Source organism: Cervus elaphus, chromosome 14 (genome assembly GCF_910594005.1).
Source record: "Cervus elaphus chromosome 14, mCerEla1.1, whole genome shotgun sequence".
Taxonomy (NCBI): Eukaryota; Metazoa; Chordata; class Mammalia; order Artiodactyla; family Cervidae; genus Cervus; species Cervus elaphus.
This window is the reverse complement of record NC_057828.1, coordinates 30906663-30978751: the sequence shown is the minus strand read 5'-3', so window position 1 is coordinate 30978751 and position 72089 is coordinate 30906663. Positions and strand designations below refer to the sequence as shown.

The following is a 72089-nucleotide window of genomic DNA, read 5'->3' as shown; positions in this document are numbered from 1 at the left end:
AGCACCTAAGGTAGCCTATTAAACCCTGTCCAGAGTGAAAGGCTTCAGACACTACTATCAGACATGTCAGGGATCTCTTTCCCCATGCGAACTATTTTGGACAATCAGAATCTCTTTTCCCTCTCTGCTGCTGAAAGAGCAGTTCTGTCTACTGTCTCCAGAGCCTGTCATCAGGCTACGATTTGGCCTTTCATCTTAGGAAGGTCAAAATGAGTAGAACAGCTGGGTTCTGTAATTCCACCTCCTGCTCCACCTCCACCCATGTGTAACTTTAGGCTAGATAAACATTGGCAAAGGAAACATACATTATGCAGGGAATGTGAGCTTGTAGGTCTCATGCCCACAGCATTTTCAGGCACTCCCCAAAGAGGAGTGTTCCTGATCGTGAGTGGGCCATCTTGTTTCAAAGAATAAGAAGCTAACAATAATCAGAGGAAGATGCCCAAAGACTTTTCCATGGATTATTCTACTCCTAGGAAAACACAAAGGCACATCAGTGGACAGAGTTCAAGGCGATAACTTCTCTACCTAACCTATTCCTCAAGTCCTTTCAAGCTGGTTTCACAAGGTTTTCAGTAAGTCACCCAGTCGTAGGTGGAGCATTATCTTCTGGGAACTACTCCCAGGTACCTGAAATACCATTTGAGAGTGAGCAAGACACGTTCCCAAACCCCAAGGGCTTCTTTGGGGCTACAATTACACTTGGTTATGTGCTGATGACACGAGGATTTTTGGGTTGACTTGTAAACCTTAACAGGTTGTTGGTTAGTAAATTAAAAATATGTGAAATCATGAACTGTGTGATATTTATCTTGCCTTTTTTTGGTTACCATTGTTACCCTGGAGCTAAGGTGGGGGATATCAGAAATGTTTGATATACAGTTGATGTCTGTGTTGCGTGCTCATTCTCAGATTCGGGTTTTGGCATGGATTTGCTAAACACACAGATGCCAATTAGGAAACTAAAATCCAGTCATTACTCAGAGATTAAATATTTCAACATAGTGTCTCAAACTATAATTAAAGGCAGTGAGCCTCATTATTGAGAGAACAAAAACACAGGGAAGCAGACAACTATTTTTGGAATTGTTCTTATCTTCAATGCCATTTACATTTTTTCAACTTGTTTACAGTATTTCCAACCTTACAAATCAGTCTAAACAAAGTGCCATAAAATGACACTTTTGTGAAATGGCCTAGGGAGAAGCAGAGGAGGAGCACGCAGAAGAGGTGATGAAAGCAAGAGAGCAAAACAGGAATAGACTTTTTCCTCGAAAAAGGTTAAGAAGGAAAATGAAATAATTAAAATCTGCCATCTGAATTGAATTTCAAGGGGTAGTACAATTCAATTTTGACCCAAATTTAGTCTTTGTATTTTGTTGCCTCATCCAATTTAAATTGTAATTGCAAGAGTATAAAGTACACACATAAAGTACCGTATACCCACGTCTTGGGCATATGCTAATTAAATTGATTACTTATAAATATCAAGATTCGATAAATGGTGGGCCTGTATAACAGAATATACATATATGTATATGTATATATCATCAGAAAAAAATGACTTGAGAGAATTCAACTTAAAAATTCCATTTCTCTGGACTTGCCTGCTAGTCCGGTAGCTAAGACTCTCTGATCCCAATGCAGCGGGCTCAGTTTCGATCCCTGGTCAGGGAACTAGATCCCACGTGCTGAGACTAAGAGCCAGCACAGCCACATTAAATTACTTAATTAAAAAAAAAATTCCACTGCTCATTACTTAAACATCTGGTCAACTATCTTCTTATGACTTCATTTGTCTCTTTTTCATCCTGTTTTGGCATTTGAGCACTTCTTTAATGGCTTTCTTTTTAAATTAAGAGTTAATATGCAAAGTGCTTAGAAGCACTGTGTACAATTATTATTATATCTAACTCTAGAAATTAAGAGAACTAAGAATATTTTGAAGGTACTGAGAATATTTTACTATATATTTCAATATTCAAACAACACTTGTATTTCCAAAGCAGTTCAGGAAACACCACACATTTCAATAACACTTCATATTTCTGACTACACAGAGAGTGGGGCAGATAGCCGTATGGCAGGAAGTTGTACTTAAGCCAACTAAGATTCATCTTGGTTAATTACATTTTCTGACTTTAGTTAGAGTGACATCATAGCATCCAATATGGAAAGTCATTACACACGTACTGTAAAAATATACACTCCACAGATAATAAGAAACTTCCCTCAAATACAAAAATCTAAACCTGAAATAAATTTGCATTCTTAGAGATATTTTACAAAGAAAAGATGTCTAAAATATTTTCCCTCTGAGTCAGTATCCCTCTAAAGTTTATTGTGGTGTGTGGGTAGCACAACGTAGAAGACAGTCAGTTACAACAAAATTAAATAGACTCTACTTCAACAACCAGAGAAATCTGATTATAGTCTGGATATTAGGAGAAACCGAGGAAGTACTGTCCTTTCTATTACCTGTGATATTGACATTATGGTCATGTGAAAACATAAATATATATTTTAAGAGAGGCTTAAATATGTAGGAGTGAGTTGAAATAACTTCTAGGGTTAAAAAAAATAATTAAAAAAAATAATTCAGAGGAAAAGTGAGAAGGGATAGTGCAGCCAAATCTTGCTAATTGTTAAATCTGAGTGATAGAAATATGAAAGTTTACTGTTCTACTCTGTCCACTTTTGTGTGAGTTAGAAGCTTTACATAATAAAAAGTTTTTTAAAGAACATTAAAATGTTTGGTTTATCAGTTTATTTTTTGCATATGCAGAGCATGATTAGATGAGAGTTCTGCCATATTTGAGACTATCTGTTAAAGGATTTTTTCTAGCTTACTAGTTCTCAAACTTGAGTATGCATTAGAGTCCCTTGGAAGACTGGATACAGCTCACATTGCTGAGTTCCCTTCTCCCAACTCCAGAGTTTCTGATTCAATAGGTCTTTGCAGGGGCCCAAGAATTTGCATTTTGAACAAGTTCCCATTTGACCCTGATGTTGCGGTCCATGGACCACACTTTGAGAACCAACACTCTAGCTAAACCATCTCTCCTAAATCACCCTGTTTAAATAGTAATGTAGATGGATCTGGAGTCTGTCACATAGAGTGAAGTAAGACAGAAAGAGAAAAACAAATATCATATATTAACACATATATATGGAATTGAGAAAAATGGTACAGATGGACCTATTTGCAGGGTAGGAACAGAGATGCAGATGTAGAATGGATGTGTGGACATGGTGGGGCAAGGAAGAAGGGATGGGTGGGATGAATTGGGAGAATAGGATCGACATAGATACACCACCACGTGTGAAGTAGACAGCTAGTGGGAAGTTGCTTATACAACACAGGGAGCTCAGTTGGTGCTCTGTGATGACCTAGAGCGGTGGGATGGGGGGTGGGAGGGAGGTTCCAGAGAGGGGATAAATGTATATATAGCTGATTCACTCCATTGTACAGCAGAAACACAACATTGTAAAGCAATTAAACTCCAATAAAAAAATAAATAGAAACAAACTACCCTGTTTCATTTTTTTCTGTCACCAATTCCATTCTTTTTTAATTTAATGTCAAGTATGAGCTTTAATTGTTCACTTTGGCCAGCTTCTGAGTCTATTTAATTGATTCTAGAATATGCTAAGAGTCAAATCTTGAGACTTTAGTATTAAGATTTTTCACTGTTTGATCTTAATCTACTCAGCTTCCCAATCTTATCATTCACTCTTCTCCCGACTCCAACAATATCAGGCTACCTGACTTCTAAACAAGTTAGTCAAATTCCTACCTCAGTCCCTTTGCCCATGCCATCATCCCCTCCTGGAATTCGCTTGTGCATTTAACACACATAGACTCACACACTGAGTCCAGTCCAAGTACCTCCTCTTCCATGAAGCTCTCCTGGGCTACCAGCATCCATGGTGATGACTCCTGCTGAAAACCTCTCATTTTAAACTAATCAAATCCTGTCTTATAATAATTTCTATGTTATTATTTGTTACATACTTGCATCTTGTCTCTTCAATATAGTGCAAGCTTTGCAAGGGTAGGGGCCATGCTTTATACAGAACTTCTTTGTACAGGCCACAGACTTCAGCCTAGAACTATAGGCAAGGTCATTTACCCTACAAAATGGGGGAGGGAGATAACTTACTTTTTCTCTAAAGGAAATAATGGGATGGAACCTGAAATCTGCAGATGCAGAAGACACATCAGAGGCAATCAGATCATAAGACATATCACATAAGAGGCAATAGAAATCTAATATCTGTGTACCTCCGAACAGTGCTCTGAGACTGACTAATGTTTACATAGGTCTTTGAGATGTTCAGATGGAAGGGGTTTAGAAGAGTTGGAATGATGATGATGATCCCTGGGACTATTTCAAAATTTCATACCAAATTTCATAGCATCCCTTAGGTTTACCCAGGCTGGGAAGGGGGTCGAGGGCTACTCCTCTGCTGGTGGCTGAAAGGGGACTTTCCAACAGCGCTTGAGATTTTCAGGGAAAACAAACTTTAAAATAAGGCTGATGGTGTTGAAAATCCCAACAAAACAAACCCTTGGCTTCCTGAGCAAAACTGAAACCAGAACGCTCCTTTTCATCCTCCTGCAGGGATGCTGGACTCTAGAACTGATTCTCTGCTTCACTTCTGCAATCACAGGCTGTCGGGTGTCAGGATTGTGCCTGCAGCTACCTGGATTATGTTTGTACTATGGCAGCTCAAAGGCATTTTTGGCCTGAGTTTATATATATATATATACACACACACACACATATATATATATACACACACACACATATACAAATATATGCTTTATTATCTATTAATATATATAATATATTATAAATATATAACATATATAAAGTTTATATATATAGGGCTTCCCTGGTGGCTCAGAGATTAAAGCATCTGCCTGAAATGCGGGAGACCTGGGTTCGATCCCTGGGTTGGGAAGACCCCATGGAGAAGGAAATGGCAACCCGCTCCATTATTCTTGCCTGGAGAATCCCATGGACGGAGGAGCCTGGTAGGCTACAGTCCACAGGGTCACAAAGAGTCAGACACTAAAATATATATGTGTGTGCATGCTCAGTTGCTAAGTTGTGTCTGACTCTGTGATCCCACGGGTGGTGTGATGGTAAAGAATCCACCTGCCAAGGCTGGAAACACAGGAGAGACAGTTTCAATCCCTGAGTCGGGAAGATCCCTTGGAGAAGGAAATGGCAACCCACTCCAGTATTCTTGCCTGGAGAATTCCGTGGACAGAGGAGCCTGGCTGGCTACAGGCCATGAAGTAGCAAAGAGCTGTACACGACTGAGTGACTAAGCACACGTGTATAGTATACAAACATGTGTATATATGCGGTGGTTTAGTTGCTAAGTCGTGTCTGTATATATGTATGTGCTAACTAGAGTTCTGCTCTTCAGGAAGCATCCTCTCTTTCTCTCTTAAAAAATACCTCAAGAGGTCTCTTGATTATCAACTGAAAATCTGTGTGTGACCCAAGCTGGAGAATGTTGCATCAACATCTCAACTTAGATTTTCTTTAGCCCTCATTTTCTCTTTTTTTCTTTTTTTAAATATTTATTTATTTATTTGACTGCTTCAGGTCTTAGTTGCAGTACTTGGGTTCTTTAGTTGTGGTATGTGGGCTATTTTACTTGCAGCATTTGGGATCTAGTTCCCTGACCAGGGATTGAACCTGGACCCCCTGCATTGGGAGCTCAGAGTCCTAGCCACTGGACCACCAGGGAAATCCTTCTAGCCCTTATTTTCCTTGGTAACAACTCTCCTTTCTCTTTTTTTCTTTGCTTTATTCCTGCATCCTTGTTTAGGTTGACTTGGCTTGGTACTACTTTGGTTTTATGGTTAATAATTCATTAACCATTAAAAAAAAACCTCTAACTCCATAACTATGACTGCCTATGTCAGATGAAAAGAAAAGAGCTCCAATACCTTTACAGGCCCAGGCAGACATAGGTACGGTTATAATTAAATAGTAAATCACAACAAGATACCATCAGAGGCATGCCTCAAATGTGCTGGGAAAAGTCAAACATTCTCACCTGCCAGCAGGAAAGAAAGAAAGAAAGAAAGAAAGAAAGAAAAGAATAGCCCAGTCAAGCTTGACCAGACAAGGTTTATACCTGGTATGATCATAAAGCCACTCCTGGCCTGTATTTCCAGGAATAAAAAAATCCAATGTACAAAGAGCCAGGGTCATATTCCACACCAGATGCTAATTCCTTTCTTAGCTGCAAGATCAGATCAAACCATTTCCTGGTTGGCAACGGGCTACTTTGGTTAGACTAATGCATGAGATTAGAAGTCCTCAGACTTCTGTGACTCGTATGCCAAGAAAGTCTGCAATTTAATTAAGACAAAAATGACAACAACAAATCACATAAAAAGTCTCCACTTCAGGCCCTGAATTAGAAGGAACCCGAACCTGGATCTGCCATCAGTTAACCAAGATCTCAGGGCTCCTTCCTTTGGCCTTGAAGACTCATTGTTGACATTGTCCTTGCACAAGGACATCAGTGTGGGTGGCCCTTAATTCCTGACTCAGACTTTAGGAAAACAAACAAATAAGCAGTGGAGGAGGCCCAGATTCTCGGTCTCTAACTGCCCTTTGAGCCCAATCCAGGATATGCTTCTGTGAAAGAAGTATGTCTCTCTCCTGGGCGAATGTAAACGGATGAAAACTTAATGATGCCTCCTCCCCACGTTATTTTTATAGGAAAATGTTTCCTGAGGTGTACATGACTGGCTTATTACTTTTGGGATACAAATCTCCCAGTAAGATGATGACTGTGTGTCCTCATCATAAGGATCTGATTCTGGAAGAGACCTTACAGGTAAGACAGTCCAAACTCTATAATTTTTCTCTGCCTTCTTTTAGAAGTCTCCAAGGTAAAGGGATTAAAGGATCTGCCACAATTATAGAGCCACGGTCTGTAACGTGTCCTCTCAGTGTGGCTCCCGACCATCTGACAGACACAGCCTCACCTGGGAATGTAATAGAAAGGAAACTTCTCAGGCCCCATCCCAGACTTTCAGAATGAGAAACCCCAGGGATGGGGCCCAGCTATCTATTTTAACCACCTGACCAGATGGTGTAAAGTTTGAGGACCACTGGTTTGTAGGAAAAACATACATTTACAGGGGCAGAAAATTGGGGTGGGGAGGCAGACTTTATTATCTGTCTTGAAAGAAAAGTGAAAGTGAAAGTTGCTCAGTCATGTCCGACTCTTTGTGACCCCATGGACTGTAGTCCATGGAATTCTCCAGGTCAGAATACTGAAGTGGGTAGCCTTTCCCTTCTCCAGGGGATCTTCCCAACTCAGGGATCGAGCCCAGGTCTCATGCATTGCAGGCGGATCCTTTACCAGCTGAGCCACAAGGAAAGCCCAAGAAAACTGGAGTGGGTAGCCTATCTCTTCTCCGGCAGATCTTCCTGAGCCAGGAATTGAACCAGGGTCTCCTGCATTGCAGGTGGATTCTTAATCAACTGAGCTATGAGGGAAGCCTATCTGCCTTGAGTGTGTGTATAAATAGCCTTTGTTTTTCTCCTTTCTTTGCAACACAGTTACTTCATGTGAAAATTTAAGGGTATCTTATTTTGCCCCCTTAGCCAAGAGAGGGCTGAGGATGTAATGCAACAGCATGCTCTTTCTACTCGCCTTTCATCTCATGATAGAGCCAAGATTCTGCTCAGAGAGAGGTACTGCCCCTGCCAGTGCCCGCCCTGGAGGCTGCCAGGCAAGGAGCTTTCCTGTATAATTCACAAGCAGCCTGGGCAAGCGAAGGGACGAAATCTGCAGGAGGACCACCTGGTCAGGAAACACCCGGTAGGGAAGTCCACACGTGGTCGGAGGAGCTGAGGGCCTGGGGCCTCCAAAGCAAGGACAAATGTCCCCAATAGCCTTCCATGTGCTGTTCCCAGAATAAAGGATGGAAAGGTGGGGTGTGCCCAAAGAGCTCTGAATCCAGTCAGAGAAAGGCCTAGGATGAGGACTATTCATAGAAATCTGTATTTATCACACGTGGCTGGCATTTTCCTGTTTATCTTTCTGCCTTGACAAATTCAGCTGGGACTTTTTATTTTTTTGGCTGCCCCCCACGGCTCGTGGGATCTTAGTTCCCTAACCAGGGATAGAATCTGGGCCCCCAGCAGCAGAAGTGAGAAGTCCTAACCACTGGACTGCCAGGGAATTTCTTCTTGAGGAAAGGGCCATTACCTGGACTTCATATCCCTGCCACTGGGTACCTAGTGAAGTCATTCAGCACTGTGTGTGGAGACAAGTTAGCTGGTTATTGAACTTGGGGAGGCAATATAGGATAACAGTTAGGTGTAGGAATCAGACTGCTTGGCTTTTGCATTAGCTAGCTGCTTGAATTTGGGAGAGTTATATGACCTTTTTGTGCCCCAGATTTCTACAGAAAAAAAAAAATTATTAGTAATAGTATTAGTATCTACTTAGTGAGACTTGAAAGAGATAATCCATATAAGTGCCTGGTATGTCAGTATGAACAAAATCAAATTCCCCAAACCCATCCTGACCCTGCTTGCACCTGCATCTTTGTTTCTGCCATTCTGCTCTTTGGGGATTCCCTGGGCCCAGTCCCCACCAGTCACAGAGTCCTCACCAGTCACAGAGGTTAACCTGTGCCTCCTGTTTCTCCAGTGAAGTGAAAGTGAAGTCGCTCAGTTGTGTCCGACTCTTTGCGGCCCCATGGACTATAGCCTACCAGGCTTCTCAGTCCATGGGATTTTCCAGGCAAGAATACTGGACTGGGTTGCCATTCCCTTCTCCAGGGCATCTTCCAGACCCAGGAATCGAACCCCAGTCTCCTGCATTGTAGGCAGACGCTTTACCCTCTGAGCCACCAGGGAAGCTGGTTTCTCCAGAGTTCACCTCAAATACCACTTCCTTGCAGAGCGCCTCGCGCTTGATCGCTTGTGCCATCAGCCACACAGCACTGTGTTTTTATATTTTTGTGGTATTCATCACATTTTCCCTCCGACTGTATAATGTACAAAGGACCTCAGGTTACTCGCTCTGTTTCATCTCTGTTTCCCTCTGAAGTGCCAAGTGAGAGGAGGCCTGAAAGTGAAAGTGAAAGTCGCTCGGTCCTGTCCGACTCTGCAACCCCATGGACTATATAGTCTATGGAATTTTCCAGGCCCGAATACTGGAGTGGATAGCCTTTCCCTTCTCCAGGGGATCTTCCCAACCCAGGGATCGAACCCAGGTCTCCTGCATTGCGGGCGGGTTCTTTACCAGCTGAGCCACAAGGGGAGTGCCAAGTGAGAGGAGGCCTTGACTGAGCATATTGGTGTTTCAACGTTTTCCTGTCATAAGGATTCAAAATCCCAGTTCAATTCGACTTATAATGTGGAAGGATTTTTCTTGCTCATGAAATGGAAAATTCCTGAGGAAATACATTCAGGCTTCACATGTGGTGCCATCAGGGCTTGGGCTCTGTGTCCTGGAATTCCCTCAGTTCTGGTTTCTGAGGTGTCATCTCTGTTCTCAGTACAGCTAGTAGCAATAGGCTGGGCCACAAACTTCTTGGTTCAAGTCTAGGGAGAGAATGTATTTCTCTAAACAGCAAATGAAAGTTTTTAACTTTACTCTGGTCAGGCCAGTTTACATCAGGTACCCATCCCTTAACCCATGAGAGACGGCGGAGGCAAGAGGGTGGGATTCCCCTGGTCAGTCAGCTTTCCCTCAAATGAGGCTACATTCAACTCCTCTCAAACTCCTGCTGCTCCACAGTGGGGATGCCAAACACAAGTCAGGGGCTGCTGAAGAAGGAAAAGATATATATATGTACCTCACACTTGTCTGCTAGTCTTTACAATATCTTTGTCAGGCAGTTTCTGGGTAGCTTTTTAGATAACACTGAAGTGCAGCAACAACAATCATTGGCCTTGGAACATTTAGAACTCAACATACCTTCTTAAAGCCCATTTCTATATCTTATTTTATTTCACCTTTCAAACCTCAGAAGTAAACATATCCTCGTTATTCAAGCAAGTCTCTCCTTTATTTAGTTATTTTTAATCATGTAACAGCACCTATATAGCCACCCCCAAGAGACATCTGCCTTCCTCCATCTCAAGGAAATTCATCCTGAATCCTGTGTTCTCACTTATTTGCTTGTCTTTTCACATCATTTTATTTCATCTCTATCTATTTCTACAAAGTACATTTAAATTTTAGTCATTTTTAACTGCATCAAAAGGGTCTCATCATGCATGTAATTGTTTGGAATTTATTTTTCATATATTGCTAAGATCCAACTATATTGTTACATGAGGCTGTAGTTCATGTTGTTGTAACTTCTGAATCATATTCCATTGTGGTGATAAAACAGAGCTTAACCATCTACTCTCCTGTTGATTGGCACTTGAGTTGTTTTGGGGTTTTTTGTTAGAGTGAAGAGAACGGATACTTGTAAAAGAAGATCAACAAGGAGAAACTTACTCTGTAGACAACAAAACCTATCATGAAGCTATAGCAATGAAGCTGTGTAGTGCTGGCTCAGGGACAGACAGGCTGACCAATGGAACAGAATGGGATGGTATGAAACTTTGCTGTGTGTCAGAGGTAGTATTTAAGACTAGTGGGGAAAGGAGAGACTACTCAATAAGTAGAGTTGGATAAAATTATTATCCCATGTGAAAAAGGATGAAGTCAAATTCCTACCTCAGAGTATAAGCAAACATAGACATCAAAGGGATCAAGATCTTAAATATAAAAAAAATAAATACAATATTTAGTTTTCTCTTTCTGACTTACTTCACTCTGTATGGCAGATTCTAGGTCCATCCATGTCTCTACAAATAACCCTATTTCTTTCTTTTAGTGGCTGAGTAACATTCCATCGTATATATGTACCACTTCTTCTTTATCCAGTCATCTGTCACTGGGCATTAGGTTGTTTCCATGTCTTGCCTGTTGTAAATAGTGAGGCAATGAAAAATGGCACAGATGAACCTATTTGTAGGGTAGGAATAGAGACACAGACACACAGAATGGACATGTGGACACAGAGGGGAAAAGGGAGGGTGGGACAAATTGGGAGATTAGGATCAACATATGTACACTATGAACAAAGCTAGAGGAGGTGATAGAATTCCAGCTGAGCTATTTCAAATCCTAAAAGATGATGCTGTTAAAGTGCTGCACTCAACATGCCAGCAAATTTAGAAAACTCAGCAGTGGCCACAGAACTGGAAAAGGTCAGTTTTCATTTCAATCCCAAAGAAAGGCAATGCCAAAGAATGCTCAAACTACTGCACAATTGCACTCATCTCCCACGCTAGTAAAGTGATGCTCAAAATTCTCCAAGCCAGGATTCAACAGTACGTGAACCAAGAACTTCCAGATGTTCAAGCTGGATTAGAAAAGGCAGAGGAACCAGAGATCAAATTGCCAACATCCGTTGGATCATCGAAAAAGCAAGAGAGTTCCAGAAAAACATCTACTTTGGCTTTATTGACTATGCCAAAGACTTTGACTGTGTGGACCACAACAAACTCTGGAAAATTCTTAAAGAGATGGAAATACCAGACCACCTGACCTGCCTCCTGAGAAATCTGTACGCAGGTCAGGAAGCAACAGTTAGAACTGGACATGGAACTAAAGACTGGTTCCAAATTGGGAGAGGAGTATGTCAAGGCTATATATTGTCACCCTGCTTATTTAACTTATATGCAGAGTACATCATGAGAAACACTGGACTGGATGAAGCACAAGCTGGAATCAAGATTTCTAGGAGAAATATCAATAACCTCAGGTATGCAGATAATACCACACTTATGGCAGAAAGCAAAGAAGAACTAAAGAGCCTCTTGATGAAAGTGAAAGAGGAGAGTGAAAAAGCTGGTTTAAAACTCAACATTCACAAAATAAAGAGCATGGCATCTGGTCCCATCACTTCATGGCAAATAGATGGGGAAATGGTGGAAACAGTGAGAGATTTTATTTCTGGGGGCTCCAAAATCACTGCAGATGGTGACTGCAGCCATGAAATTAAAAGACGCTTACTCCTTGGAAGAAAAATTATGACCAACCTAGACAGCATATTAAAAACAGAGACATTACTTTGCCAACAAAGGTCTGTCTAATCAAAGCTGTGGTTTTTCCAGTAGTCATGTATGGGTTTGAGAGTTGGACTATAAAGAAAGCTGAGCACCGAAGAATTGATGCTTTTGAACTGTGGTGTTGGAGAAGACCCTTGATAGTCCCTTGGACTACAAGGAGATCCAACCAGTCCATCCTAAAGGAGATCAGTCCTGAATATTCATTGGAAGGACTGTTGGTGAAGCTGAAACTCCGATACTTTGGCCACCTGATGGGAAGAATTAACTCATTTGAAAAGACCCTAATGCTGGGAAAGATTGAAGGCAGGAGGAGAAGGGGACAACAGAGGATGAGATGGTTGGATGGCACCACCGGTTCAATGGACGTGAGTTTGAGTAAGCTCTGGGAGTTGATGATTAACAGGGAGGCCTGGCGTACTGCAGTTCATGGGGTTGCAAAGAGTTGGATATGACTGAGCAACTGAACTGAACTGATGTACACTACCATGTGTGAAATAGATAGCTAGTGGGAACCTGCTATAAAGCACAGGAAGCTCAGCTTGGTGCTCTGTGATAGCCTAAATGGGTGTAATGTGGGGGCGGGAGGGAGGTCCAAGAGGGAGGGATGGAGATATACCTGTGCCAAAGAATTGATGCTTTTGAACTGTGATGTTGGAGAAGACTCTTGAGAGTCCCTTGGACTGCAAGGAGATCCAACCAGTCCATCCTAAAGGAGATCAGTCCTGGGTGTTCATGGGAAGGACTGATGTTGAAGCTGAAACTCCAATACTTTGGCCACCTGATGCGAAGAGCTGACTCATTTGAAAAGACCCTGATGCTGGGAAAGATTGAAGGCAGGAGGAGAAGGGGACGACAGAGGATGAGATAGTTGGATGGCATCACCAATTTGATGGACGTGAATTTGAGTAAGCTCTGGAAGTTGGCGATTGACACGGAGGCCTGGCGTGCTGCAGTTCATAGGCTTGCAAAGAGTTGGACACAACAGAGCAACTGAATTGACTGACTGAAATATATATGTGTATGTATATATATATATATATACATACATACATGTTGCTGATTTACCTTGTGGTACAGCGGAAACTAACACAACTTTGTAAAGTAATTATATTCCAATTAAAAAAAGTACATAAAAACTCTAATTAGAAAATGCGGGTGAATCTTTTAGAACTTAGAGTTGGAAAAGACTTAAGACACAAAAAGCTTTTAACTAAAAAGGAGAAGCTGATAAATTTGACTACATTCAAGGTAAGAGCATTTGTTTGCCTATAGATTTTAGGCAAACAATTGCCAGGACTAAAGATTATTCTGCGCTTTAAACCCCACCCCCATGATAAACCTTTTATAACTTGAGATTAGATTTGAATATACATAAAATTGTAGCTGACTTCACCGTCTTAAAGAGAACCATTGTTTCCTTCAAACTGTAAATAATAGTCTTACTGGAGCCAAATGACCCTCTTCAGTGGATGTGGCTCCCCTCAACCAGGCGTTCCCCTCCTGCTTCCTGATTGCTCTCTCACTCCCACTTGATTGTGAACATCAGAGCCTTTACAGGCTTGAAATAAGGTTGGGAGGAAAAAAGATTAAAATCTGCAATATTAAAACAAATGGGACGTTATTCCTATCCCGAAGTAAAAATGTGAAGTTCCTGAAAATAAAGTTACTAGGACTTTGCTGGTGGTCCAGTGGTTAACAATCTGTCTTGCAATGCAGAGGATGTGGGTTCGATCTCTAATCAGGGAACTAAGCTCTCACATGCCATGGGGGCAACTAAGCCCTCATACTGCAATGAAGACCCAGCATAGCCAAAATGAAATAAATAAATAAAGCTTCCAAAGAAGGTAATAAAAATTAATACATTTTCCTTCTTCAAATATTTGTTGAGCACCAACGATCTGTCAGACACTGTACTTGAAGCTACAAGTACAAAAGTAAATTAGATGCAGCCCGAACCTTAAGGAGACTACAATCTGTCACAGTAAGACAAGGAGACAATAGGGCAACAAGCATCCTTGGTGCTGTTAGAATTGTCGTCGGGTCCGGTAGGGCACCAAGGACGAGATGGCCCATCCTACTAGAAGGGGCAGGGAATGTGGAGGAACAGTAAGCACAGAAGAAGCTTGAAAGACACAATTTAAGCAAAGACATGAAGGTATGAGTAATAGAGTAATTAGGCTGCTGCTAAGTCGCTTCAGTCGTGTCTGATTCTTTGCAACCCTATGGACTGCAGCCCAGCAGACTCTTCTGTCCATGGGATTCTCCAGGCAAGAAGACTGGAGTGGGTTGCCATTTCTTACTCCAGGAGATCTTCCCGATCCAGGGATCAAACCCTTGTCTCTAACATTGTCTCCTGCATTGGCAGGCAGATTCTTTACCACTAGCGCCACCTGGGAAATCCAAAATAATTATAGAGAAACAAAAGTAGCCAGTATGGCAAAGCATAGAGTCCATAGGAAGAGGTTAGATAAGATCACCGGGCAGCATTAGGCAGAAGCCAGTGGGTGCTTGAAACTTCCCCTAGAAGCCCCAGGTTGCCATGGAAGCGTTTTGAACAGGGAGTGACATCATTAAATTTGGTTTCAGGGAGATAACCCTGGAGTGTGGGTGGAGGGACTGAGAATGGTGGCAGAGACCTCTCCCAGGACAGAGACCACATTGGCTGAAACAAGGCATTAGCATCTGGAGAGGAAGGGCTGGAAGCGATGTGAAGAATTTGGACATTGATTTGATTTCAAAGAAAAAGTAGAGATACTTCCAGGAGGCCACTTTTACCCTAAAATAAGTCCTCAGTGGTGTCAGAATTACAACATAGCCCCTCTTGCCTAATGGACAGCAAACAACAATTTCAATTCACAGCAAAGTATATGTCCAATATTACAACAATCACCCAGTGGGATGTACGATACAGTGACAAGTTCAGGCCCAACATCTTTATCTGTATTCCATGAATATCCTAGGTATCCAGGATATTCCTTTTCATTGGGGTTTTCTTTTTATGTGGATGTATGATGCAAACACATAAGTCTTTTTCAGATTCATGCAAATAATAAGAGAATATCATTATGAATTCATAACACAAACATTGACAGGCTGCACATGGAACCCAGATTTGTAAAAGGAAAGGCAAAGATAAGGAATCTGGCAAGAAATCTACCAAAGATAAAGACACAACAGAAACGAGTCCCTGAGTTTTCCTGCTCATCACTCAACAGTGATCTTGAGGCAGGAAGAAGATGCTCAAGATTGACCAAACGTCTACCTGTTTCTTCACCCACCATCAGTTCTCTTCTAGACGGTAGTTTCTCTGTGATTATTCTGTGAGCACGCCAGGTCATGGTAAACAAGCAGGGAACCAGCTATCCATTCTGCTTCCTCAGCAGCTCCCACCTGTTCTCTCCTTTTTGCTGTCATACTGCCTGCAGGCCATCATTCCGTTTGACCTTGGTAACAGCCTAACATAGGACCTACTAGTAGGTCTTGATGCTCTGGAATCAGAGTCAGTAGGGAGAACTTCTCAATAAAGGGTGACTCTTCTGATTGTTTATGCCTCTGATCTCTCTCCAGATTTATTTTTCTGAAATACAGATCTGATCATGTCGCTTCTGTTCCAAACCTGCTGTGGTCTCTCCTTCCTAGTAGACTGAGGTCTGGAAGTCACAGCCTGCAGTTAAAAACCCTGTCAATCCCTCCAGCCTTTCTCTCCTACAGTTTCTACCATTTTCCCCAGCCTCATGTGCTCTTGCCATAACTCAGACTTCTTGCCCTCTCTGAACCCTGAATCTCCTCCTCTGTGCCTTTCTATCAAGTGTGTGTATGTGTGCATGCCTGTGTATTTATCTAACCAGCCTATACAAAGCATGGCCATTTAAAATCTCAAATCCTTTGCTTTTTTCTCTCTCTTGCCTGTATGCCTATAGGATGTAGTTTATGTCTGTCTGTTAGAATGCCAATTATAGCATCTGTTGGTCTGAAATGTTTTAAAGACAACTTTTCATTTATTATGGTTTTAGAGCCTCAGGAAAATAGACATTCAGCTTTTTTTTTTTTTTTTTGGTATCTCTCTGTCCAGTCTTTCCTGCACTTAGAAGGTAAGAAATGGCTGTTAAGTTGAATTGAACAATTCACTCACACTGCAGGTCTCTAAATCTCCAGTATGAGCTATGATGATATAGAGGCTCATCTTGACACAGTAAATTCCTTTGAGTTTATTGACTCTGCACGTGGGCATGAATAGGACAAGGAATGTCATTGTGTTCACTTATTACCTTATTCCCCAAGAGGCAGAAAAAGGACTTAGTTCACCAGCATTGGTCCTAAAAACTTAGAAAAAAATATATGGTGAAGTAGATTTTGATGGTGTGTGGAGAGAAAAAAATATGCTTGTTTTTTATGAAAGAAAATGAACTTAGCTCCATAATACCCTGAGGAATTGCCTTTGTGTTCAGCATTTCTGGTTGTTTATTTTGAATCCCCATATGTTAATATCCAAGAACTCATACAATTCAATAGCAAAAAAAAAGAAATCCTAAATAATCTGATTTGAAAATGGGCAAAGGATCAGAATAAACTTTGTTTTCAAAGACGATAAATGAATGGCCAATAGGTACACAAGAAGGGTTCATTACTAATCATCAGGGAAATGCAAATCAAAACCACAATGAAATATCACCTCACACCTATTAGAATGACTGTAAACAAAAAGACAAGCGAAAATAAATGTGGTGAGGATGTGGTGAAAAGGGAAACTTTGTGCATTGTTGGTTGGATAATAAATTGGTACAGCCATCATGGAAAACAGTACAGAGGTTCCTCAAAAAATTAAAAATAGAATGACCATATAATCCAGTAATTCCACTTCTGGGAGTATATCTGAAGGAAATGAAAACACCATGTTGAAGAGATAGCTGCACCCCATGTTCATAGCGGCATTATTTACAATAGCCAAGACATAGGAACAACCTAGGTGTCCATCAATGGATAAATGGATAAAAAAGATGTGGTATATATACAATGGAATATTATTCAGCCATGAAAAAGAAGGAAATCCTGCCACTTGCAACAATATGATTGCACCTTGAAGGGTAAGTAAAGTAAGTCAAACAGAGAAAAATAAATACTGTATGATATCACTTATATGTAGAATTAAAAAAAAACTCAGAAAAAGAGTCAGATTTATGGGCAGCAGGGGTGTGGGGTGGGGTGAATTAGATGAAGGTGGTCAGCTGGTCAAATCTCGAGTTTAAGGTAGATAAGTAAAAGGGATGTAACGTATACAACATGATGACTAGAGTTCTCACTGCTGTGTGGTATACTTGAAAATTGTTAATGGGCAGATCCTTCCTAAGAGTTCTCATTACAAGGGAAAAAATTTTTTTTTTGGTATCTGTATGAGTTGATGGATGTTAATTACACTTACTGTGGTAACTGTTTCACAATATATGTGAGACAAATCGTGCTGCACACCTTAAACTTATATAGTTCCATGTGCTAAATCACTTCAGTCATGTCCAACTCTGGGTGCAGCCCATCAGGCTCCTCTGTCCATGGGATTCTCCAGGCAAGAATACTGGAATGGATTGCCATGCCCTCCTCTAGGAGATCTTCCCCACATAGTGCCATAGGTCAATCTTAACAAAACTGGGTGGAGGGAGTTAGAAACCTCATAATTAACCATACTTCAGTCTCAGCCTTTTAAAAATACTAATCATAGGGCATGCTAATAGGTGAATCTAGAAAAGAAGTTCCATAGTCAAATAAGTTTGTGAGATACTGGATTAAACAAAGACAACAGAATTTCTCAGGGCTTTTATCATGTTAATGAACTTTGAATCTCTAGGAGCCAGCATATGATATTCTGGTGTTCTTAAATTTATTTGAAAATGGAATTCTTTTATCATAGTGCACTGTAGTAATCTAATATTTCATGGAACACATTTTGGGAAGCACTGCTCTAATTTAATATTAATATCTGAAGGCTGTATATGAGGATAAATATTTATTCATATATTTATTTATTTATGGCTGCATCTGGTCTTAGTGGTGGCACGCAGGCTCAGCAGTTGCAGCTGGAAGGCTTAGTTGTTCCATGGCATGTGGGATCTTAGTTCCCTGAACAGAGATCAAATCCTTGTCCCCTGCATTGGAAGGCGGATTCTTAACCATTGGACCACTAGGGAAGTCCCTGTATATGAGTTTTTGCATCTCCTATTATTCTTCTTCTAAGGTCCAGAGGATTTCAACAGTGATTACAGGAGAAATATACATTTTATAACTTTTATGAATCCTTTATCTAACCCAGATAGATGGACTGTAGATTTTTCGTAAATATTCAGAAGAAAGCTCTCTAGTAATTTGTGGAAAATGAGAGAATTTTTGTATCATTTCCAACCTTATCTTTTTATCCAGAATGGCACAGATTGTCTGTCTTTCAAGGCTCTGGGTAATTAAAGGAGAAGTTATGTGTTGAAATCAATGTCATATCATAGTAACAAGGAGGAAGTTGTTTATTTGTACACAAAGCAGTCTGTCTTACCCTCTATTTGAAATATGTTAGAATACAAAAGTTGTTTGGGAAGTGAGCCTAAACAGCCAAGATTTTGACTATATCTGCCAGGAAACATGCCACTCTGGAAAGCTGCATTTTCTTAATTCCTAGTATTTAACCTATATTCTCATGAGTGTTAAAAATTCTACCTTTTTGGTAGATCTTTTCCAAAATGTGTATCATGCCACCTTGTCATCTTGACTACAGTATCACACTCTGCTGTGATAGAGAAAGATCTTGGTCTACAGTGATGTGTTACCTTGTTTGACCCATCACAAAATCTTCCCTGGTGTTATCTTTGTCTTTTTATTTCACTCTGGCCAGCAACTACTACTTCTCGGTTCTTGTCCCCACACCAGCCTCTTGCAGCCCCCATTTTTGTCTCCTTACTTAATAGAATTTGCTGTTGTTGATAAGTCACTAAGTCATGTCAGACTCTTTTGCAACCCCTGTGGACTCTAGCCCACTAGCCTCCCCTGTCCATGAGATTTCCCAGGCAAGAATACTGGAGTGGGTTGCCATTTCCTTCTCAGGGGATCTTCCTGACCCACGGATGGAGCTCTGGTTGGCATTGGCAGGCAGATTCTTTAATATGAGTCACCAGGGAAGCCCCTCATATAATTTATTTTATATTAACTTACTAATTTTTCATAGCAGACCATTACCCTTCTTAGAATCCTTTTTATTTTTTATAAGATGAAATTTATTTCTTTTAAATTTTATTATTTTTAATTTCGTCTGCACTGGGTCTTCATTGTGGTGCACAGGATCTCTAGTTGTGGTGCAGCCTTCCTAGCCCCTTGGTATGTAGGATGTTAATTCCCTAACCAGGGATGGAACCTGCATCCCCTGCTTTGGAAGGTGGATTCTTAACCACTGGACTGTCGAGTCCAGTGGCATTCCCTTAGAATCCTTTCTAAAACTAAAAGAGTCTAAGGTTCTATAAGAAAAATCTAGTCTTTAGCTGTGTAGAGACTTTGGGGCTTATTTTATTTTTTATTTTTAAAAAATGTGTTCTTAGGTAGGTGAGTTAGCCAGACAGCTGAGTTATTAAGGAAAATCTAGTTAATTTATTTAACCTAGAAGTTTAATTCAGTTGACCAATGACCCCCACATTTTAATTAATGAGGTACAACACCTTTCATTCAAAAACTTTCAAAGGATTTCACCATATGAACTTTGACCACACCCTGTGGTACAAAGATGTATTCTAACAACAGTTGTTGGGTAGCTCTTCAGCCATTTAGAAGCAGATACACAAAGCAGTCAGATGAGTTTCCTGAGTTCACACAGCAAAACCTCTAGGGAGTAAGAAACATCTGACTTTTTCTCAGTCCATTTGCCAAATAACATTTCCTCTTCAGGTGCAAAATAAAATTAAACTAGTGAAGCTTATTTACTAAAGGTAACTCTAGTTAATGGATATGATGGTAATGTTATGTATCATCTTGACTGGGTCATGAGGTGCCCAGACATTTGGTCAGAAGTTATTCTGGGTGCTTCTGGATGAGATTAACATTTGAACCAGTAGACTGAGCAAAGCAGACTACCCTCCCTTAATGTGGGTGGGCCCCATCCAAGCAGTTGAAGGCCTGAATACAGTAAAAAGCCTGACCCTCCTCCCAGTAAAGGAGGGTTCCTTTTACCTGGACTGCCTTCAAATCAGAACATCAGCTTTTCCCTGCCTTTAGACTAGACCCAAAACCTTGACTCACCTGCTGACCTTCAGCTGAGAACTACACCAGGCTCTCCTGGGTCTCCAGCTTGCCCACTCATCCTGCAGCTCTTGTGACTTGTCAGCCTCCTTAATTGCATGAGGTGTGAGCCAATTCTTAACAATAAGTCTCTCTCTTTCTCTCTTATATAGTTGCTCTCTCTCGCTCTGTCTGTCTGTCTCTCTCTATTCTATTCATTTTGTTATATTCTATTCACTTTGTTTCTCTGGAGAATCCTAACACAGTGGACATATACTAATGTCAATTAATTAAAGGAAGAAATACTTCTAAAGGCTTATCACTTCTCCAGCAGAAAAATCCCCTTTTAAAAGGTTTGGCTGTGCAAAATTCATAAAGGGATTGCAGATTTCTGTTGACTGGAGAGAAATTAAATTTCAATGTTGAAAAAATCCCAACGCTGAGATACTAAATTTCTAGAAGATAGGTGCTCTGTCAGTTTTGCTTTATAGTTCTAGTACTGTGAACAGCATGAAAGAAATTCAGCCTTTTTAATATAACAACATTATTTGATGGTGATGTAACAATGATGATACCAAATAAGCCTTGGGAAGCTACTGTTGACATGATAATGCAAACAAGGTAATATCTAGAGCAATCAGGGGTGGTAGAATTTACTGATCTAAGTCCACCCTGAGTGAAGATGTTTTCTTCTTGCTGATATTACAAAGAGCTAGGCCTCTACATTCAGCACTGACCGTGAGTCCAGCTTTTTATCTCTTCGCTGTGCCTCTACCATACTCTCCTCTTCTGCCCTCTCCAGATCCTTCCCAGCATCAGAGCTAAACACAAACCTCTCCTACCTCTCAACTCCACCTCATCCTTGATGTGTCCTGTTTTCTTCTGTCCAATAAAGGAAGGAGGGTGGAGCTGTGTCTTCACTGGCAGCCAAACATCTTGGGTCCTTGCTTCAGGTTCCACCTCCCACATCAACCACCACCCAGTATGGACTACACAGCTCTTACCCAGAAGCTGTTTTTCCATCCTAGGAGCTGACCTCATTGTTTCTGGGGTTGGAGCCATCTACAAGGCGACACTTGCCAACTGGGGAGTTTGTGGCAGTTTTGCGTTTGTGGCACGGGAAGAGTCGGCCTGTACCATTGTCTTTTGTCTTAAGGGCGGCATTAACAACCTCTGTTCACCTCCTCTGAGCACAAACATGGCTGAAAACACAGGACGACTTGCATGTCACATGGATGTAGTCTGTGAATTCACTAGTTCAGGAGCTTTGCTGTCATTTATGAAAATTGCGAGTGTACAGCTCTGCTTCCTGTTCTTGCAGACCAGCATGACATTCTGGCTCGGTTGAGCCTCTGTCATGGGTTGCCTCACAAGCATTGTCTAGTGCTGTCATTTCCTGGCAGTGAACAATTATCCCACATTGCCTCAGGATGCTCTCACAGTGTCCTCCTCGTGGTGGCTGAACCAGTCTTCAAAAAGCAAATGTGTAGCTAGAGTCAGTTGTTTGGAGAAGATGGGCAGAAACAAAGCTCGTGTGGTTTGTTGGCAAGAACACCAAATACAGTTCTAACAGCACAGCTACACACTCTTACTAGCAGAGGAACTGGCCCCCACCCGCTCACCATTTAGTGTCATAACCCCCCATGTGTCTTCCTGTCCCTTTTCTCCGTACACTGAGGTTGGAAAGGTGGCAGATTTGTCTCTATTTTTCCACAACCAGCCTGGCACATAACACTGGCTACTGGACACCACCAACACACTCTCAACCATCCAGCCAATCAGCTGTCTTTCTAGATTTTTTTTTTTTCCACTTATGTGCACTGTTTTCTTGGCCATAGCCCTAACTTTGGGTACCTTAATTTTCTCATTATTTAAAAGTATTCAGTAATTTAAGCCAAGTTGAAGCTGCATCTTCAGGAGAGAAAGTGTTCTGTTAGTGCTAACTATGGTGGTACAGTGGTAAAAAATCCACCTGCAAGGGCAAGAGATACAGGAAACTCGGGTTTGATTCCTGGGCCAGGAAGATCCTCTGGAGGAGGACTTGGCAGCCCGCTCCAGTATTCTTGCCTGGAAAATTCCATGGACAGAGGAGCCTGGTGGGCTAGAGTCCATGGGGTCACAAAGAGTTGGACGTGACGGAGCACACATGCAAGCAGACATGTTTCTTCAGATATGTATTGGGAATAATTAGACTGTCTACCTTAGTAATTCATCAAGTATCCACCTAATATTTATTTAATACCTACTTTGTGTGTGCCATGGTGCCACCATGCTAAGTGCTTATTGGGAAGATTTAACAACAGATTATATATTACTCAGATTTTTGTCTTTGAAAAGTTAATAAAAGTTATTGCATATTTTAAATGACAAATGCCTTTTCAAATTTTTTTTTTTAATATTGGGATTTTTAACAGTAGGAATTTAAATGCAAGAAAGGGATAAAGGAACAATTTCATTTAAACGAGGTTTTGGAAGGACTAGATATAATGATAGTAACAATGTGGACTTCCCTTATTAGAAGATAAATACTTGGTGAGACATTTACCGACTCTGGGGTCACCATGTCACCTACTTTGTAAAACACTGGTCTCTAGGCACAGTATTTTTATTATTTTTTGTACTTTTCCTTTATCTCCTGGCATTCCCATGGAGGCCCTTTCTCATTTTTCTTCCTGTGAAAGTGAAATAAAGACAAAGGAATCTATAACTTCAGAGGTCTTGAAATTCTGTTGTTCATACCGTCAGTTAAAATGATTTCTGAATTTTTCGTTGCTTTCCCTTCAGCAGAGTTTCATTTGCTAAAGATCTGAGACGCAGAGAATTCGATTCTGTGGGCTGATACAATCGTGTTTATTAGATACAGATATCTCCTAAGAACCCTCCTATCTCGTGGCTTTTAAATTGTTCAGGATTTTATAAATACCATAACCTCAGCATATTAAACATTAAGGGACTTCTTCAGATTCCCAGAGCCTTAAAGTTAGACTATGCAAATATGTGCGAGTGTGTTTCCATGGTGCTGAATAAAAGTTATGGCAGGGTTTTTCAGAGCAGCATCACTACAAGCGTCACTCCTGCCACTGCCTTTCACAAGGGCCCACTTGCTGTGAAATATTTTGAAAACCGAGCTGAAGTGTAGATAACGCAGAGCGCAAACAGGCGGAAATACGAATAAACTGAGCGTGGCTGGCAGAAACCGAGAGGCTGGCAGTTTCCGCAAAGGAAGAGAAGGCTTGGTAAACCTGGAGGAAAAACCCGCCCAGAGCTGTTGTTTAGAAACCTCCCCACCTCCGTTTCCCTTGCCCCTAGAGTCGGGGGAGCTCCCCAGAGCCGAGGAAGCAGACCCCCAAAACCGCTTCCGCGACTGCAGCTTCCCTTCTCAAGCCCCCAGGGAGCAGCGCCTTCTCAGGGCACGACTCCCTGCGACCCAAAAATAACTACACAGATAGGCGGAAAGGGCCAAAGCTGGAGGCACAAGAAAGCACTTAGTTATCTTCTTATCGCTTATGGCCAGAACGCTGGAAACCTAACCCCGGGCCAGCCTTTTATAGAGAGTCCCTCGAGCCCCGCCCTAGCAACTTCTCTTAGCAACGCCTCGCCCCGCTGCTCTGCCTTCTTATCGGCCTCTGCCAGGCCCTTCCTGTTCCCCTCCCCCAGTCAGCTTTGCTCTGCTGCTTCAGGTCACGTGACTGTCCCCAGGGGAGGGGCGGTGCAGGCGGAAACGTGAGGGGCGGGGCGCTGGATGAGCGAGTTTACGTCATCAAGATACGCCGGGTGGGTGGTGGTTCTCAGCGCTCTTGGGAGTGTCGAGGTTCCGCGACTGGGTGAGATGGCGGCGACGGCGGCGCTGGTGTGGCTTCGGGGCCCTGGCTTCGGGTGCAAGGCGGTGTGGTGTGGTTCGGCCCCGTGCTCCGTACGAGAATTTATCCGTCGACACTGCGGAGACCAGGTGAGGTTTGTGGTTTCTGGAACGAAAAGGACAGAGGAGGACAGGGGCAGGAATAGGTGCGGTGAGGGTCTGTCGGGGGGCAAGTCTATTCTTTGGGGTTTTCAGTTTTTGAGGCTGAGGGTTCCTCAGTTTGAAGATGCTTCAAACTGATAATGAGGCCTTCCGTCGCTTTTGTTTTGTGATGGTTTTGTCTCAGAGAATGGAGAAAAACCCTTCCGCTCACAGGCGCTGTTGTCAGGCCCTCAGTCTGGACTAACAGAATACCCTTTGGTATTATTCTCTTCATCCGTAAATGAGGCGTTTGGCCCGGAAGATTTTCAAGGCTCACTTCCTTGGTGACTCAGATGGTAAAGCGTTTGCCTACAATGCGGGAGACTAGGGTTCAATCCCTGGATCGGGAAGATGTCTTGGAGCAGGAAATGGCAACCCACTCCAGTATTCTTGCCTGGAAAATCCCATGGACGGAGGAGCCTGGTGGGCTATAGTTGAAGGAGTCGCAAAGAGTCGGACAGGACTGAGCGACTTCACTTTCACTCCTTACATTCACTCTACAGTTAATGTGACGTGCATTTTTGTCCATTGCTAACACAGCCCTGTTAGCTCCAACCTAGAGAAGTATGTTATATCCAAAGGATGATTGGGAAGGAAATGGATTCTTGTGGTCACTGGTCGTGGCCAAGCACTCACATAGGCCCTGTCGAGAGCATGATTCTTAGGGCCTGTCATTTAGACGTTTTCATTAATCATATGATGCTTTTATTTGTCCAGGCATATTTTTCAAAAACAAAGTTACACATGTGTAGTTTACTTAATTATGAAGTAAGCAAGCTCTTACCAATTATAAGATATTAAACCTATTATTATTATTATTTTTTTTTTAGAATTAGATGCTCTCCTTGAATCTAATTTTAATTTTGACATTTGACCTCTTACTCTGTTTTTCTTTATAAGCACACCTCCTCTGTGTTTCCCTAGACTTTCTCTGGTTGTTATTTATGAGCTAAACATATATTAACACTGCAGTCTAAACTACATCTTTACTTGGACTGGTTCCATGAAGAAGCAGTGTGTATTTGCAAATCGTGTAGTTTTTCAGTTTCCCTTTTTCTTCCTATACTTCAGTCAAGTTTAACTGCTGTCAGAACTGATAGTTTCCATCAGTTTGCCATCTGAATGGGGCAATATTTTCCAAAATAGTTGGATTTTAATATCTTTGAAAATAACTCTTATCTCATGAGTACAGTTTTCAAACTCTTTGACAGTTGATCCAAAGTGGGACCAGAAAAATTTAGACCTTAATTATGAGGAGTCTTGGAAAAAATTTAAAATAAGAAGCAAGAAATATGAATGAATGAATTCAGTCAGATACTTAAGAAACATGGCCATAATAAGTATGAACAAAAACACAAAACTTAATAAAAGAGCATTTGATGAGATACTGGCATGAATAAAAATAGGGCAGTTTCACACCTGTGCCTTTTAAAACAAAACTATTCTGACACGTGATAAAGTTGGTGTTAGCTCTCCCTGAAGAAGTAAAATATCAGCCCAGCTGTTCATTAGGCTGGGATAACAGACATAGATATAGCCAGCTGCAAAGTCAATAAGAAACAGTGTTTCTCCCAAGGACATGGTGCAGTGGTAAAATGTCAAAATGTTTTCCTTGAAAGTCTACTTCCTTTTCATTCTTTTTGAAACCTTACCTTGAAAATCATAGATTATAAGAGTAAACTGCTGTTTGAAGTTGTATCAGTAAGAAGCATCCCACTCTTGCCTTGAGAATCTAAGTCCCTTTGATGTAGAGAAGCACTCTTGATTTCCAGGTGCAGAGCTTCAAATTAGGTGTTTCTAGACACAACATTCGGAGAAGGCAGCTGCACCCCACTCTAGTACTCTTGCCTGGAAAATCCCATGGATGGAGGAGCCTGATAGGCTGCGGTCCATGGGGTCGCTAAGAGTCGGACATGACTGAGCGACTTCACTTTCACTTCTCACTTTCACACATTAGAGAAGGAAATGGCAACCCACTCCAGTATTCTTGCCTGGAGAATCCCAGGGACAGGGGAGCCTGGTGGGCTGCTCTCTATGGGATCACACAGAGTCAGACACGACTGAAGTGACTTAGCAGCAGCAGACACAACATTGCACATTTATCTTAACTTTGTAGTTTCCGAGGAAACAGGAGCCTGGATCTCCTTCACAGGCTAGATCTAGTATTGACCCTGATACACACAGCCCTGCTTTATTGTGAGCCTTTTAAAATATTTTTCATTTAAATTTTACCTAAATCCCATCCTTGCCCCCAATCCTCTAACTGTATCTTTTTATTTGTTGGTGAGACACCTCATGATTCCTCTGGTGTGCAGTCCCTCTCTTGTTGTAGTGAGTCAAGAAATTTGATTTTGTTGGACTACATGTTTTTCTCTCTGGTGGCCTTGGCTGATTGGCCCAAGACACATAATACTTTGTGCTCAAAATGCCTTATAAAGGTTAAAAACAGTTAAATTGGTTCTAAATTTTTTTTTTTCTACTAGAAAATTGTCAAGAATCTTAAGTAGAAAAATGCAGTTTTGGTAATCAGTTGTCTGATTAAGCGTTTCTGTTCAGAAATGAAGTATGATGTATAATCTTTCTGCCTGCATATTAAAGGTTTTTGAAGTTATTTAGGATTTTAGAAATACCATACTCATTGGATATACAAAATGTTAAACTAGAGTGGCTCTTAATTTATAAACATTAAATATATAGAATGTGTATTACTTGTCTTATTTAATTTTTACAGCTTTTTAAACAGGATTTTATAGACAAGAATAATCCTTCATGTTAATCACATAATTGTATATGGCCTGACTTCCCTTGCTCCTCTCTCCTGGTACCATATTTGCCTGGGAAAATGCCAGTCAGTTTAAATCCAACTCTCCACCTATTTTGAGTGGCATCTAGGCAGTGCCCTGGTAGGGGAACTAATCACATAAAGCAGTCTCATGACAAAGTCACATACACCAGCCTTAGTGCTGCTTGGCAATTCTACTGTAATTGCATTTGGATTAGAGAAATCCGCTGGATTGCAGGACTGCTGAGAGTATTGATCCCGCTAGACCTTGGGCAGCTGGACAGAACCTGGGCATGCCCAGAATCTCAACCCATCCTTAGTAACTTTACTCACTTTCCCCAGGGTGTCATCCAGATATTATTTGTGTTTACCGTGGTATGAAAAGGATTGAGAGGCACTGCTCAGTTCATCACTCTTTCACTCTCCTAGATTACTGTCTCACATCCTCTCTCTCTAAATCTCCAAGACTTATTCCATCTCAAGGACAAACTTTGTATTCAAGCAGTAAGGAGAGAATTTTCCTCTCCTCACAGCAGTGCCTCTGGTAGGTACCTGCTGTATATTCAGCCTTCTTGTGTGTTACTGTGGATGAACTGTCATTATTTTACAAGTAATTTGCAGTTATCTTCTACTTTGTAGAGTAACCCCTCCTTCTTACCTACTGACAGATTTATTTGGCATTAGTGCTTTCTCCCCTGTATTTTCGCTTTTTATTGGCTCATTCCTACCAGTGTGCAAACATGAGCCCACATCCCTTCCAGCTGTCACTTTATTTTCTCTGATTTTCTTGATTAAAAAAAATATACTTGAACATAAAGCTCTTCTCCTTTAGAACCCACTCTGGTTCAGCTTTTCTGTTCCCATCACTTCAACAGCTCTGTGTCACGCTGGTCAGTAGCTTCTGTGTGGCCGTATCACGATCAGTTTCCGGTTTCCATCTTGCTTGGCCTGTCAGCCTCAGTTTGCACAGTTGACCATTCCCCCCTTAGTGCACTTCTCTCACTTGTGCAGATGACACCCTCAGTTCTCTTCCATCTCGCTGGCCCCTCCTTTCCAGTCTCTCTCGCTGCTTCGTCCTCATCACCCTGAACTCTCATGGTGCAGGAGCCCCTCCCTCATCCCAGTGGTTTCTTGTCCATGCTCATGGCTTTCAGTACCATCAGTGTGCTGGTAGCTTTCAAGTGTAAAACTTCAGCACAGACTTCTTCCCCAAACTCCAGACTTGTATAGCACCTGGTCTACTCGGCATCTCCATCTAGTTGTGTAATAAACATCTCACACCAAAATATCCGAAATGCGACTGATTTTCTCCTTCAAATATCCCCTTCCCTCTTAATAGGTGGCAACTCTATTTTTCCATTTGTCAAACCAAATTTTTGGAATCTAATTTCTCCATTGAGCTCATCCCTTCACTAGAGCGTTAGCATTTTCGTTCAGCGTGTCCTCAGAATCTCATGTTTCTCTTCCACTATGCTGCTACTGCCCTGGTACACATAGAAATGTCTCACCTGGATTATCACAGTAGCTTCCCAATGATCTCTCTGCTTCTGTAATCTTATTTTTACAGTTTAACAGAGTGATCCTTTAAGAGCTTGACTCTGATCTCAAGTTTGTTCAAAACTCTACAATAGTTTTATTCAGAGAACCATCCAGAGTCCTTATAATGGTCTTGAAGGCCTCATCACTCCCCTTGTGAACTTCATTCCAGCCCTGCCGGCTGTGATGCTCCTCCTTGAATACTCTAAGCGCATCTCTGTTGCAGTCTTTGCATTTGCTGTTGCCTCTGGAATGCTGTTCCCCCAGACCACCATATGGCTTATTCTCTCACTTTCTTAAATTCTCTGCTTTCTCTGACTGACCATATAGATTAACTAGATTACCACCACACCTATCCACATATCTTAATCCCCTTTACCCTGCATATCACCACTTGACATAATATATAATTTGTCAATTATATAATTATATCAAACATAATATATGTTTGTTCATAATTTGTCTTCCCCCACTAGAATATAAGCATCATGAGGCAGGATTTGCATTCACTATGGTATTCATGGTAGTATTCCAACACTTGAAAAGTACCACGCTTATAGTAGGCAGCTGAGTGAAGGAATGGGTCCCATTAAAATAGCTGTGTGATGTGCCTCAGAATGAATGTTCATAGTTTCCACTTCAGGAAGGTGCCAGAAATGCCTTTTTCCTTTCTATTTGTATTTAGATCTCTTTATTCTTCATGTTGCAGATTTAATTGTCAACCTCCTATATAACCTCCTATAAGTTCCATGTAATTTTGGACAATTCTCCTCTGTTGTGTTATTTTATGGCATCAGAAACTTGTTTAGGGACTTCCCTGGCAGTCCAGTGGTTAAGACTTTGAGCTTCCACTGCAGAGGGTGTGGGTTTGATCTCTGGTTGAGAGCCAAGATCCTGTGTGCCAAGTGTTGCGGCTAAAAAAAAACAGAAACTTGTTTAGAAAACCTTAGGGTATTTATATTTTCTTTTCGTCACTTGATCTGAGAATTTTTTTGAAATACATAGAGTGGGTCTGGAGGGGTATGTGGGCTTCTTCATTGATTGGCTGGAACTCAGGGAGACGCTGGCAGAAGAGATTAATTACCAACTGCCAGCTGATTCTAAAACTCTTAAAACTTATGTAAGTATATTAAAAACCATATTTTTGTCTCCTCCTCTCCCCTCTTCTTATCCCTATCTACACTTTTCAAGATGTCAGTTTTAAATTTGGGGCCACTCAGTGTTCAACTTGGTATTATTTTTAAAAGTCAGAGGAAATGGGACCATCAGAGTTACTAGATCTGAGCCCCTGTAATCTTCCACGTTGACTCCTATTTCCTGTTAGAGAATGAGAAAGAGCAGTTTTAATTTTCACCTAAGAGGCAAAAAGTTCTTTATATCATGATTAGGTAAGTATTAGGAAAAAGTTGTACCTAGAATACATCATATAAAATGACTTTTTTCTTTTAGTGGTTTTCATTTTTTTCATTTCAGCAGATATTAACTGATCACATCTGCTATCTCCTTGTAATTGAAATAATAAAAAATAAGCTAGGTCCCTCCCTGCAAAAAAACTTGTCTCATAAACAGCATTGAAAGAACCCCTCACTTGTCTCTAGGTTGTTCCAGTGGAATGCTTCTTTGTGAAATGCAATGGATCACTCGTTAACACCAGTGACACAGTGCAGCATGGAGCTGTTTATAGTTTGGAACCCAGACTTCGTGGTGGAAAAGGAGGTAGGACGTGAATGTTGACGGCTTAGTAGTAACATATCTGCATTCTGTAGCCAGATGTATTAAATTAACAAACTCCTTGGTCTCTGTAGTGTACCAGCCTTGATTTGTTTTATGAAGTCCTTTGTTAATTTACCGAGTTTTGAATATTTTCTCTTTTATTTTTTTTGGGAAAGATACAGTATGATAAAATTCCCACCTTCTCCAGCCCGGCCAGGTCACTCTTAGGCACCCTAGGCGCCCAGTCTTTGGGCAGAATTAGGTGAACAGAGATGCTGGCTGTTCTGTCCAGTTTGCTGATGAGTGTTAGAACAATCAAATCTCCTTTTGCTGTTCTCAGCATTTTGTTTGGTTATTCTAGTTCCACGGGAAGTCTGACGTCACTTTATGAAATATAGCTGTTTACAGATTGAGGTAGATCAAGGTCCTGGTTGTAGTAACTCATCTTAGAGAAAAAAAACTAAAAGCAAAAACTGAATGTGAACAGTTCTTGGTATTTCTCCTGATGGACTAACATATAATTCTTAGGCTTTCTCAAAATCTGTGGTAACTCGGTTTGGTTTTCAAAGAACTAACATCTCAGATTACAGTCATCCTGCTGTTTGAAATTCTGTCAATATGAAGCTTGTTGCATCAGCCAGTGACAGCTTAAAATTGCTTTATTGCAAAATCTCATCATATAATTTTTAAAATTCCTAATTGTGGAATTTTGGGATTTCTGTCACTAGGTATAGCCCTCTAAAATATCCCAGTGGTGCAGGTACAATATTGCAGAAGTATAAGAGAAAGTGTGAAAAGCACAAGATTGAATCATGTTTATCAGTATTCTTACCTTTGCTACCTGGGTTAGAATCTTGATGTGCATTTCCTTTAAAACCGAAAAGAAAATAGAGATCACCTTTACTCTTATGATAATCTTATAATAATACTCTTTTCACAAGTTCGGCTTTTGTCCATCCTTGAATACTTAAAAAAAAAATTATTTATTTATTTTGATTGGAGGCTAATTACTCTACAGGATTGTGGTTTTTGCCATACAGCGACTGAATCAGCCACGGGTATACATATGTCTGCCAGTCCTGAACACCCGCCCTCCCCATCCCATTCCTCTGGGTTGTCCCCTGCACTGGCTTTGAGTGCCCTGTTTCATGGATCGAACTTGGACTGGTCACCTATTTCACATATGCTAATATACATGTTTCAATACTATTCTGTCAAATCACCCCACCCTTGCCTTCTCCCACAGAGTCCAAAAGTCTGTTCTATCTTTGTCTTTTTTGCTATCTTGTATTTAGGGTCATCATTACCATCTTTCTAAATTCCATATATATGTGTTAATACACTGTATTGGTGTTTTTCTTTCTGACTTACTTCACTCTATATAATAGGCTCCAGTTTCATCCTCCTCATTAGAACTGACCATCCTTGAATACTTTTTAACCTGCTTTCTCCAAATATATTTGTTTAGGTTTTGGCTCAATGCTCCGAGCACTCGGTGCTCAGATTGAAAAGACAACCAATCGAGAGGCTTGCCGGGATCTCAGTGGAAGGAGATTACGAGATGTCAATCATGAAAAAGCGTAAGATGCCCACCTGTTTTGTTTTTTAAAGAGACGTAGTTTTCTGTCATTAGTGATGGCACACACACCACACATATCAGAAATGTAAACTTAAAATACTTACGCTCTAATTTGTTGCTACCAGACTTAACCTTTTTCATGATTGAATAATTAGCTTTGGGTTTTAGTCAAGTCCATAACAGTATGCTAGTAAGCATGGCACACCTTTCTGAGGGACTATCACAGTGTGAATAAGAGTGCAATAATTTGTATAAATGGGGTGTTATCTATATAAAAGTCTGTGTGTATAATTTAGCCATTTAGTTACATCTCCTCTTTCCTGTCCCCAGAATGGCTGAATGGGTAAAACAACAAGCCGAGCGAGAAGCTGAAAAGGAGCAAAAGCGCCTGGAACGACTGCAGCGGAAGCTTGCAGAACCCAGGCATTGCTTCTCCAGCCCCGACTACCAGCAGCAGTGCCATGAGATGGCCGAGCGCCTGGAGGACTCTGTCCTCAAAGGTGAGGAGGGGGGTTCCTTAGTGCCAGCCGCAGGCATCCTGAAAGCCAGCTGTTCCACACCAAGGGCAGTTCTTGACCCTTCTTAGGTTACAGACTTGTGAGAATCTGATGAAGCTATGAAATTTCCCCACTCAGTAATGAACACAGTATGCCTTACTGCACAGAGGGGAAAAACCCACATATCCACACAACATTTGACATAGTTGATCCCTGAGCTCTGGGTGGGCCCCAGGTAAGAATGCTTTTTGTGCTTCCTGGGAATAAGCTAAGTCTTCAGGAGGTACCAAGACTCCCACATATTTGCTTTCAGTTTTAGGTCCCCTTTTTATTAAATAGTTTTTAATGGGAATGATTATTCTTAGCTTTTATGTTTTAGCATCAAAAGCATTATGCTAGGACTATTGTATATTCAGTTGGATAAGGAGGAGTCTTTTCCATCAAAAGGGTTATAACATAATAGGGGAAAGATAGTTGTATGCAAATAAGGGGATGCATAAGGGGCATAAGGGGGTGAATTATTAGGTTTGAGGAGTGTTAGGAATGAATCTGTAAGCTTCAAAGTTACAGATTGGACATGGTGCTTTAAAAATCTGGTTCAAGAGCCAAAATGCCTAGTTTAAATCTGTAAATTTAAGATTAGTCTCATTTTAACTGGATTAAATTTTGGTATGCTAAGAAATTTAAATCTAGAGCTGTAGATTACGGCTCTTTTTGCAATCCAGATTATTTATAGATTCTTTAATTAAACTTAGTCCTGATGGTAGAAACTGAGTTGTTAAAATTTGTGGCTAGGCATGCAGGCTGCCTCTAGCAAGATGGTATCGGCAGAAATTGGTGAGAGTCGGAAACGGCCAAACACATCAAAAACAGACGGAGGAGCCAGTGCAGGGAAAAGGAAATGCTTTTGGTAAGTATGTTCATTTTCATTCCAAATAGATCTTTGAGGACTGAAGAAAAATATTTTTTTCTTTCTGTTTATCCCTCTAGAATATCTTGTTCTGAAACTTACCTACTATATTTCTTCCTTGTCTTATCTGGTATAAACACACTTTTAAGTAAAGTCTAATGGAAGCTCAGAAATTTTCCAGAGTGTTTCAGATCAGGTTTCAGCGATTCTAACATTATACACATTAGTAATGGTTTCTGCCAGAAGTGCCATTAATAGAGTCTAAGGGACAGTTTGCCGTCAGTGAAAAATCACTCAAGAAGTAGCTTTATACTTGACTTACTATCAGGTGTTGAAAGAGGTAACTTTCAAAATTCCAGGGGGAAGCCATGACTTTAGTTTCCAAGTTGTTCTGTTTTCTGTGGTTTTTCATAGTCATCACTGAGGTCTTTGGTCACCTTTCCAGACCTCTCTCCACCACTTTTGCGCTTGTGGGTGAAAAGCACAGCAGTACTTTTTCTTACCCCTTTTGCTCTTAGCTCCTCCTCCCTTCCCATTGGTCCTCTGGTTACCAGCTTCATTCTCTTGGGCCAGGTTCTAGGTGATGATAAGTTGAGTTGGATCTTGGCTTGTTTGTTGGCTTCCTCTTTGGGGATAGAAAGGTAATCATTAACTAAACACTATTTAACTCAGTCCAGCATAGAATTTTTTGTGATTTTTCTGAAATGGAAATTAAATGTTCCTGAGAGAAAAGGTAATGGTATTTCCTGTGGGTCTCTTTTTTTAAGCCAGGTTTATTGATATATAATTTATATACAGTAAAATTCACCCTTTTTAAACAGTTCTACAAGTTTTGAAAAGTTTATACTACATAATTACATAAGCATCACCAAAATCAAGCTGTAGAATATTTTTGTCAGCCTCGGAAGTCCCCTTGTGTCCTTTTGCACTTAATTTTCCTCCCCCCACCACCACCCCTGGCAACCACTGATCACTAGCCTGATGTTTGTTCCTATAGTTTCATCTTTTCTAGAATGTCATATCGCTTTTTGTGTCTCTTTCTGTTTTTATTTTTTTTTTTAATGCTTCTAAGAGCATTCATTATCAGATCTAAACTATTAAAGTATTAGCAAGGAGGTATGTTTCCACTGAATTACTTAACAGTGCATTCCTATAATACAGCCAGGAGATGAACACACATCAATCAGTTCAGTCGCTCAGTCGTGTCCAACTCTTTGTGACCCCATGGACTGCAGTACACCAGGTTTCCTTGTCCATCACCAATTCCTGGAGCCTACTCAAACTCATATCCACGGAGTTGGTGATGCCATCCAACCATCTCGTCCTCTGTCATCCCCTTCTCCTCCCGCCTTCAGCCTTTCCCAGCGTCAGGGTCTTTTCAAATGAGTCAGTTCTTCCCATTAGGTGGCCAAAGTATTGGAATTTCAGCTTCAGCATCAGTCCTTCCAATGAATATTCAGGACTGATTTCCTTTAGGATGGACTGGTTGGATCTCCTTGTAGTCCAAGGGACTGTCAAGAGTCTTCTCCAACACCACAGTTCAAAAGCATCAATTCTTCTGTGCTTAGCTTTCTTTATAGTCCAACTCTCACATCCATACCCGACTACTGGAAAAACCATAGCTTTGACTAGACGGACCTTTGTTGGTAAAGTAATGTCTCTGCTTTTAAATATGCTGTCTAGGTTGGTCATAGCTTTTCTTCCAAGGAGCAAGCGTCTTTTAATTTCATGGCTGCAGTCACTATCTGCAGTGATTTTGGAGCCCCCAAAAATGAAGTCTGTCACTGTTCCATTATTTCCCCATCTATTTGCTTTGAAGTGATGGGACCAGATGCCATGATCGTAGTTTTCTGAATGTTGAGTTTTAAGCCAACTTTTTCACTCTCCTCTTTCACTTTCATCAAGAGGCTCTTTAGATCTTCTTCGCTTTCTGCCATAAGGCTGATATCATCTGCATATCTGAGGTTATTGATATTTCTCCTGGCAATCTTGATTCCAGCTTGTGCTTCACACATTAATGGTTACCATCAAAATATAAATATGAACACATCCATGTACATCCCTCCCTTCCTTCTGTCCTGGGCTGCCATCCTAAATGAACAAGTCCTGGCATATATTCCTCAGAGATGGTTTAATCCATGTTCAAGATGTTTTTTGTTTGTTTAATCAATTATAACAAAAATATGTACAGATTGCTTAATTCATCAGCTCCACTTTTTATCATACATTGTCACCTCTGGACATCTAGAAAGCCTCGATGTTGTAAAATAGTGTACCTTGTCTACAATAAACATAGGCACCTTACAAAAATGCACATACAGACCCATGGTTATAACTTAAAACTGTCTGCTAGATAATGGAGGTATTAGCCAAGAGCCCTTCCCCTCACCCTGCCTCTTACTCCTGTCTTCAGTGACTAAGTAGCAGATTACATTTAGTTCCCAGAGGTGGATTAACATGGACACTCCCAGAAGACACAGCCCTTCATTGTTACAGGAAGGGCTGGGCCTTCTTTTTTCACTTAGCATAATGCTTTTGAGACCCAGAGATGGTGTTATATGTATCAGTAGTTCATTCCTTTCTGCTGGCAAGTGTGTTGCCTGGTATGGCTGTATCACAACCTGTTTATCCATTCTGTAGTTGTTAGACATTTGGGTAGTTTCCAGTTTTGGGTGATTATGAATAAAACTGGATTTTCTTTTAACTGTTCATTATTTTATCTAATTTCCAACAGTTAAAATTCATACAATAGTAGGAAAAAGGCTTTAAGCAAAATCAGTTAAAGAGAGTCACATGTTTTAAAGCGAGATCCTTAGGATCTTTGGAATGTTGCTCTCAGTCTCACTGAATTTTTTTTTTCCTTCTGTTTATACCTTTGGGATATCTTGTTCTGAAACTTACTACTCTCCATCTCCATCTCAAACTAGTAGATATCCTTATTCAGAGTCTGTTTCCTGGACTAACTGCAGCTCTCTCTCTCTTTTTTTTTTTTAAGTTGAAGCTGTAAATGGCATTAAATCTTTCTGTCACTTTCTGATAGGATGGGCATGGAAGGACTCGGGACTGCAGAGGGGTCCAGTTCTGAGAACTCTGATGATGACAGTGAAGAAGCACCTAGTACTTCTGGAATGAGCTTTCATGTTTCTCAAAATGGCTGTGATGGAGTTGACATGGCAGCTGAAATTCCTAGCAGTTCTCAGCAGGCAAGAGTATTGAGTACAGACTGTAGATCATCAGAAAAACTACAGAGCCCTTTGACTGACTCTGGGAACAGTATTTCAGAAGTCTTGCGTGCTGAGCTGGGGGAGACACCTACCCAGGAGTACACGGAAAGGAGGAGGTCTGTAGAAACAGAGAACACCCGGGAGAAAAAGGAGGCAGAGGGTAAAGAACCCTTAGAAAAGGAAGCAGCTGGAGTTGGACAGAATACCGAGCAAGAAACAAAAGAAATGACTGATGGGGAAAGAGCTGCCAAGGGAGCACCTGGAGAAGATAGGCAAAACATTGCTGTTGCCCAGCTGGAGGCCAGCCAGTCAGGAAACACGGTAAGTAAATTTTAGGAGTCGATGTCTAAAGCCAAGTCAGTTTTTTTTCCTTAAACCTTTTATTTTGTATCGGGGTATACTCGATTAACAGTTTTTGATAAGTTCAGGAGAGCAACAAAGGGACTCAACCATACATATACATGTAACCATCCTCCCCCAAACCCCCCCTCATCCAGGCTGCCACATAACACTGAGCAGAGTTCCATGTTAAAGCCAAGTCAATTGAATCTCTGCAGTAGGTCATTAAAATGAAACATGTGCTTTTCCCCATCAGCTGCTTAGTGGAAAGGCTTGTTTAATAATCAGTAGTCGATGATAGTGAAGCTTGTCGTGTCTCCCCCCTACCCCACCCGCCAAAAGAAAAATCCTTGGATTTTTTGTTTTTAAGCTGTGGAATTGGTATTATTTTGCCACTAGGTGGTATCCTTGGTTCTATATTTCATCAATTCTAAGATGCACATTTTTCACATTTTAGTATCTCTGAGTTTGGATATACATCACAGTTTACTTGATATTATTTATTCTTTCTTAGTAATACAGGCAGTAGTAAGGCATATTATGATAGATGTCACTTTTAGATTTGATGAAATGTGCTCATTTTCCTATCACTACATTTCTTGTTAGTTTTTCTTTCTCAGATCAGTTACTGTTTGAACACAGTTGTCAGTTGGATGTGAAGACCTTTTCTGCAGAAGAGGAGCAGTTCCTTTTAAATTTATCATTAAATCTTAAGCCCTACACTCAGCTTTTTAAAAACTTATTTTCATTATGCATGCTTTCCCTTAAATAGTTATTTGCTGTCTTCAATGGACTGACTTCCAGCAAAAATCTTTTAACGTTTGTTTTTCAGTCTAATGATTTCTTTTTTAGGACAGATGAAACCTGACTTGGCTTCCTTTGATAAACACAAAGCTTACCATTATTTATTTAAAGCACCTTCCCTACTCCCAGGAAATAAGCAGAAATGCATATATTGCTCTTTCTAGGGGAGATAGTGAAATTTTTTGAGCTAAGGGCTTTAAATTGACCCTCACACCATCTTTGGAGTTATAAGAATGTCAGCTTTTGTGTAATTCATACATGCTAGGAGTTTATCCTGAGCAAAGTCTTAGAAAAATGAAAAAGGAAAATAGAATAAAACCTGATTTGACTTTTGATCTTTGAGCTTTTAACTGTGGAAATTTTGTTCTTGATGTAGTTGTAACTGTTGTATTCATAATAATTCTGTGCAGCCATGTGTGATTCTCCAAAGACACATGGTGGGTTAAGATTTGGCCTTACATAAAGAAGTCAAGATTCACTCTAGAAATCTAACAAAATAACCTTTAAAAAAAAAAAGATAAAGAATCTATCTATAGAGTTGTTCATTATTTTTTTTAAAAACAACTTAACTTTGAGAGAGTTTTTTTTGTTTTTTTTGTTTTGAGAGAGTTATTTTTTGAATATGCCGACAAAGGTCTGTCTAGTCAAAGCTGTGGTTTTTCCAGTAATCATGTATGAATGTGAGAGTTGGACCATAAAGAAAGCTGAGCACTGAAGAATTGATGCTTTTGAACTGTGGTGTTGCAGAAGGCTCTTGAGAATTCCTTGGACTACAAGGAGATCCAACCAGTCAATCTTAAAGGAAATCGGTCCTGAATATTCACCGGAAGGACTGATGCTGAAGCTCCAATACTTTGGCCACCTGATGTGAAGAACTGACTAATTTGAAAAGACCCTGATGCTGGGAAGGGTTGAAGGCGGGAGGAGAAGGGGATAACAGAGGATGAGATGGTTGGATGGCATCACTGATTCGCTGGATATGAGTTTGAGCAAGCTCCGGGAGTTGGTGATGGACACGGATGCCTGGCATACTGCAGTCCACGGGGTCACAAAGAGTCAGACACGACTGAGCGACTGAACTGAACTGAATATGTTTTTTAAAAAACTCCTAGGTGAGGGACTTCCCTGGTGGTCCAGTGGTTTAGAATCCCCCTTCCAATGCAGGGGATGTGGGTTCAGTCCCTGGTTGGGGAACTAAGAACCCAGACGCCTGGGGGCAACTAAGCCCTTGGCACCACAACTAGAGAAAGCCGATGTGCTGCAATGAAGACTCAGTGCAGCAAAAAAAACCAAAAAACCCTAGATGAACACTTTCATTCTTGGCAGAGCATCTGTCATTAGAAATATTTAATTTTGTGTAAGTCTATAAAGTTAACTTGATTGATAGAACATTTGCAGGTCTTTTGAACAGCATTTAAATTTGTCAAGTTATTTAAGTGAGAACTTTGACAATCATGATTATTCGATTGGAATAGAAAGCTTAAGATTATGGGGTTGGGGAACTTCCCCTGGTGGTTCAGTGGCTAAGACTCCACGCTTTCAGGGCAGGGGCCTGGATTCCATCCCTGGTCAGGGAACTAGATCCCTCACGCCACAGTGTTGAAGGTCCCATGTCTGACAACTGAGATTTGATGCAGCCAAATAAATATTTTTTAAAAAGATGATGGGGTTAATATCAGTAGATTCATAGGCATAGGATTCTCATTAAAATGAAGCTTTATAGGATGCTGCTTTTTTCTTCAGTCATAGTGGGAAGGGTAGGCGAGGTAGGTGAAGTATGTTTTGCTGTTTGAATTTTTACTGGATAAGTCAAAAAAGAAAAGTTATGTTCATATTAAGATTTATCTGTTTTGGAATCTTTTTTTTTTTTTTTCTGTTTTGGAATCTTATAACTTATGTTCTGAATACCTGTTTCTAAGTATATAGATTAAAAAATTAATGTTTACTTGAATTGAGAACATGCATAGAATAACATGATTATTAGCATTCAGTAGTAAGATACGGCATATTAAATGAAAATTTCTTGAAACATAGGATGTCAATGACAGTTGAAGAAAGTTTTAGAGACAAAGGAATGGACTTACTTAAAATTTCTCTCTCTCTTTTTCTTTTTCTCAGGATAACAGTCAGGAAACTTTAGATTTACTGGCAATCAGTTCTGTTGCGGAAATGGAGTTGCTGGGCTTGGAGAAGCTCAAGTGCGAACTCATGGCCCGGGGACTGAAGTGTGGGGGCACTCTGCAGGAGCGCGCAGCGAGGCTCTTCTCTGTCAGGGGACTGGCAAAGGGGCAGATTGACCCAGCTTTATTTGCCAGGCCTTCAAAAGGGAAGAAGAAGTGAACTTCATCAGAGCTGATTTTCTGTTTCTTTATAGCCTAGTGCTTATAACCTGTATAATGTTGACCCTTGAACGTTATTCCTTTTGCTATTAAAGGTGACTTTTTAATAATCCAGTTCTAACTATCCTCTTTTTCATTATTACATTTATGGAATTAATTTGTGAAACTATCTGAGCCTGAAGATTTTTTTTGTGGGAAGCTTTTTTTATAGCTCATTTCTTTAATAAATATAGGGCTATTCACAGTTTGGGTTTCATTTTGTGTCTTTTAGATAAGTTGTACTTTCAAAGATTTGTGGACATAAGATTATTTATAATATAGTGTTTTCTATCTTTTAATATCTGTAGGAGCTGTAGTGGTAATTTCATTTTTATTCTCATACTGGTAATTTCTGTTTTTCTTGATCAGTCTAGGTAGGAGTTCATTGTTTATTGATCTGTTCTCAAAGAACCACCTTTTGGCTTTGTTGCTTTTTCTTAATTGTTTTTAATTTCATTGATTTCTACTCTTTATCCTTTCTTATACTTTGCTTGGGTTTACTTTGGTCTTTTTTGTTTTTTTCTTAAGGTACATACCAAGTCACTGACTAGACTTCGTCTAGTGTAAATATTTAAAGCTGTGAGTTTTTTTTTAAGCACTATTTTGACTTCATCTCAGAATTTTTAATATATTTTCATTTTCATTCAATTTTAAATATTTTCTAACTTTCTTGTGAAGTCTTCTTTGACCCATGGATTATCTAGAAGTATGTTGTCTAATTAGCAAATTTTTTTTGTTCAATTAACTAAAAAAAAATAGTTTACGCATTTCTCCCATCCTGTACTCCTTGCCTCTGACAACCACCAATCATTTCTCTGTATCTATGAAATTGGGGGCTAAAGAAAAATTTTTTTGTTTAGATTCCACATGTAAGAGAGGTATTTGTCTGTATCTTAATTCACTGAGCAAAGTGCTTTCAGGATCCATTCATATTCTGAAAATAGCAAAATTTAATTCTTTGTTAATGGCTAAATAATATTCCATTGCATATATTATTCATTTGTCATCCATTTATGGGTACTTAGATTGTTTTCATATCTTGGCTATTATAAATAATGCTATAATTAATATAGGAGTGTACATAGCTTTTCAAGTTTTTGTTTTCCGTTTTTATTATTGTTTATTTATTTATTTTTGGCTGTGCCTCATGGCTTGTAAGGATCTTAGTTCCCAGACCAGGGATTGAAACCTGGGCCCTCAGCAGTGAAGGTGCAGATCAAACCATGGGACTGCCAGGGAATTGCTTTTTTTTTTTTTTTTTTGGTAAAGAGTGGATGAATGGTGCACTTTCTGAACCCTCACATTCTGGCAGTGTTTTTCTGTTACTTTTGCATATATGATAACCTTGACTGGATATCAAATCCTAGTTTACAGTCTTCTTTAAAAACAGTAGATATTTGCTATTTTTTCTGGGATGTAATATTGCAGTAGAGAAGCCTTTGATTCTGATTTTGAGTTTCTTAATGTGAATTTTTTTCCTTGGATACTGCTTTTTCTTTATGCTTTAAATTTTAAAATGTCACCATGTTATTTCTAGGTATGGTCTCTTCCTTAATATTTCTTGGTATTAGGTAACTTTTTTTGCAGTCTAAAGACTGGCCTTTTAATTTTACACCATTATTTTCCTATTATTTGATTATTGCCTTTATTGTTTCCATGGAACCTGATTTTTGCCATATCCAATCTGCTGTTTACCACTCTTGGATTTGTAAACAACTAGGCTTTTCCCTTAGAAAATCTTTCTTACTTTCTGGTTAGTCCATGCTTACTTGCTTCTGTTTTTAAGTATGTTCTCTTGAAACTTGATATGCATATGCTTTAGAGTCTTCTATGTTTTCTGTTTCCCTTTCATAAGGGCACCTTTCCTCTAATTCCTCAAATTGATTTCCTTATAATTTTTCAGTCTTTTAAGTGTCTCATGTGCATACATTTAGATCTTCTAGGATAGGATTAGCTATACAAGAGACATATTGGGGGCTGGGAACTGGTATAGGAGAAGGCAGGGGAGAAGCTTCAGGTGTAGGTTTGATACCATAGAAGGAGAGGGAACAAAGGAGGGTTAGGTAGGAAGAATCTCGGACTACAGTCCAAGGAAGGTTGGGCCAAGCACATGGAGAGTTTTCAAGCCACAGTCATCTGTGGAATCCAGCATCTCGCTGAACGGGCCTGCCTTACTATCCCACTGCACCCTTCGGCTAGAAAGAGTCCCCTGGAAGTGAAGGTTGGGGTGGATCTGTAGATCCAGAGGGGCAGCCAGTGGGACCATCGGTCAGTGATGTTCTCCACCAGGGGATCTGAAGGGTATTTATTCATGGTTGCTTAGGATTATTTTTTTGGCTCAGGTAGTTGAAATCAGTTTTTTTCAAATTATATGGGTACTCGTGCACATTTATATTTTTAATATTTATTTGACTGTGACCGGGTCTTAGTTGCGACAGTTTGATCTCTGTTGTGGTATGCAGGATCTTTAGTTGTGGCGTATGGGATCTAGTTACCTCACCAAGGATCCAACTCAGACCTCCTGCATTGGGAGTGCGGATTCTTAGCCACTGGACCACCAGGGAAGTCCCCTGTGCAAATCTTAAAAAGCACACTCTAAAGGGAAAGGGGAGAGTTTAGATTGAGTGGAAGATTTACTTTGTCAGATTAGAGGTTCTTGTATGTGTGTGAGATTTGGGCAGCCATGTCCAGAGACTTTCTTTTCTGTTGTGGCAACATGAAGCTGGCTGGCCAGTGCCCCTTTCCTGATTGGCATGGTTATGCCCTTCAGTTGCCAGTTCAAGCTGTGCACTGCTTCATTTAGTGTGGAAGTGTGAGCAGCCCTCACCCTGTTCCCCACAGCATGTAGACCTTCACTGGCAAAGTAAAAAAACCCATAATTCTGAAATTGTCCCTTGTAGCATTAAAGGAAGTAAGGAGGTTCACAATCCACAGAGACTGTCTTGACATCATTATTTGTGGCTGGACAAATAAGCTGGACTGACTTGTCCAGCTTTCACTGGTGCACGTGTGGGATGGTAATGGGCTTCTGTTGGGGTTCATTTCAATGGCTTAATCTCCCCCCCCCCCCCCCCCCCCGCTTGACTGAGAAATAATTGACATACATCACTGTTTAAGTTGAAGACATAACAGCATGATGATTTGATTTACATATTTTGTGAAATGATGACCACGATAGTTTTAACTAACATCTGTCTTCCCAAATATATACAATAAAAAGAAAAGAAAAAAGGAAAAATACTCTTGTGATGAGAACTCTTCAGGACTTACTCTCTTAACTTTCCTACGTACCACACAGCTGTGTGGAGTAGAGTTGATTTGAATGTGTTTCATGTTTACAGCAGAGATTCAGTTATACATACAGAATACATACACTTGTATTCATTCTTTTTAAGATTCTTTTCTTACATAGGTTATCACAGCCTAGTACTTTTTAATTCTAAGTTTGTACCTTTTAACTTCCTCTAGTTCTCCCTTCCCCACCCTCTACCTCTGGTAGCCTTTCTTTTTTAATGTTTGATTTTCTTTTTAGGGTTCCACATATAAATGAGATTATGAATTTGTCTTTCTCTGACTCAGTTTTACTTGCTCACAGTTTGCATTTGAGGTACTAACCTTTTTCCTCATTTCTAGTACTACTACAGAATTTCCTTGTATTCCTTTAATCATTTCAGTGGGAGTTGGTAAGAAGGAGTTAAGTGTGTGTCCTCAGCTTACCATCCTGAACCAGTCCCTGTTAGTGGATTTTCTAAATCAAAAGTGCCTCCCAGAAAGTTCAATAATTTAATAGCAGATGTTAACAATTCTAGGCTGGCTCTGATCAAAATCAGTAAGGTACCAACTGTTCAACTTCATGACACTCCTTGTGTGTCTGATCTAGAACGTGGAGAAGGTGGCACCGTATCACCCAGGCCCTCGCTCTCAGCCATCTGTTGGTTGACCTGTTTCTGGGGAGAAGTCTGATTCAGGTAAGGAATCATGAGTAGTAAGGAAAAGTGAGGAATTAGGAGTGTAGACAAATAATGAAAATGGGCATTCAGTACTGAGAAGGCCCCCAGGGCTGGATATCTCAGTTTACAACTAGATCACTTGCTACCCTTCAAGGATAGGAATGACAGTCTAGGGAGGCCTGTCAGGTCTCTGCCTGTTGAAGTTCTCATCTTTCCAGACAGCTCACATTACCTCCTCCAACTGTGGGTCTCTGTGAAAGGAAACAGTGGGCTCATCTTAAGGGTTTATTCTGCAGACCTACAGTTTCTGAACATGGTTAACTGTGCACATCTATCAGTAAAACATTTGGGGGTGTGCACCCCAGATGATATCACTCATTTATTTAGAGCTCCATCTGCCTCTGACTAAAAAGCCCAAGGGCTTACTTACAATCCCTGGCAACCCCTTCACAGTCTATACCCTCACCCGGCTCTGACCTTGTCTATTCCTGCCTCGCTCCATCTCAGCCAAGGCAGCCTCCTTGCTATTGCTTGGATAAACCGAATCCACCAAAGACACTCTGCTTCCACAGTTCTGTACTCACTTCCTCCTCTCTGGGACACTCGATCTCTGGTTGTCCACAGGTGTGCCTCTCACTTCTCTAATTTAAAATAGCAATTACTCCTCCCCCCATGGACATCCTTATCTTTCTTTCCTGCCTGTTCTCTGTTCTTTTTCATAGTACCAATTTCATGCTATATATTTTACTTGTTTATCATATGTAACCCCCCCCCCCCCACTTACCATAGAGATAAGCTCCATCAGGGCAGAAATACTTGTCTGTTTTGCTAAAGCCTGGTACATAGAAGCTGCCCCCAAAATATTTACTGAATGAATGAATGTACTACTGCCCTAATATGATGTGTTTTATGAAACAATAAACAGAATTCCAAGTATATTTGCCTTCCATCGGTGGATTACATGGCATATCCCATGGTGTACCTTTGAAACCTTTGCTTGTAGACTTGGGGTGCCTTTGAAGGTCGTTGTGGAAAATGACTGGAACTGAATACTTTATCAAAATAAAATATTCTGATATTTTATTAAACATTTTGAATAGTTGAAGTCGGGGCAGGAAGGGCAACCCTACAGAAAGGGATTCAATTGCTCAGCACCTGCCAAGCAACAAAACGCTGCCAATTTGTGGAGGAAGAAAGACTTTTCCTGTTGCCAATAGAGGGCGCTGGTCACCAACGAATGGAACCTGCTCCGAGGTGAGGTGACAGATATGTGGCAAATAGAAGGCAGCTGGCCTGATTTGACCAGGCTCTGTCCTTTCTGATCCTGGGATTCCCATATTTCACTTCAGCTTTCACTCTACCAGGTGTGAATAAATCATGTATAGGCTTGCTGAATGCTGGTTTCGCCGGTGACTCACTGGTAAAAATCCGCCTGCCAAAGAAGGAGACTCGAGTTCAATCCCTGGGTGGGGAAGAACCGCTGGGGAAGGAAATGGCAACTCACTCCAGTATTCTTGCCTGGAGAATTCCGTGGACAGAGGAGCCTGGCGGGTTACAGTCCAAGGGATCGCAAGGAGTTGAACACGAGTAAGCGATCGATCACTCGCGCACACACAGGCTTGCCGAATATCCCAGAAAACTGCTACTTTTCAACAAACAGCTCTTTCCTAATCATTTGCTGCTGTTTTCTGATGGAGGAATTTGAGTATCCAATTTGAGTAACAACTGCTTTGTTTTTGTGTTATAAAAAAATTAGGGGGACTTTTCTGACGATCTGGTGGTTAAGAGACCGCACCCCCGATGCAGGGGCACGGTTTGATCCCTGGTGGGGGAACTAAGATCCTGCACGCTAAGCGGCGGAGCCTAAAATAAAAATAAAAACAGGAGAGGCGGGTACAGCTGTATTTTGTACACCTCTGCTATATTGATTTCTGCCGGCATCCTCAGGTCACTTTAGTGGGAACTGTGTGCATTGCCCTTACATCAGCCAGCAAAAGAGGCCTCTGCCTACAGCCTTCTCGGTCCCCAAACACAGAGACCCAAGGAAATACACCATCTCCTTCTCTCTGCAGAAAGGTTGCAGGGAGATTCGACCACAGACTAAGAGCGGACAGCAAAATGGGGGCAGCAGGGAGACCTCAGGCTGGGAGTGGGGGGGACAAAACCCCCTCCTCTGCCCTGGAAAATCAGAGATAAATGGCTGCTTCTGTTAAAGTCAGTCCCCCAAGTCACCGTAAGTAGTGTCGAGGCAGATGGGGGTCCCTTAGAGAGGCAGCCGGGGTCCCTTAGAGACGCAGCTTCCCTCGGCTCACTTGATGGAATTAGGGAGGCTCCTTGGAGAAGGAAATGGCAACCCACTCCAGTATTCTTGCCTGGAGAATCCCATGGTCAGAAAATCCTGGCAGGCTACAGTCCATGGGGTCGCAAGAGTCGCACACGACTTAGCAACTACACCACCACCTGGGACTGCCTGGAAATCCCGAGTGGGCACAGCTAGGGGAGGGAAACCCAGCAGTCAGGCTCCTGGGGAGCTGGCAGGTCTGTCCCCTTCTCTGTGGAGCCACCGCAAAATGCCTGATGTTCAGGGTGCTGTGATTCTGTGGCTCCTCAAGGGCTGTAATATACCCCTAGGCTCCAATTTTCTCATCATCTAAATAGACTTAGTGTGCATATCAACTGATGTTATCAAAAACAAATACCAGGCCTTTGACTTCAAAAGTGATTTTATTTTGATAAAATACTATCTCTTTGTATATTGAAGTTCTACATAAGATTCAATTTATAAAAACAAGGTTTCTTGATAAAGCAATTTTGAAAGCTTCAAGATATTCTTTATATTGGTATTTTGGAAATATGATTTTTGGAAAAATGGATAGTCCAGGACAGAGTAAAGTGGGGGAAAAAAAGAATGAAAAATGACCTTGCAATGTAAGAATGAAATATTGTAACTTATAATGTTGAAAGAGACCAGACATAAAAATGTCATATACAGATTACAAAATTATTATGTAATTTGTGATTTTATAATAATGTAAAAACAGCTTATCTAGGAAAAAAATGACTGGAAGGAAATACAGGTTAATGTTTACCAACATGATCACTGGAGGTTGTGAAACAGATTACCCCCTCCTTCTCCCCAATCTCATGTATTTCCTAAATATTCTATGATCTATGATCAGGTTACTTTTGGTGGGGGGACTACCCATCTGTTCTCTGTATCTACGAGTCGTTATTTTATTTTGTTAGATTCCATGTATAAGAGAGATCATACAGTACTTGTATTTCTCTGATTTATTTCACTTAGCACAATGTCATCAAGGTCCATCCATGTTGTCAAAATAGCAGGATTTTCTTCTTTTTATGGTTGAATAATATTCCATTGTGTGTATATGTATATAATTTTTATAATAATGAAACACGTTATGACTCTTTGCTGGAATATGTCACTTTGTCTTGATTTTGTTCAAAAAGTACTGGTTGAGCACCTGCCCTGCACTCTGCTCTTGGGGATGCCTTTCTCATAGAGCTTAAATCCAGCAGCCACAGTGAATGTTTACAATGTGGTTACAGCAGTTTTCTATGGAGAATGTACAATAATAAAGCATATTCATGGGCGACGTGGCACGATAAAGGAGGAATCAATCATTCCATCTGGCAGAGTAAGTCAGGGTCACTGGGGAGGCAACTGGGATCCTGGGCTTTAAAAGATAATCCTCCATCCCAGACCAAAAAATGGATATAAACTGAGGGAGTGCTTAATAAGAAGTAGTATTTGCAGGCCACACATGATTCATAAAGTCTTTCCCAGTCCCTTGGCAGTGCCAAGGCTGGTGGTGGTGGGGAAGCTCAGCTGTTGACCTTTGCCCCCATAACAGAGCCTCCCAGGCCTTCCCAAAGAAACAGACAAATCTACATTGAAAACAGTGTTCAAATACTTTATCTAATTTGCTCCTCATCACAACCCTTCCAAGTAGATGTTGTTATCATCCTCTTTGCAGACAGGAAACTAGAACTTACAAATAGGAAATGACCAGCCCCAGAGCACACAGCTCTGGAGGGCTGAGCTGGGGATGAAGAGGAGGACTTTGAGCCTACATGCTTTCCATCCACCTTCGGGCCTTGTCCACTGACTTTCCCCGAGCCCAGCCTGATAGGGGGATGCCCTGGAGGATCCCTGAGGCCAGGCCAGCACAGTTTCTTCAGACACACCCATCAGTGGAGACCCAGGTCCTCAGGACCCCTGATTCCTGTCTTCCCCCATTGGGCCCGGAGCATTTCAGGATGAGACCCCTTTCATACCTCTTTCCTCCTTTGGTAGGAGGTAGCTCAGTGTCCATCCCCTCTGCCTTGCCTTCAGAATCCACCGGGAATTCCCTGGTGGTCGAGGGGCTGGGCCTCCATGCTCCCCATGCAGAGGACCCGACTTCAATCCCTGGTCCCAGGGCTGGGTCCCACAGGCCACAACTAGGAGTTCACAACTGAAGATCCTGCAAGCCTCAACTAAAAATAAAAAAGGATTCCTCTTGCCTCAACTAAAGTGATCCTGCGTGTGGCAATTAAGATCCACCCAGCCAAATAAATAAGTAAATAAATATTAAAATGAAAAAGAATCCACCTTGGGCTACTGGGAGATAGTTGCATTTGCCTGGTGGGCAGGGCCCATTCTGCCAGCTGTAGGCGGCAGAGATTCACAGCTTAATCAACCTCTGAAAGGCTCACCATGTCTCTTATTTGTAAAATAGGGACTGTAGTCCCTGCCCCATACAGTGATCTCCAGGGATCGCTTTCCTAAAGCACCTGCAAGTGCTTTCCAGCGCTCAGAACAGGACTTACTCCCCTCTGCTGTCAGGTGAGAGCGGGCAGTCAGCTCCTGAATCAAACCTACTGGAACACAGCCCTGTGGATGGGGGTCTGATGCAGCATACTGTGAGCTCAGACAGGCTGGACTTGGAGCTGTAAGTGGCTTTCTGTGTAGGTTTTAAGACCTTGCTGAAAAAAAAAAAAGATGTATGAATACAACAATGTTAAAGACAATGCTGAAAATAAAAACGTGGAATACTACACTAGCACAATTTATTTTGCAATGCTTTCTAGTTACTCCATTTCAGATTCTGTTACTGTCTCTTGTTAGGTCTCAAACATACTGACCTGTCCCTCCCCTTCTCCCCAGTCCAATTCACGGCCAAGTCCTGAATGATCGGCTGCCCTCAATTCTTCAGTCTTCAAAGGTCTCTGAGCTTCCTCTCTGAAGCCCCAACCCTGCTGTTCATCCTCTTCACAGCAGGCAGAATTATCTTTAAAATGTTTTTCTTTTATTGTGGTAAAGTATATAGAACATAAAATTTACTATTTTTAACATTTTAAGTGTACACTTCGATGGCATTAATTACATGCACATTATTGTGTAACCATCAACACAGTTTGTCTCCAGAACTTTTTCATCTTCCCAAATGGAAACTCTGAACACTTTGAAGAATAACTCCCCTTCTCCCTCTCTTTCCAGCCCCTGGCAACCACCATTCTATTTTCTGTCTCTACTAACTTGAGTACTCTGGGTACCTCCAGTAAATGGATTCACACAGTAGTTGTCCTTTTGTGACTGGCTTATTTAATTTAGCATAATATCCTCAAGGTTATAGTTTGTGTCAGAATTTCCACTTTTTTTTTAAGGCTGAATAATATCCCATTGTATGTGCATGCCACACTTGGTTTATCTGTTAGGATTATCTTTTAAAATACAAATCAGATCATGTCCCTTTTTTGCTCAAAACCCCTCAGTGGCTTCCTGTGGCTCTCAGTCAGAGCCTTCTCACGGCCGGGACCCCCCTTCTAGCCCTGCCGCCTTTACTCTGGCCACTCGGTCCCTCCCTGATCCCAGAAGAAGCCCTTCCCAGCCCCACACTCGCGTCGCCCTCTGCCTGGAGCCATCTTCCGGGCTCCCTCTGGCACTGGTTCATTCTCACTCCAGATGTTGCCTCCTTGGTGGGGCCTCCCCAGTCACTCTCTCTTCCCTCACCCAGTTTACTTCCTTCACATTATCTGGCTTCTTTGGTGGCTTGTTTATTGTCTGTCTCCTCTCTTTGGAAGAGGAGCTTCACCAGCCGCAGGCCGGGCTGTCTGGGGCGCTATGGTGGGCTCAGTAAATCTGCTCTGAGAAGTGCCTCATTGAATGGGCGCTGTGGGGCTATCTGCAGGGGCTGTGGCCTGCTGGGATGTAGCATCACATGCTCTAAATACTCATTTATAAAAATATCGTACTGATGTTAGAAGGTAGTTATGACCTTGGAAGGGGCTGAACTGGATTGTTAGGAATCCAGGTTTTCTCCCTCTCTTCCATGAGGGGTATCCATACCCCTCGATCATGTAGCTGAACTGAAGGCCTCAGTTTCCTCTTGAATCAAACCATGGTGGGGGATGCTAACAGCACGAATCTCCTGGGTTACCAACATTTTGTGACAATGTAAGGAGAAAGAGAAATGAAGACTATCGGGTAAACATAAAGAGCTTTTAAAAGAAATGTATCAAATCTTTCAACCAGAGGAAAAACGGAACCAAGAGGAACATAAATAATTTGAAAAATTTCCCCAGAGAAAGAGCAGAATTTCCACTCATTTGCATTAAAAAGTTTGTAATGAGGGAAAATCTGTTCAATAAATACAAAAAGTAATTTATTTTCAAATTACACATATCTATAGAAACACATAAAAATGCATAGTTAGAGGAGGATGAAGAGATTTTAAAAGGCAAAGCCCTTAATTTAGAATGCAGGCAAAGAGCTAAGTGATATGTGTACTGGCATATTTTTTCTGTGTTGCAAATATCTCCTCCTACTCTCAGCTTGCCTTTTCATTAATGGTGTCTTAAAATAAATATATTACTGAATATAACATGCATACATACAGAAGAGTGGCTACATCGTATAGTACAATGTGAATTTTTTTTACACATGAACTGTGTGACCAGCATCCAGGTTGAGAATGGACATACCCAGCACCCCAAAGCCCCTTTATGCCTCCTCTGGCCTCCATGCTCCAAGGTAACCACTGTCCTGACTTACATACATGGGAGATGAAGTATGTTCTCTTTGGTGTGTGTTTGCATGTGGGATTCAGCACACTGATTTGGGCAATTGTTATTCACTCATGTTTGTTGCTTTATAGCCGTCTGTTTATCCATCGTATGACTGATGGACGTTTGGATAGTTTTCAGTTCAGAGGCACTACAGGTAGTGCTGCTGGGAACATTCTCGTACATGCATCTGATGAGCACATATACATGTTTCTGTTGGGTATACGCCTATGCTGGTCATAGGAGGTGTCTGTATTTCGCTTTAGGAGACATTGGGGGAAATATGCCAATACCTGGTACTTTTTGTCTTTCCATGATATTGATTCTTTTTCATTACAATTGGAGGATGCTTGTATTATATTATGTTTTATTTTGCATTTCCCTGATGATGAATTGAGCATCTCTTCATGTTTATTGGCCATCTGGATAGCCTCTTCTGTGATACATCTGTTCTAGTTTATTGCCCATTTTTCTGTTAGATTGTCTGTTCTTGTCTTATTGTCCTTCTCTTTTTGACTTTTGGGAAATCTTTATATATCCTGAATACAAGTCCTTTGTCAAAGTATAAGAATTGTGAATATCTCTCCCAATCTCTGGCTTAAGTTTGCACTCTTCTTTTCAAAATTTTTTTAAAAAATTTCACTCTTAGCGGTGCCTTTTGAGGAACAGAATTCTTAAATTTATCATTTTTTCCCCTTTATGGCTAACATTTCCATTTCTGTTAAAGTATCTTTGATAAGTAGATATCTCCAATTTTAATATAGTCAAATTGATCAGTCTTCTTTTATGACAGTTTTTTTTAATTTAAAAATGTATTTATTTATTTTCTTTTGGCCGCGCTGGGTCTTTGTCATGGTACATAGTCCCTAGAGTGCTTGTGCTCAGTAGCTGTGGCTCGCAGGCTCTCTAGCTGTGGTGCATGGGCTTAGTTGCCCCGCCCGGCAAGTGGGATGTTAGTCCCTGACCAGGGGTCAGACCCGAGTCCCCTGCACTGGAAGGCAGAGTCTTAATCACCAAACCTCCAGGGAAGTCCCTATGACAGTTCTTTTAGTGTCTTATGTGTCCATGGAATCTTGCCTTACCCTATGTTCATTAAGATATAAACCCTCTGTTCTCTCCTAAAATTTTTTTAGCTGTGTCTCACACATTTAGAGAAGGAAATGGCAACCCACTCCAGTACTCTTGCCTGGAGAATCCCATGGAGGGAAGAGCCTGGTAGTCTACAGTCCATGGTGTTGCAAAGAGTTGGACATGACTGAGCGACTTCACTTTCACTTTCACACATTTAGGTCCATAATCCACCAAGAATTGATTTGAAGGATGGGTGAGGGGAGGGATGGACTGGGAATTGGGGATTAGCAGACGCAAACTATTACATGTAGAATGGATAGAAAACAGGGTCCTACTGTATGGCACAGGGAACTATATTCAATATCCTGAGATAAACCATCATGGAAAGAAATATAAAGGAAGAATGTATATATATATATATATCAATCTGCTGTACAGCAGAAATTAACACAACATGGTAATTCAATTATACTTCAATTGAAAAAAGAGAATTCATTTGTATGATGTGAGATAGGGGTCCGATTTTACTTTTTTCCATATAGATACTTCAAAGATAGAGCACTATTTGCTGAAAAGACCATTCTTTCTTTATTACAATGCTGTACATTTTTAAAATGCATAAATAAATACATAAAATACATAGATAAATAAATACATAAAAATAAATGTACAAATGCTGTCCATTTGTGATAATTCAAGTGTTCATACATTCATGGGTCTGTTTCTGACTCCCTCTCTTGTTTTATTGGTGAGCCTGTCTGTCCCTATCAATACCACATTGTCTTAATTCCTCGAACCCTTGCCCTCTGCACTGGAAGCATGATGACTTAACCACTGGACCACCAGTGAAGTTCATGCTGTTTTTGTTACTATAGGTTTATGGTGTGGTCTGAGGTCAGGGAGTCTGATTCCTCCAGCTCCATTTTTCTTTATCAGGATGGATATTTTCTGCAATTGATGTCTAAAATTACCCTTTTTCAACATAAAAGAGTCTAGAAGAAATAAAACCCTAAATATGAAAACTAAAATTATAAGGAAGGGCAACTTAAACAATGGTGAGGTGCTAGATTATCAATAGCTACTCAAGAAATCTAGCTTGAAAATTCCCCAAATTTTGGGAAACAGATGCAGTCATTTCATTGCTAGAGACTAGAAAATGTGAACACTCCTTTTGGAGTGCAAACAGTAGCAAAAGGGCCAATACCACCTGTAAATCTACCCCTACCTCCTGTAGGTCAAAAGAAGAAAAGCGCTGCATGCGTAGAGATGTTTATAATAGCAGTGCTTCCAGGAGTGAAAACGAAACAACCTATGGTGTCCCACATGATGAAAACAGAGCAATCAAAATGAGGTGTATAGTAACTGTGTAAAACAGGGAAGAGTGTGGAATTCTTCTAAGCTAAAAACAAATTCCATCAAACAGGTATAGATTATCTACTAAAATTTGTAAGGGAAAAAAGTACTAAAAGTTGAAGGGAATAAAAGGAGGAATGAAAATTGTAGGATTATAGGTACCGCACCCCATTTTTAAGTTTCAAAATGATCATGAAAAATCTGGCTGTTTGGGTGTTTTCAACCCAAGAGCAGGGAGCAGTGAGTCACCTCTCTTTCCACCACTCTGCCTGGCTGAATCCAACTCATTCTTCACATATCATATTAAATGTTAGCTCATCACAGAGACCTGACTCATCTCCCTAAAGTAGAACCCAGATACGCACTTTCATTTTCTCTTAGTGTGCTCTATAATTCACATTTTCCGCACTTCTTCCTTCTGTCCAGATGGCTTGAGTTTAAATCTCAAACCCCAAATTACTAACAAGCTACCACTCTGTGCTGCGGGTTCCTCATCTGTGAAATGGGGGTAATGACAGCCCTTCCTGGTGAGGAGTTGGTGAACTGCTGCTTGTAAAATTCACTGTGTTCTGGGTTCACAGTAAGTGCAGCTGTGGATGGAATTGCATCGCCTCAAAATTCATATATGTCAGTCCTAACCCCCAGTGTGATGGTATTAAGAATTGGGGGTCTTTTTTTAGGGATTAATTAGGTTTAGATGAGGTAATGAAGATGACGCCCTCATAGTGGAATTGATGCCCTTATAAAAGAGGAAGGCGCAACAGAACTCTCTCTCTGCCACATGAGCTTACAACCACCTGCAAGCCAGGAAGCAGGCTCTCACCAGAGACCGAATTAGCTGGCACCTTGACCTTGAACCTCCCAGCCTCCAGAAGCGTGAGATGATAAATGTCTGTTGTTTCCACCATCTAGTCTGTGGTATTTTGTTATGGAAACAAAGCTATGTTATAAAGCCATGTTATAAAAGTGTTAGCTATGATTATTATTTAACTGTGTAGTCATTAAAAATCATGTTTTGAAGACTTTTATTCTATGCTATAACAACACTAAGTGGAGAACAGGATAAAAATCTACGAACACCAACACCTTAAATTTTGAAATAGCATGGAGGAAAACATACCAGTATGTGGTAATAGAGGTTAATATCTAGGAGGTATGATTATAGATAACTTAAATTTTCTTTTTTATAGTTTTCTGTATTTTCAAATGTTTTCTACATGAGCAATAGAAAAAGTTAAAAAAGCAATGAATTCTTGTAAAATGTTTTTTACACATTTGACAAGCTCATGTGCTACCCTCTCCTCTCGTACCTGGGGCCTCGTGGCCACTGCCTGAATCCTGCTTGGCCTGAAGTTAGAGCCGTGGGTGTTCTCCCCGTGGTGGCCCTGGGCAAGTCCTGTGACCGCTCTGGTCTTGGTTTCTTCATTTGGGAGGACCCTGTGATCTCACGGGGTTTTGGAGAAGAGAAGATGACCACTGAGCCAAAGTACCTTGGAGATGCTTTGGATGGGCAGGGTAACCCTGTGACTCCCAGAACGGCAGGTATTCCCACCCCAGCACCCTCCAGCGGCCAGCCGAGTCTCAGTGTCAGGGTCAGAGTCAGGAGAAGCTCCCACCACTCCCCTACCTCTTTACTGCCCAGGAGGACACTGCTCAGAGCTGGGTCAGGGGCTTAAGGGTGTGGGGTTGGGGGTTGAGTGGGAAATTCAGAAAAATCATAAAGATGACAACAAAAATCACCCAGATATCTTCAACTCAGTAATAATCAGCATTGACACATTTGTAAATTTCCTTTTTTTCCCCTTTAGTGTGTTGACTGAAATCATACATTTTTTGTCATATTCTTTTCCATTATGGTTTATTATATGATATTGAATATGATTCCTTATGCTATACATTAGGGTCTTAGTGTTTATCCATTCTATGTATAATGGTTTGCATCTGTTAATCCCAAATTCCCAGTCCAACCCTTCTCTGTCCCCGTGTGCCCTCCGCTAGGCAGGCATAAGTCCCCACCACCTCCTAGGCAACTGTAAGTCTGTTCTCTATGTCTATGAGTCTGTTTCCATTTTATAGATAAGTTCATTCATGTTATGTTTTAGATTTCACATGTAAGTGATAGTATATGGTATTTGTCTTTCTCTGTCTGATCTACTTCACTTAGTATGATAATCACTAGGTCTATCCATGTTGCTGCAAATGGCATTATTTTATTCTTTTTGAATAGTAAGAATAATATTCCATTGCATATATATATATATACACATATATATACATATATATATATATACACATATATATACATATATATATATATACACATATATATACATATATATATATATATATATACACATACCACTCCTTTTTTATCCATTCATCTGTCAATGGACATTTAGATTGTTTCCATGTCGTGGCTATTGTGAATAGTGCTGCTATGAATTGTAGTTTTCTCTGGATATATACCCAGGAGTGGGATTTCAGGATGTGGCAGCTCTATTTTTATTTTTTGAGGAACCTCCATACTGTTTTTCACAGTGGTTGTACCAATTCACATGCCCAAAAACAGTGCTACCTTTTTGTTGATTACCCCTGTCCTCTTTCAACTGCTCCATGGATGGGGTCCTGGCTGAAGGCAGGGGGGCCAGTTAAATAGCTTCTTGAATCCTTGCTCTACTTTTTTAAAAAAGGTCTTCCATAGTGATTTCCAAGTCCTGAAAATGGTTTAAGTGCTTAATAAATAGTGATTCAAACACCCTACAATGAAAGCTCTATTATCATTCTCCTCATTCGGAAAAAATGTGGAAACTAAGTCACGGGGAGCAGCCCAAGGCCACTCGACATTGACAAGGTGGAGCTGGACGGGCTGAGAGCAGGTGCTGGGCCCACTCAGAAGCAGGGAGGGGTTCCTGCTGCGTGCAGAAGTCAGCACCTCCTATTTGGGTGTTAGCCACACGTTTCCTGACTCATCACCCTTCTTTCTTTTAGGCCTCATCTTATTTCTTCAGGTGCCCTGAGCACCGGTAACAGGCAGACTGGCCAGGGTCCTTGGGGTGCCAAGGATGACACTTTCTTTGCAGTCTACATTGTGGCACAAGAAAGTTTGGAAGGGATCATAGGCATGAATCACTGTGCCTGGGGCCTTTCCCAACCCTAAAGCTCAGGGCTGCCTCTGCTAGTCAGCATGGAAGGGTCACACCGGGGAGATATGACATGGACTGCTCCCTGGGAAGCTAGCGAGAATCCACATCAGCCTCTCTTCAGCCCAGTCACACTTATCACCCCGAGTAGCTGTCTGTTTACTAAGGGTGGGCTTCCTACTGGCTGGGACTCTGTCTTTGTTTCCCCAGCTCTGAGGTGTCTGGTGATTGATCAGTGCTCAGTGAATGTTGATTGAATGAATGAACTGCGGATGGGATTAGCTGGCTGCCCAGAGGTAGCCCATCTACTGAGATTGGGAGATTGTTTACCCATGAGATTAAGGTGCTGTGGGTGCAGCCTATACTAGTCTAGGGGCCTGTGTTCAAATCCCAGTGGGGTCCCTGACATTCAGGCTCATGGCCTTGGATGATACTGTGTTTCATGAATGGTGTTGTGTGTTTCGACCTCGATTTCATTCTCAAAATCCCCCATTGTTGTGAGCGTACAAATGGAATGTATGCAATGGCAAGGGGCCCCAGGTAGACAGAATGATGGGGGCTGAGCCTTCGGACTTGGATCACGGAGCCATGATCTGCTCTTACCCTTGCTCCTTCTGGGCAAAGGCAACACACTCAGGGTTTCAGGGTTGCCTTCCTTTGTTGTTCAGTCACTAAGTCATGTCTGACTCTATGAGACCCCATGACTGCAGCATGCCAGGCTTCTCTGTCCTCCACTACCTCCCGTAGTTTGCTCAAATTCATGTTCAGTGAGTCGGTAATGTTATCTAACCATCTCATCCTCTGACTTCTCTGCCCTCCTTGAAAATGCTTTTCCTGAAGAGGGGGCTCTGCACTCCTGACAGCCTCTGGAAGGCAGGAAGCTGATGTGCAAAGATGTCTGGAGTCTGGTTGGACACATCTCACACTGGCTGAGGCTGGACTCCAGGAAGTTCTAAACCTTCCTCCCACCGTTAACATTTAAAAAGCAACCAGGTGATGTGGCGAAGGCAGAGGAAGAGGGTGTCAGAGAAGCACGGGCGCATCTCCACTGTGTCCTTCCTGACGTTCCTCTCTCCACCCTTCTCCTTTCTCTCTTTCTGGTCACTCATTCTCCCACAGGGCCCCGAGCGGGTGGCGGGGGCTCAGCCTCGCTCAGGTTCCTCTGTCTGGCCTCCATCAGAGGGAAATGGCTCCTTGTTCTGGGACAGAGCAAACAAGTCCTTGGGACTGTGAGACCCACCTTAGAGCCTTTGCCTCAAGGTCCTGTCCCCAGACCATTTTGCAGAGGGTCGTTCCATCCACTCCAGCTAGAACCGTCCTTCTTTTTTTGTTTTAAATTATTTATTTTTGGCCGTGCTGGGTCTTCATTGCTTTTTTGCAGGCTTTCATTGTTGCGGGGAGTGGGGGCTACGCTTGGTTGCTGAGCATGGGCTCTAGAGCACAGGCTCAGTAGTTGTGGCTTAACTGCTCCACTGCATGTGGATCCCTGTGGACTGGGGATCGAACTTGTGCCCCCTGCATTGGCGGGCAGATTCTTATCCACTGTAACACCAGGGAAGTCCTAGAGCCTTCCTTCTTGTAAGGATTCTGTTTTGAAAAAAAGTAATATTCTATGAAAAGTGTATGTAGGCAGAAATGTAATATTGATAAGTGGTTGCATTACTGGGGTCGATTGCAATCTGAATATATTTGAAGTCATCCCTGAGGACACAGTGATCTTTGGGCAGACTGGCTTTGTCCGCTGCAGACCAAGTAGCCACAGCCCCAGACACCGCAGCTGGATTTCTTGATGAAAATGTTGCCAAACTACCATCACCTAAAGACTATGAAACGAAGCTCAACTAAGAAAACATATGACAACAAGATAATATTTGTCTTTGTTGTCTTTTGAAAGAGTCAGTGTTTGTATTATTTTGTGACATATTTGTATTGTATGTATTTATATTGTTGTGTATTTATATATAATAGCATTTACCAAACTAAATAAAAATGTTGATGACAGGACTTTTAGTCAATATGCTTCAATCATTTTTTCTACTTGCATCGACTTGCCCAAAATAACTCTTTTAATTTTAACTGTGTACTAGGTATATATTATAAGTAATGTGTTTACCTTTTCCTTTTGCAGATTTGTAGCTGTTTAAAATTTCAGTAGCTGTTGAGTTAATTTCAACTTCATTTTGTTCCTAAGATTTCCTTTTTTTCCTAGTAAAATGGAAGTAAACAAGGAAAGATGTATTCAGTAGAATACAAAGTCAAAAAGAATGGTGTCTAATGAAACTGACAAGTAAATGAATGTTGAGTGGTATTCTTAGGTTTCTGAGGACAATGAAAGTAGAAGAGATTTCAATATATTTATAAATCTGTGAAATTATTTTGGCATATTACTAGCCACTAATTGTTGACTTTGTCATAATTCTATTTACCTAAGTACATAATGGGCAAAATACTGACAATTTTATTGTAATTTCAAGTTTTTTTTAAAAAATTCAGATGCTTAAATGTAATGGGACATACTTTTTAACTTTTGAATCAGTAGATGTTGATTAATACTAAGACATTAAAATGCTAAAATATTTTCTCTTGAAACTTAACTTTTTAAAATTGAGGTATAATTGATTTACAGTGTTGTGTCTGTCAGTTTTGGGTACAGCGAGATGATTCAGTTATATGTATACATATTCATTTTCAGATTCTTTTCCATTATAAGTTATTACAAGATTAATTTTTAATTTTGGATAGTAAAAGACTACTTTTGAATTTGTGAAACTGATGGGTACAAACTAGGCTTTGTTGCAAAGGTGAATGACTTGATTTTGATAAGACTATTCATGACTCAAGTTAGAAAACTGTACTACCACATATGGGTTTCCCAGGTGGCTCAGCGGGTAAAGAATCTGCCTGCAATGCTGGAGATGCAGGAGATGTGGGTTCGATCTTTGAGTCAGCAAGGTCCCCTGGAGGAGGGCATGCCAACTCAATCCGGTTCTTGCCTGGAGAATCCCATGGACAGAGGAGCGTGGCTACAGTCCATAGGGTTGCAAAGAGTAGGACACAACTAAAGCTTCTGAGCACCCACGCACTACTACACACAGTGGTTTGAAAGAGAACATCACATAAATGTCCTATTTTTGATAGCTGCTTTCTATTCGTTTTTCAACACCTGGTGATCAACTTTGGATTTTATTAATCATGAAAATTTCTAGATAAAAGGGCAGAAATGACAAAACTGCCCTTGAAATGCTGTGCTGGTTCTGAATATCATCTCTGAACAACCTCTGATAACGCTAATAAATGCCCTGTGCTCTCAACTAAAAAAAAAAAAAAGTATTATTCTGTTTAGAGACACCCTGTAACAGGCAATATTAATATATAGCAATAGCAACGTTTTCCTCTGAGAGGCTGCCCGCTGCAGGTGCTTGCGTGCAAGTTAAGGAGCAGGGTCTGTGCTGTCTGGTTCTTTATTTTGCAAATAGCATGTCAGTTTCAGCTCCAATATCATTGCCTCTTAGGCTTCTGTGAGACACAATGGTTGCTTTCCTTCTGCAAGCTTTTGGGCAAATTGTTGGTCTCCTGCATTCTAGTCCCTCAATTTGTCTTCCTCAGAGGCTTCTCTGGGCTCTGGGGACAGGGGTGGTGGTGGTGGGGCTCCTTTTCTTGGAGAAGTCTTCCTCAGGAAAGAGAGGAGGGGCTACACGGTTCTGTAGTCAGTGCCTCTGGGGGAGCCTAGAAGACGCCCTTGGACAAAGGATTTGGGTGACGTCCAGGGATATCTCTTTCCTTTACAGAGCCCAGGTCAGCCTCCCATTGCAGATGCGGCTGAAATGCACACATCTTCATACAAGGAGCAAGCTGACCTACATTCACAATGGGGAGACTTGGACTCAAGTCTTTGCCAAAGAAGAGGTTTTGATAGTGAAGACTCACAGCCCTATTTTCTCCAAAGAAATAGTTGAGTCTTCTTGAAGGATTGACTCTAGAGCAAATGAGTATTATTTGGGAACATTAAATGCTCAAAAATTACAATTAGAATTCTCAAAATGATTTTTTAATTGAAGTATATAGTTGATTTGCAATATTGTATTAGTTTGAGCTGTAAAGAAAAGTGATTCAGATATATATATATATTTTCCAGTTCTTTTTCATTATAGGTTATTATAAAGTTTTGAATGTATTTCCCTATGCTGTAAAGTAGATAGTTCCTTTGTTTAACTATTTTATATATAGTGGTGCATATCTATTAATCCCATACTCCTAATTTATCCCTCCCCCTGTATGTAGGTTCCTTTTAGTTTTGTTTACAGTTTCCTTTGCTGTTCTAAAATAAACTTTTTATTTAAAATAACAAACAGCAACAGAAGGGCTAGGCTATAAAGTCATGAATGTTTCAGAATGTGAAGCCATGGGCGCAAACAATAAATATCAGTACACATAAACAGATGTCCAACATAGAGTTTCAACCAGTTCTAGATATAGAAAACAGAGACCTTGGAGAGAGGGTGGACAGGGTTGGGAGGATGAAATTTATTAAAAGAAAAAAGAAGAGGAAGAGAGATGAGAATCAGAACAGATAAGAAGGGCCCACAGATCTTAGAGTAAAGAAGGCATTTTATTATTATTTTTTTTAATTGAAGTATAGTTGTTGTGTGCACCACTATATATGAAATAGTTAAACAAGGACCTAGCTATCAATATATATAAGGGCTTCCCTGGTGGCTCAGATGGTATAGAATCTGCCTGCAATGTGGGAGACCTGGGTTCGATCCCTGGGTTGGGAAGATTTCCTGGAGAAGGGCATGGCAACCCACTCGAGTATTCTTGCCAGGGGAAACCCCATGGACTTCATCTCCAGTCCATGGGATGGCAAAGAGTCAGACACAACTGAGCAACTACGCACAACATTATATATATATATATATTCTTTCTCATATTCTTTTCCTTTATGGTTTAGTACAGGATGTTGAATAGAGTTCCCTGTGCTATAAAATAGGACCTTGTTTAAATATAATGTAGCACAGTTTGCATCTGCTAGTCCCAAACTCCCAAGCCAATCCTCTCCTGCCCCCTGTTCCCCCGGCAACAACATCTGTTCTCCCTGTCTGTGAGTCTGTTTCTGTTTCGTGGATAAACTCATTTGTGTCATATTTTAGATTCTGCATATAGGTGATAGCATATGGTATTTGTCTTTTTCTGACTTACTTTGCTTCGTATGAGTGGTCCGGGGTTTATTTTGGACTCAGCGCTATTTATTGGCCCTACAATAAAGAATATTTACATAATAATGGTAACATAATTGTCATTTATTGGTTTTCAGCATTTAAAATCAACTTTCAAACAAAGGACTAGATAGAATGCTATGGTTACCAACCTTGACATTAAAAATGCCAGGGTGTAACTGGTACAGGGTTAGGAGACCAGAGTGGGTGAGGAGGTGGAAGACACAGCCGCTTCATAGTCTAATTTTATGTGAAGTAATATTAAGACAATGTCTGCAGCTCAAGGAGTGAGAAATAGAGGTTTTCGTACATTGTTGAAATTCGCAAAAGTGTTGAGAAGAACTAAAATTACCAACACATTTATTAAAAATCTGAGAGGAGGATGGACTCCAGAGTGAGGAGGAAAGGAGCTAAATCCTTGTGTTTTGTAGCAAAGAGTCAGCAGATATAGCTAAGTTAAGGAGTCAAGCATAGTGTTTATGGTTTGGGAGGAAAACTGTCAGAAGTGCTGTTTGAGGATGGGGGAAGGATGCAGTGGGAGGCTGTTACTTTTCATTCTAAATCTTTTTTTGCTATTTGATGTAGCACCACAGATATATCTTTGAACACACACACACACACACATACACAAAAGGCTCTTCAGAAAACTCATCAGCTCCCACCAGGAACCCCTCAGAGCTCCAAGAGCAAGCAGCAGGCCAAATGCTCTAAGGACAGCTTAGAGCTGCATAGAAGAGGAAGCAAAAAGTGATTCCAGGAGGTGTGGGGGCTGCCTTGTGGCTGGAGTGTCACATCCCCTAATGAACATGCAGGAAGTGGGTGAAACACGCCAGAGTGGATGGCAAAAGCTCGTTTCCTTTCCATGATAGATGCAGTGCTGAGCCATTGACAAAATGCTGAAGTATGTGGGAAAAGGATCTGGCCCAACAGGACAGTGCTAATCCGAGGGATTTCCCAAATGACTCTGTGCTCGTTGTTATGGATTTTGTTTACTCGGGCCACCTTTCCAATTACCTGTCAGAGGGGCAAATCCTTCCTCCCTGCTTAATCAGGTGTGAGAGGTAAAGAAATGGGTAAAGAAGAGGGTAATGAGAGCAATACCATAATAATGACTCTGATACCACATATCAATTAACGATAACAGATATCAGTACCCCTGCCCTCCATTAACACTTCTCTCCTGGATTGGGTAGAACTCTGGCTCCACAAGAATGAATTCAGTACTGACAGCCTAGAAAAATATGCTCTGATACAGACCTTCAAGAATTTTCCATCTACAACAAGGTGATCCTAAAGAAAAAGTCAAGGGAGCGTGGCTGCGCCCCTTAGCCTCGCCACTCTTCTCTGCTTCCTCTGCCCATTCAAGCTGGGTGGGGGGCACGAGCAGGCCCAACAGCAGTGGCGAGTGAGGTGCCTGAAGCCAGCTTCTGCTCCTCCTCCAACCGTTCTGTGGGAACACTGGTTGTCACCATCATGTCTGCTGCAAATTCTGAGATTCCAAACTCAATCATCTCCAGAGGCCAGCGCCCAGTCTTCATGTTTTACCAGAGGGTAAAGTCATGCCAAATACTCTTTTTTCGCTGGTGGAACTGATGTTAGGATGGACGAAACCGAAATTAGAGGTTTCTTTATTAGGTATCCGGGTTCCATCCCTGGGTTGGGAAGATCCCCTGGAGAAAGAAATGGCAACCCACTCCAGTATTCTTGCCTGGAGAATCCCATGGACAGAAGAGCCTCAAAGGCTATAGTCCATGGGGTCACAAAGAGTTGGACATGGCTGAGTGATGAACATTTTTGCTTTACTAGGTATGTTTCAGTAAAACAAGTGAAGATAATCACAGATCGAACTGGTATGTCTAAAGGCTATGGATTGTTGCATTTTACAATGATGGGAATGGGCAGAAGATAGTAGAATCACAGATAAATTTCCATGATAAAAAGCTGAAATTGAGCTCTGTACTCAGGAAACAAAATTTATGTGCTTATCATGTACAGCCTCATCCTTTGGTTTTTAATCTTCCTCTTCTACCACAGTTTTGGAGTGTCTGGAGTAACCCAAACACTGAAACTTACAGGCAGCATCTAACCACAATGAATCCGGTAACTCAGTATGTTCAGGCTTATCCTCCACATCCATCTTCACTGGTTCAGGATATCACTGGATATCAGCTGTCTGTTTATAATTATCAGATGCTACCGCCACGGTCTGCGGAGGAACAATGGAGTTACGTTATTTCCCTGGCTTATACAGCTATTAACTGCCACTCTGATGAAGTTGATCCAGGAGCTGAAGTTTTGCCAAGTGAATGCTCAGTTCATGAAGCTACATCATCCTCTGGAAATGGCCCACAAAAGAAATCTGTGAACTGAAGCATACGGACAGTGGTATCTTGACTGTTTAATCCAGAGAACAGACTGAGAAATTCCCTTTTAATCAAGATGACTAGTGCAAAGATAAAAGAGTTCATCGCTTTAGAAGTCAGGCAGTGCTTAAGTCTGTTTGATCCTCTTTGCTAACTTTCCAGTCTCCTAGGAAGTTGCACGTTTTGAATAAAAAGAGACTGAAAGTTTTTCCACTATTATAGAAATTTAATTCTGAATTTTGATAAATTGCACTCAGAGTTTCTATGCAAGTCATATTGGATTGCTCAGTTTTATTTTACATTGACATTATTTTTCATTAGACATTTACTTAGAAAATGATTCTGTGTTGAATATACTTAAAAGTGAAAAAATAATTCCTTTGTAGGAATAACTTTTTATTTATCTGTATTTATCTATAACTTTTTTTATCTATAACTTCTCATTTATCTGTAAGGACTTTTAAATTGACATTTTAAGCATTTAAAAGCAAATACTGATTTTTTAAAAAATATATTGTATTAGAAAACCTATTTTGAGAGGTCAGAATATTTTTACATAATATCAATAGTAAAAGATGTTTATCAGCTTTCAAAATCAGTAGCCAGACAAAAAATAAAAGATAGTTATAATTGCAAGCCATAATGGGAACATGACTAACCTAACAATATGAAATCATTACATACAGTTTGGGGTCAAGCAGAGTGATGTGATAGGTGGAAGTGCATTCATGGACATGTTTTTGAAAGGTCAGAATTTTGATAGTTTAAACACAAGCACTTCACTTCCCCAACAAGTACCGATGAACAGTACAATATCTATAATATTATGCTTTTATGATTTGTCTAGAAATGTGCCACAAAAGCAGAGCTTTTAAAATGGCATTTTCAATCAGTGAACCTCAGTATAGAGTTGGCTTTATTGAAGTTTTCCTTATCCAAACCCAGTAAAACAGGTTCTAAACAAACAGTCCATCAGTGGGTTTTACATTTATTATGTGCCTGTGTGCTCAGTCCCTCAAGAGACTCTTGGCATATCTGACTCTTTGCGACTCCATGGAATATAGCTCGCCAGGCTCCTCTGTCCACGGAATTTTCCAGGCAAGAATACTGGAGCAGTTTGCCATTTCCTACTCCAGGGGATCTTCCTGACCCAGAGATCGAACCCCAGTCCTTGCATCTCCTGCATTGGCAGACAGATTCTTTACCGCTAGCACCACCTGGGAAGCCTGCAAAATATTTTGTCTTTTATCTAGGATACACACATTGAGATATCCAATTGGAATGGTAATTAGGATAACTAAAATTCCAGGCCTAATTTTTTTAAAGAATCCAATTTTTTTTAAAGAATCCAAAGTTTGTTTTTTTAAACAAACTGAATCATAAGCTTCTCAGTGAGTTACTATTCTCCTTTTTTTCATTGAAATGCTAACCTCAATGGCTGTATTTTAAATTGTGCAAAATATTAAAGTATTAAAGAAGATATTAAAGAAGGCCAAAACTTTTTTATGTTACTTAAAAGTTAGAGTATCTGAAAGAAATTGTATTTTACAAAAAACATTAAAATGTTAGTTATTTGTTATAGAACAGATGGATTTATTTTTGTGTTTTTTGCCTATTGTATTTCCTTTTTTAAAGTAAAATATGTCCAGGAGAGTCAAGGTAGTTTTGGCGATTCTAAACCACAAAAGTTGCTTAGTAATACCCTCAAAATACTAAAGTTAGCATTGACAATCCATTTTAAACTTAAATTTAAGTTTAAGATTAACTCTTAAAACAGATTTAAGAATCTGTTTTACTGGGTTCCTCGTTAGACATTGCAAATCGTGACAAGCAGCGAGAGATCCAGAGTCCCTTCACTGTACCCATGGTTTGGCTTTTCCGGTCTGTACCACCAAGCGTTCAGAGCGTTTGCTCCTAGAACATGTGATGGAAAGAAGAGAAGTGGCAGCGTAAGCGGTCCGAGGGCTAAGCCTTGGAAAGGTGACAATGGGGTAATAATCTTTCTGAGGGAAACGCTCCTGTCAGCATCATTTGACCTGCCATGGACATGAGTTTAAAGTGGCTTCCTGGCTTTTGTGTCATTCACCAGCCCCTTCACTAAAACATGGAAACTCCGTTTATGCCTATCCTAATGAAGCTTCCAGGGCTTCCCAGGTGGCGCACTGGTGAAGAATCCACCTGCCAAGCAGGAGACACGGGTTCGATCCCTGGGTTGGGAAGATCGCTGGAGAAGGAAATGGCAACCATTCCAGTATTCGTGCCTGAGAAATCCCATGGACAGAGGAGCCTGGCGGGCTACCGTCCACGGGCGTCGCAAAAAGACTTGGGCACGACTTAGTGACCGAACAACAGCAACGTAGCTTCCATGGGCCACATCAGCAGTGCCCATGGTCTTACAGTTTCTAATCATCTCCACTCTACTCTGAAGGCAGGAGGCTTTTAGCTTAAGGATCCCCAGGAGGGCTTTCTTATGGCTCAGAATTCGAACGTGCCCCGAGATTTGTTCATTTTATTAGTAAAATTCTCTGATCTTTTCTGCGTGTGTGTGCGCTATAGCCTTCTTTACCTGTATTATTCTATGGTTAAATCTCCAGGTTACTATAAATGATACCAAAATTCTAAAGAACCAATTCTAATTATCCCAATATGACCTTAAGAAAAGTAAAGGAATAAACTTTTCATTTGTCTGTTATTTTGTTGAACTGACATATTTAAAAGAGTAAGCTAGAAAGAAGAGACAAAATCCGAAACTTTTCAAAATGGAAAATTAATTTTAAACTTAAAAGTGTTTCTCTTACCTATGCTGATACTGTCTTAGCATGAATGAATAAATAGAAATAAACTATTTTTTCAAAAATGTTTTGACCCACTTTTCATGTCATATTATCTAAAAAAAAAAATGGTAGAGCTTTGGGTGGGTAGTATGTGACAAGATTCAGATCCTTAAAATTCAGAAATATAAATATTGTTCAGTTTCTTAATCTGGCCAAGTAGTTTATAAAAGCAAATTCTGGTACACTGAAAAAAAAGATAAAGAAAAGGCCTAGGGAATCACGTGAGGTCAGGAAAACCAGGACCGAGCACGGATGACTCCCGGCTGCATTTCCAAGGGCAGGGAGGCGGTCAAGGACATGCTGTTAGGTGAAAACAAGAGAACACATTCCCACACTGAGGTTATCACACACCTGGGCTTGTGCAGGTCCAGACATTCCAGAAGCTCATACAGGATTCAGCATTGCTTTGAGGGAAGCTGAGCAGAGGTTAGGTGTTAACATAGGAGAGGCTTCTCATTGTCTGTCCATCTGCCAAGTTGGTCAACTTTAAAGTTTTATGTGTTGAGGACTTCCCTTGTGGTTCAGTGGTTAAGACTCCATGCTCCCAACACAGGGAGCCCTGGATCGATCAGGGAACTAGAGCCTGGATGTCACAAAAAAGATCCTGAGTGCTGCAACTAAGACCCAGCATAGCCAAAAAAAATACGGTTGGATGTGTTGGTTATTAGTTTATTGCAAAATTCTGACTTAAATTGAAGAAAGTAGGGAAAACCACTAGACCATTCAAGTATGACCTAAATAAAATCCCTTATGATTATATAGTGGAAGTGACAAATAGATTCAAGGGATTAGATCTGATAGAGTGCCTGAAGAACTATGGACAGAAGTTGATGACATTATATAGGAGGCAGTGATCAAGACCATCCCCAAGAAAAAGAAATGCAAAAAGGCAAAATGGTTGTCTGAGGAGGGCTTACAAATAGCTGAGAAAAGAAGAGAAGGTGAAAGGCAAAGGAGAAAAGGAAAGATACATCCATCTGAATGCAGAGTTCCAAAGAATAGCAAGGAGAGGTAAGAGAGCCTTCCTCAGTGATCAGTGCAAAGAAATAGAGGAAAACAACGGAATAGGAAAGACTAGAGATCTCTTCAAGAAAATTAGAGATACCAAGAAAACATTTCATGCAAAGATGGGCACAATAAAGGACAGAAATGTATGGACCTAACAGAAGCAGAAGATATTAAGAAAAGGTGGCAAGAATACACAGAAGAACTATACAAAAAAGATCTTCATGTTCCAGATAACCACAATGGTGTGATCGCCTACCTAGAGCCAGACATTCTGTAGTCCGATGTCAAGTGGGCCTTAGAAAGTATGAACAAAGCTAGTGGAGGTGATGGAATTCCAGTTGAGCTATTTTGAATCCTAAGAGATGACGCTGTGAAAGTGCTGCACTTATTATGCCAACAAATTTGGAAAATTCAGCAGTGGCCACAGGACTGGAAAAGGTCAGTTTTCATTCCAGTCCCAAAGAAAGACAATGCCAAAGAATGTTCAAACTACCGCACAATTGCATTCATCTCACACACTAGCAAATAAATGCTCAAAATTCTCCAAGCTAGGCTTCAACAGTATGTGAACCAGAAACTTTCTGATGTTCAAGCTGGGTTTAGAAAAGACAGAGGAACCAGAGATAAAATTGCCAACATCCACTGGATCATCGAAAAAGTAAGAGAGCTCCAGAAAAACATCTACTTCTGCTTCACTGACTACACCAAAGCCTTGGACTGTGAGGATCACAACAAACTGTGGAAAATTCTTCCAGAGATGGGAATACCAGACCACCTGACCTGCCTCCTAAGAAATCTGTATGCAGGTCAAGAAGCAACAGTTAGAACCAGACATGGAACAACAGACTGGTTCCAAATTGGGAAAGGAGTACCATCAAGGCTGTATATTGTCACCCTGCTTATTTAATGTCTATGCAGAGTACATCATGTGAAATGCAAGGCTGGATGAAGCACAAGCCAGAATCAAGATTGCTGGGAGAAATATCAAAAACCTCAGATATGCAGATGACACCACCCTTATGGCAGAAAGTGAAGAAGAACTAAAGAGCCTCTTGATGAAAGTGAAACAGGAGAGTGAAAAAGCTGGTTTAAAACTCAACATTCACAAAACAAAGATCATGGCATCTGGTCCCATCACTTCATGGCAAATAGATGGGGAAACAGGGACAGAGTTTATTTTGGGGGGCTCCAAAATCACTGCAGATGGTGACTGCAGCCATGAAATTGAAAGACACTTACTCCTTGGAAGAAAAGCTATGACCAACCTGGACAGCATATTAAAAAGCAGAGACATTGCTTTGCCAACAAAAGTCTGTCTAGTCAAAGCTATGGTTTTTCCAGTAGTCATGTATGAATGTGAGAGTTGGACTACAAAGAAAGTGAAAGTGAAAGTGAAGTCGCTCAGTCATGTCCAACTCTTCGAAATCCCATGGACTACATGGTCTACCAGGCTCCTCTGTCCATGGGATTTTCCAGGCAAGAGTACTGGAGTGGGTTGCCATTTCCTTCTCCAGATAAAGAAAGCTGAGTGCCAAAGAATTGATGCTTTTGTACTGTGGTGCTGGAGAAGACTCTTGAGAGTCCCTTGGACTGCAAGGAGATCCAACCAGTCAATCCTGAAGGAAGTCAGTCCTGAATATTCATTGGAAAGAGTGCTGATGAAGCTGAAACTTCAATAATTTGGCCACAAATTTGATGCAAAGAACTGATTCACTGCAAAAGACCCTGATGCTGGGAAAGATTGAAGGCAGGAGGAGAAGGGGACAACAGAGGATGAGATGGTTGGATGGCATCACCAACTCGATGGACCTGAGTTTGAGCAAGCTCTGGGAGTTGGTGATGGACAGGGAAGCCTGGTGTGCTGCAGTCCATGGTGTCGCAAAGAGTCAGACACGACTGAGCGACTGAACTGAACTGAAATCAGTAGTGGCCTTAATCTGGACTAAGGCTTCATGTATCTAGTTTGCATTCATTCACTCTTCTCTTTCCCCTGTCCTCCACCCCCTGCCTCTCTCTCTCTTTTAGCAAGTGCAGTTCAAGTACAAATTATCTTCTGAGCACGTGTCAGGTGTGATTACAAGGTGGACCTGAGGGGTGTCCATCCCTGGCTGAGCTGGTGTTTTGTCAGGAGAGCTGTACCCCTGTCTCTTTCCAGAATTTCACATCCCCCTGTTTTCACAAGGGACCAAGTGCATCCAGAGAATATAGTGGTGAGCTGGGCAAGGAGAGATGGGGGTGGTCAGAACATTAGGAAGGGTGTTCATAAAGGAAGTGAAATGTATGCTGAGGTTTGCAGATGAGAACATTTCAAAGATAAAAAACAGATGAAGAATGAGTCACTAGATGACTCTCTGGGGGGTGTTCTCTGAGAGGCCAGAATGTTGAGTGGAGGGTGGCTGTGAGGGGCAGGACGCAGGGCTGGGAAAACAACCTGAACCTCAGAGGAGAGGGACCTCTGTCTGTGCTCCATGTGGCCACCGGAGTGACAGGTTAGGGGTCACCTGGGCAGCGGGTCATGGTTCAGAATTAGTACCTTGGGCTAGAGAGTCTTGTGTCACAGTTCTTGAGTATGAAAATATTCAGAAGCTATGAGGAAAGACACAAAAAGTTCTTTTTGTCTGAGGGAGAGAAGAATCCTTTCTCTTTGCCTGCTCTTACTCTCAGATTTTCAGGGCAAGCCCAGAAAAGACCTTAGAGAAAAAATTAGGTCTTCCATTTTTCTCCTCTGGTCACTTTCTTCCCTCTCATCACAGGGAATCAGGAAGCTGAGGAATCATCTGGAACAGGCTGGGTTATAGTTCTCCTTAATGGTAGGATGGGATGTCTTTACAAGACCACCACCCAACCCCGCCAGGCCAGAGAGAGCCGCTGCAAGAGCCATGGACCCTGGTCTGGGGAAGGCAGAGCCAGGCTGCCAGGCTGGGTTACCTAGAGCAGCGGTGCCCAACCTTTTTGGCACTAGGGACTGGTTTCGTGGAAGACAATTTTTCCACACACTGGGGGGCAGGGAGGGTGGCTGTGAGGGGAATGATTTTGGGATGATTCAAGTGCATTACATTTATGGTGCATTTCATTTCCATTACTACACTGTGATATATCATGAAATGATTATACAAATCACCATAATGCAGAATCAGTGGGAGCCATGAGTTTGTTTTCCTGCAACTAGACGGTCCCATCTGGGGGTGATGGGAGAGAAGTGGGGAGCAGCTGTCAATACAGATGAAGCTTCACTCACTCCCCCACTGCTCACCTCCTCCTGTACAGCCCAATTCCTAACAGGCCTCGAACAGGTACCCCACGGCCTGGGGGTTGGGGACCCCTCATCTAAAGGCCACCTGAGTGGGAGGATACTATGTAAGTGTCCCCAGTCCGAATGCCTGTGCGTGCCAGCGAAACAGAAGGGAGCATGAAGTAACTGCATGCTTGTACAGCATTCACGCGATTGCACTTAGAACATTCACAACACACTCCAGTATCTCTGGGGGAAAAACAAAAAGTCTTCAAAAACTTTTCAGACCCTTAACAATACAGATTCATAAACGATATGGACTCCTTCCACCTTGCTTTGGGGGGGCAGAGGTCTGATTTAGACAGCTTTGTAAGTAGTCTCCCCACCCACAAGGTCAGAAGGGGCTATTTTGCAATTTTTCCACTTTTCAAACCCAACCTGACCCTACAGACGGCTGACCAGACTCTCCCCCTAGTTCAGATCCACAGTCGGAGGGGAGGCCTGGTTCCCAACTCTGCATGACAAAGGGCAGCTGCTCTTCCTCCAGGCAACTGATGGGTCCCTTGAAAAAAGTCTCCCAATCCACATTCACCACTACCTAATTGCCCAATTATTTTATTTCCCCAGCAAAACTCTTCAGTCCGCCTGGAATCCACATTCAGGACCAGGAGCCTGTGTCCAGGAAACCTCAGGAGTCTGGGGGACTTGCCCTCTGTCTGT

At 41.2% G+C, this 72089-nt stretch overlaps 1 protein-coding gene, 1 non-coding gene and 1 pseudogene across 2 annotated transcripts; 2 read left to right on the top strand and 1 right to left on the bottom strand.

Annotated features, from left to right (window-relative positions):
* Window positions 1–5696: 5696 nt before the first annotated feature.
* Window positions 5697–5769, bottom strand: TRNAG-CCC. The gene has a single exon. It is a non-coding gene; the product is annotated as a tRNA-Gly (tRNA).
* Window positions 5770–24136: 18367 nt separating this feature from the next.
* SDE2 (SDE2 telomere maintenance homolog) lies at window positions 24137–40205 on the top strand. The gene is made up of 7 exons (XM_043923933.1): window positions 24137–24321; window positions 30289–30406; window positions 31872–31983; window positions 32313–32482; window positions 33275–33389; window positions 36430–36934; window positions 39875–40205. Exons 1-7 carry the CDS (start codon window positions 24202–24204, stop codon window positions 40094–40096), a joined length of 1362 nt encoding a protein of 453 aa, XP_043779868.1. The 5' UTR covers window positions 24137–24201; the 3' UTR covers window positions 40097–40205.
* Window positions 40206–62732: 22527 nt separating this feature from the next.
* LOC122707410 lies at window positions 62733–64436 on the top strand (annotated as a pseudogene).
* The last annotated feature ends 7653 nt before the right edge of the window (window positions 64437–72089 follow it).

Excerpts from the sequence above, each read along its gene's own strand:
- SDE2 (XM_043923933.1), top strand. The coding sequence starts at position 24,202 with ATGGCGGCGACGGCGGCGCTGGTGTGGCTTCGGGGCCCTGGCTTCGGG. Across the intron at positions 24,322-30,288 it reads GTCGACACTGCGGAGACCAG|GTTGTTCCAGTGGAATGCTT; the intron begins GTGAGGTTTGTG and ends ACTTGTCTCTAG. Across the intron at positions 30,407-31,871 it reads ACTTCGTGGTGGAAAAGGAG|GTTTTGGCTCAATGCTCCGA; the intron begins GTAGGACGTGAA and ends ATATTTGTTTAG.